Raw genomic sequence first — 71,368 nt, forward strand, 5'->3', positions numbered from 1 at the left:
GCTGAAAACCACTTGTTATTTCCTTCTGCTCCTCATTGGGTTCGACACTCTTACTTATCAAAAAGGCTACAATTGACCCCATATACTTGTGGGTCATCAAGGCTATTTTCTGGTGCCGTTGTCGGGGAGTGAAACGCTCTTGGTAAGTGGAAATTGGTAAGGAAACATTATTGCTACATGCTAAAAAATTTATTGTCACTTGCTACTATGGAAAACAATCGTTTGAGGGGTTTGTTCGAGGTATCTTCACCTTGACCGGAACCACAATTAGTTGCCCCTCAACCTACTGCACCTACTTAAAATATTGAATATGAAATTCCTTTGGGTATGTTAGAACAACTGCTAGCTAATCCTTATGCAGGAGATGGAACCGAACATCCTGATATGCACTTGATATATGTGGATGAAATTTGTGGATTATTTAAACTTGCAGGTTTTCCCGGAGATGATGCTAAGTAGAAGGTTCTCCCTTTATCTTTGAAGGGAAAAGCATTGACATGGTACAGGCTATGGGATGATATTGGATCTTGGAACTGGAACCGTTTCAAATTGGAATTTCATCAGAAATTGTATCCTATGGATCTAGTTCATCGTGATCGGAATTATATATATAATTTTTGGCCTCGTGAAGGAGAAAGTATCGCTCTAGCTTGGGGGAGGCTTGAGTCAATGATCTCTCAAGAGAAATTATTATTCATAATTTTTATGCTCGACTTTCTCGTAATGATCAGTCCATGCTCGATACTTCTTGTACTGGTTCTTTTATGAAGAAGACTATTTAATTCTGGTGGGATCTTTTAGAAAGAATTAAACACAACTCTGAAGATTGGGAACTCGACGAAGGTAAAGTGTCAGGTATTGAACCTAAGTTGGATTGTGTTAAATCTTTTATGAATACTGATGCTTTTCAAAAGTTTAGCATTAAATATGGACTTGACTCTGAGATAGTAGCTTCCTTCTGTGGATATTTTGCTACTCATGTTGATCTACCTAAGGAGAAGTGGTTTAAATATCACCCGCCAATTAAAGAAGAAATTAAAGAACCAGTAAAAGCTAAAGAAGAAACTATCATTTACAATGCTGATCCAGTTGTTCCCACTGCTTATATTGAGAAACCACATTTTCCTGTTAGGATGAAGGAACATGTTATAGCTTCAACTATGGTTAACAAAAGTTATGTTAGAACACCCAAACCATATGAACAAATCAAACTTGAACCTAGTTTTGCTATGGTTAAAGATCTCTTAGTTGATAATATTGATGGGCATGTTATTTACTTCTATGGTGAAGCTTCTAGAATTGCCAAACCTGAAGGAAAAGATAAACATAGACGAGTTGTTGGCATGCCTGTTGTCTTAGTTAAGATAGGAGATCACTGTTATCATGGGTTATGTGACCTAGGTGCTAGTGTGAGTGATATTCCTTTCTACTTATATCAAGAAATTAAAGATGAAATAGCGTCTGCTGAAATAGAAGGCATAGATGTCACTATTAAACTTGCTAATAGAGGTACTATATCACCAATTGGGATTCTTAGAGATGTTGAAGTCTTGTGTGGGAAAATAAAATACCCTACTGATTTTCTTGTTCTTAGCTCCCCACAAGATGACTTTTGTCCCATTATTTTTGGTAGACCTTTCTTGAACACCGTCAATGCCAAAATAGATTTTGAGAAACAAATTGTCGATGTTAGCTTTGGTGATGAATCTCATGAATTTAATTTTTCCAAGTTTAGTAAACAACCTCATAAGAAAGATTTGCCTAGTAAATATGAAATTATTGGTCTTGCTTCTATTGTTGTGCCTCCTACCGATCCTCTAGAACAATATTTTCTAGACCATGAAAATGATTTGCATATGCGTGAAAGAAATGAAATAGATAGAATCTTTTTCGAACAACAACCTCTGCTTAAACACAATTTGCCTATTGAAACTCTAGGAGGTCCTCCTCCACCTAAAGGTGATCCTGTGTTTGAATTAAAACAATTACCAGACACTCTAAAATATGCTTATCTTGATGAAAAGAAGATATATCCTTTTATTATTAGTGCTAAACTTTCAGAACATGAACAAGACAGATTATTGAAAGTTCTAAGGAAGCATAGGGCCACTATTGGAAATACTCTTGATGATCTTAAGGTCATTAGTCCCACCCTATGTCAGCACAAGATTAATATGGAACCTGATGCTAAACCCGTTTTTGGTCACCAATGTCGGTTAAATCCGAAAATGAAAGAAGTGGTAAGAACGGAAATACTGAAACTTCTGGAAGCAGGTATAATCTATCCTATAACTGATAGTAGATGGGTAAGTCCTGTTCATTGTGTCCCTAAGAAAGGAGGTATTACTGTTGTTCCTAATGATAAGAATGAGCTTATTCCACAAAGAATTGTCACGGGCTATAGAATGGTAATTGATTATAGAAAATTAAATAAAGCTACTAGAAAAGATCATTACCCTCTGCCTTTTATCGATCAAATGTTAGAAAGATTATCCAAGCACATACATTTTTGCTTCCTTGATGGATACTATGGCTTTTCACAAATACATGTTTTACAATCTGATCAAGAAAATACCACTTTTACTTGTCCTTTTGGAACATTTGCTTATAGACGTATGTCTTCCGGTTTATGTAATGCACCTGCTACCTTTCAAAGACGTATGACTGCTATATTCTCTGATTTTTGTGAAAAGATTGTTGAGGTTTTCATGGATGACTTTTCTGTTTATGGGAAGTCTTTTGATGATTGTTTAAGCAATCTTGATCGAGTCTTGCAGAGATGTGAATAAACAAATCTCGTCTTGAATTGGGAGAAGTGCCACTTTATGGTTAACGAAGGTATTGTCTTGGGCCATAAAATTTCTGAAAGAGGCACTGAGGTGGACAAAGGCAAGGTTGATGCAATTGAGAAAATGACATGTCCTAAAGATATCAAAGGTATTCGTAGTTTCCTTGGTCATGTTGGTTTCCATAGGAGGTTTTATCAAAGACTTTTCTAAAATTTCTAGGCCTCTTACTAATCTTTTGCAAAAGGATATTCCCTTTGTGTTTGATGATGATTGTACGGAAGCCTTACTGCACCTGTTGTTCAACCACCTGATTGGAACTTGCCTTTTGAGATTATGTATGATGCTAGTGATTATGATGTTGGTGTTGTTCTAGGACAAAGAGTTGATAAGAAACTAAATGTTATTCATTATGCTAGTAAAACTCTAGACATTGCTCAATGAAACTATGCTACTACTGAAAAAGAATTCTTAGCAGTGTTGTTTGCTTGTGATAAATTCAGATCTTACATTGTTGATTCTAAAGTAATTGTTCACACCGATCATGCTGCTATAAAATATTGTATGGAAAAGAAAGATGCTAAACCTAGACTCATTAGGTGGGTTCTTCTGCTACAAGAATTTGATTTGCATATCACTGATAGGAAAGGAGCAGAGAGCCCCGTAGCTGATAATTTGTCTAGACTTGAAAATATTCTTGATGACCCACAACCTATTAATGATAGCTTCCCTAATGAACAACTAGCTGCAATAAATGTTTCTCATAGTACACCTTGGGATGCTGACTATGCTAATTATATTGTTGCTAAATACATACCACCTAGCTTCACATACCAACAAAAGAAAAAATTCTTCTATGATTTAAGACATTACTTTTGGGATGACCCACATCTTTATAAAGAAGGAGTAGATGGTATTATTAGACGTTGTGTACCTGAGCATGAAAAGGAACAAATCCTACAGAAATGTCACTCTGAAGCTTATGGAGGACATCACGTGGGAGATAGAACCGCTCATAAGGTATTGCAATCTGGTTTTTATTGGCCTACTCTCTTCAAGGATGCTCGTAAGTTCGTCTTATCATGTGATGAATGCCAAAGAATAGGTAATATCGGTATGCATCAAGAAATGTCTATGAATTATTCACTTGCTATTGAACCATTTGATGTTTGGGGATTTGACTTCATGGGACCTTTTCCTTCCTCTAATGGGTATACACATATTTTGGTTGCTGTTGATTATGTTACTAAATAGGTAGAAGCTATTCCAACCAGTAGTGCTGATCACAACACCTCTATTAAAATTCTTAACAAAGTTATTTTCCCAAGGTTTGGAGTCCCTAAATATTTAATGACTGATGGTGGTTCACACTTTATTCATGGTGCTTTCCGTAAAATTCTTGCTAAGTATGATGTTAACCATAGAATTGCGTCACCTTATCATCCTCAGTCTAGTGGTCAAGTTGAACTTAGCAATAGAGAAATAAAACTAATCTTACAAAAGACTTTCAATAGGTCCCGGAAGAATTGGTCTAAGAAATTAAATGATGCACTTTGGGCTTATAGAACGGCTTATAAAAATCCTATGGGTATGTCTCTGTATAAAATGATTTATGGAAAAGCTTGTCATTTACCTCTTGAGTTAGATGATTTATGGAAAAGCCCAAGCCAAGCTGCCCCGTGTGTTTGAAATCCGACCGTTGGACACATGTCATTTCCTTAGTGACCCAGGGTCATTTCGGACATATCATGTCGGGTTGCCTCCTGGCTATAAATAGCCCACCCCTACACCATAAATTGGTGGTTGCTCAGAGTTAGTGCATGATTTTTGTCGTTTGAGAGCAACCCACCTCAAAAGCCTTTGAGAGAGAGATCCTTGCAAGGACAAAGCCCAAAACACCCAGAGCCAAAGAGTGTTAGGCATCACTAAAGTCTTTCTGTCTGCATGACCTGAAGACTTGTTACACTTGAGGACTGTGTATCCTCCAGCCAGTTAGGCGTCACATTCTGAGGATCCAAGAGACATTGTGGATCGCCGGTGAACGGAGTTTGTGAAGGTTTGGAAGTCTACCTTGAAGACTTACCAGAGTGATTGGGCGAGGACTAGGTGTCCTCAGCTCAAGGGGAATAAGGTGAAGACACAGTCTTCTAAGTTCGATCTCACCCTCCCTAACCAGACGTACAGTTGTCACAGCAACTGGAACTGGTCTACCAAATCCTTGTCTTCACCAAGCTACTGGTTCTATCCTCTACCTCCTTTACATTTCAATTTGTCTTCGTGAAGTCTTTGCTTGCCTGCCTGATCTGTTTGACTTCATTGTGCGAAGACTATTACTGTTTGGCTTCATATTGTCTTCCATTCCGATCCATACTACATAGCTGCTATTAGTCTTCGTGCCTTTACTATATTGCTTACATGACTATGAGTTGTCTAGTGTAGTTCATCTTCCGCTGCATATCATATAGGTTCTTATTAACTGTTTGTCTTTAAAGACCTCGAGTTTTGAAGACTTTCAGAAAAATCGCCTATTCACCCCCCCTCTAGTCGATAACTAGCACTTTCACCAATAAATCATATAAAATATTGCCAAAAGTATGTAAAAGTTGTATAATATTGGCATGAAACAATCAAAAATTATAGATACGACGGAGACGTATCAATCACCTAGATACTCCAATGTCACCACATGTATCCATGAGTTGATTATTCGATATGCATCAAAGAATCTCATATTCATAATATTCAATCCAACACAAAGAACTTCAAAGAGTGCCCCAAAGTTTCTACAGGAGAAAGTAGGACGAAAACGTGCATAAACCTGTATGCCTAGATTACCCCAATGTTACCGCGAAAATTCGCAAGTTGATTTCCAAAACACATATCAAATGAATCAATAGAACACCCCATTATCACCATGGGTATCCACATGCAAGACATACATCAAGTGTTCTCAAATCCAAAAACTATTCAATCCGATAATGGTGAAACCTCAAATGGAAATATTCCATTCATCACAACAAGATAGAGAGGGAAGAACACCATATGATCCAACTATATTGATAAAGCTCGCGGTACATCAAGATCATACCAAAATCAAGAACACGAAAGAGAGATCAAACACCTAGCTATTGGTACATACCCTCAGCCCCGAGGGTGAACTACTCCCCCCTCATCATGGTGGCCGCCTGGATGATGAAGATGGCCTCCGGTGATGATTTCCCCCTCCGACAGGGTGCCAGAGAAGGCCTCCTGATGAGATCGCTTAGGTATAGAGGCTTGCGGCGGTGGAGCGGAAGTTCTAGGTTAAGTTTCGGGGTTTTCTCTATTTATATAATTTTTCAGCGTTGGTTTCACTTAGGGGGCTCCCTAGGGTCCCACATGCTCGGGGGCGCGCCCTGGGGGGTGCCCCTAGGCTTGTGGCTCCCTCGGCCACTTCCTGGCCCATCTCCGGTGCTCTGTGGGTCACTTTTGGTCCATAAAAAATCACCGTAAATTTCCAGCTCATTTTGAGAACTTTTATTTCTACACAAAAAACAACACCTTGGTAGTTCTAAAAACTGCGTCAGCCCAGGTTAGTTACATTCAAATCATACCAAAATCATATAAATTGTTATAAACATGGCATGAGTGCTTCCATAAATTATAGATACATTCGAGACGTATCAAGCACCGCTTAGTTGATGTAAATATAATGAATTCCATCATGTTTATATGAAAAATCCGGCCGTGTTTGTTGTTGAAATGTAAGCATGCAGTGTTGGATTCTGGCCTTCCGCATCTGTGTTCGCGGACTGGCCCCCTGTTCGCGGACGGAAGCGGGACGAAATTTGCTAGTCGTAGTTGGAGATGCCCTTAGTACTCAGTAGGTTTTAGAAAAAAAAGGGTTTTTATCATTTATGTCACTTGTTGTGTCTCACTACTCAGTTTTGCCATTAGAAGTTACAACTACTCAAAAATGCTATCGCTCCATGAGATGCTTGCTAAATACTGCCATTATGATGCGGGACGCCTCGGAAATGATCTTTCACGGTGCCAAAGAACTCACAAGGAGCAGCAACAAACTCACTCGATACTTGTTTCAACAAACTTTGTCTCTCTCAAGTGGCAAGAACAAGAGGAAACACTCTCAGATAAATTGCAGCGGATAACTAGCTGGGTTTACAAGGATGCAACCCAAACCATGAAGCTTGTGAACCTATAAAGAATCACAAGAGGGAACCACAAGGATCCTATATGATTTGAGGACAGGCCCTCCAATCCACACACACGAGCTAACACTCAACGATACTAGTGCTCACAACACAACACAACCTCACCGGTTGTCTACAAACATAAACTCAGAAATCCCATCCCCCTTCACATGGAACAACTGGGGAGTATTTATACTAGAAGCACCCACTAGATAGGTGTGAAAACAACTCAAAAAGAAGGGTAAATTCGTGAGCCCCAAGCTGTAGCAGGAGCAAACTTGTTGAGCCTCGCGCTGTAATAAATTCCTGGACAACTTGCATGAAAACTTGCACAACTTTTGACTCAAGACCTCAAATGATGCACCGTTTTTTGAATGAAAGCTGACTTCTAAGACCATCTTTTCCAGCCTCTATAAGGTGCTAGAGACTTCCAGAATTAATTAGGTTTAGGTGGGAAGTTACAGCTGGAAATCTGATGTGTCATTTTTTCCAAAATAGGCACCGAAAGCTTCCCAACTAAGATAATGGTTTTGCCATTGTCTTCCTTTGGATGCTCTAATGGTTCAGCATTTGTGCTAGCATTAACCTCACTCTTGGATGCCTTGGTCATGATCTGGTCCACATCACATTAGATATCTAAAAAATGCCATCGTTACGTTAGATATTTGCTAAAAAGTGCCATTAGACATAGTCATTGTCAGGTCAAACCCGTTGACCATGTTATATGACAAAAAAACCCTGGACCCACATGTTAGCTCTCTATATCTCATAATGATAAGTGTGGGCCCCCACTTGTGAGGAGTAAGCAAGCGAATAATTTTAGAGGAAAATAAGGACGGTGTTGGGATCAAGTGGGACCCATACTTTATTGTAGGGAGATAGGGGGAGAGTTGACATGCTGGTCCATAGTTATTTTGGCCATTATGGCATGGCAAACGAGATTTGAACTAACAATACTACTATACACTAAGCTCCCTAGTTTCTAAGGCCTCATAATCAATTAAGGTCTTCAATTGGAATTGGGTCACCCGATTTTGACTGGGTCAACCATATCTCAAGGAGATTTTATTAAATTCTTTTAGTTCACTATGCTCCCACACTATTCTCCCTAATTTTTAAGGGTAGTACTAGGTGTCCGCGTGCTGGCCCAAAATTTCGGCCGGTCGCTGCGCCGCAGTCCGATTCCGCATCATAGGCTGCTCAATCCACTAGGTAGGACGTTGCATGCATCTTCTTCATCTCTGAAAAGATCTCCTTCCATCCCCGTCGGCCACAGCAGAGCAGCGACGCGCGTCTCCGACGAGATGCACGCGGCTCGAGCACCATTGTCGTCTTCCAGCATGGGGCACGCCGTTACAGTGTGCGCTTCACCCCCGTTTCCAGCGTAGACGCTCGCCGCCCCCGACATGGGTCTCCCGCATGCCTCGCCCCGCCACCTCGCCGTCGAGGCTTGCTGTTGTCACCATCGTCCCATGATCCATCGTTGGCGATTTGTGGTCACTGTGGTTCCAACATATACCAGACACAGTTCCAACATTCTAGCGGAACAGTTGTAGCGTCCATCACGCTGTCAACGTGGTCATCATCGTAGCAAAAATCCTGCAGGTTGTAGCACTTTGGGTCACTGGTGGTAGCATATTTTGATGCCGGTTGTAGCACCACCAAAATCGCTGCATCACTAGCACCTCACCTCATGCCGTTGTAGCACCACGGCATGCCGGCCGTAGCATCATGAATCACCGGTTGTAGCGCGTCACCAGTCGACATGACCACGCCTTTGCCCCAATGTAGCACTTGGTTTGTCGGTTCCAGCACACCGTGAAGGCGGTTCCAGCATCTCTGGTGGCGGATGCAACACCGCGCCAGGCGGGTTCCAGCATCGCTGCTAGTTGTCGGTTCCAGCAAGAAATGCTGGTGGTTGCAACACCTGATCGGCTTTGAAGCTTGTAGCATGGCAGGGAGGCTTCTCGCGCACGAGCACGTCATCGTCGGTGAGAGCTTGTTGATGGTTCCGCCACCACCCAAGTTGGAGGCCATGGCGGTCGCCCCACCCTCACCCCCTGGGTCGTGCAGCGCGCATACCCCCCCCCCCCCCCCCGCCCGTTTGCCTCACCACTTACGGCCAACACCGACGCTCGCAATAAAAAAAACTTGTGAAGGACAGAGACTGTCGCAAATGGAGGTAGAAAGAAAGGGTAAAAAAGAGGCGAGGAAAAGGATAAGGGAGAAAGGGAGAAATCCCACCCACGTACTCGCGTCGTGTGACCAGGGAGGGGGGGTGGTGGAATCGTGGCGAGCGAGCTGGCTGAAAGTTCGGCCAACTGACTAGCTACAAGCGTTTATCAATTTTTAAGGCCTCAAAATCAGTTGAGGGCTTTTATTTGAAATTGAGTCACTCAATTTTAACCAGGTCAATACTATTTAATACATGATGCTTCTTAATTTTAGAGCCCTCCCACTAATTGAGGTGTTACATTTGAATTTGATTTATGATTTTGACTGGGTCAACAATTTGTTAAGGAACTCTTATTCAATTAAGATAATCAATTTTGGATTTGATTCATGATTTTTACTAGGTTAGCAATTTCTCAATTAATCGGCAGCAACCAGCCTAAAAACACTTTAGTGCCGCACATCCTCTCACTACCTAGAAAACTAATAAAGCGTCAACATGTGACACTGAAGTTTCAGTATAACACATGCGGCCACCAACATAAGAATCCCTATATAAATATGAGTTAATTAGTAGATAAGCCATAATCACACTGCCAAGAAAGCCCACCAGAACACTGCATTATAAAAAAACATACACACACCATCTTCCCACAAGTCAAACCAAATAACAAACAAAAATTATGAAATCCCAAGAACACTAACGGCGTGGCAAAGCGCGCCCAACCCTTCTAGTAATTGATGATGTCCAGTGACATTTTTGAACATGCAACCTACGAAAGTATTTTTAAACGGTTGATATTTAGTGGGACATAACCAGTAGCATAAATGATAAAACCAAAAAAACAAAGTGAATATTTTTTTCAAGGGAAGAGAACAAAGCAGAGATTCCGTTATCTACGGGAAGCCCAGAATTTACCGCCTCGAATTGCTCGCGCAGATTCTTCACCGCGCCAAAGCAGCGCACCGGGGCCCACACGCCACGTAGGAAACCACGCACGAACGGCGAACCCCACCGCTTCTTTATGGCGTCGGCTTGACTCGAGCACGCAAGACGCAACCCCCCTCCGTCCATCCCCCGTCCCCTCTGCTCCCTCCCTCCCCACCCCACCCCCAAAACCCCAATCTTTCCCCCACTCCGATCGCCCCTCGCCGGCCGCGATGGACTCCGACGACGAGCCGTGGGGAGGGAGCGACTCCGACCCCGTCGCCGTCGGGGACTACTACTACGACTGCAGCGACGGGGGCAGCGGCGGCGCTGGCGGGGGCGGCGAGGAGGAGGAGGGATCCGACTGCGCCGGCGACGACTACGAGGTCCGCGAGGAGGTCGCCTCGATGCGCGAGAAGGTCCGTCGATCGCCCCGCTTGCCGGTAGCGGCATCTGCATCTACTTGCTTGTTCCGTGGGGCGGGGCTGGGGCGCGAACGTGATGGCCGCACAGTGCTCTCGCGTGTAATCTCGGGGCTGGGTGCGGTGGCTTCCTGAATGCGCAGTGCTGGCGCCGAATTTTGGGGCGGGATTTTTGTTGCGGCGGCACGGCAGCAGCCTTCTTGGGGTTCTGCGGCGCTTGCTCTGCACCTTATCGTCAGTAGACGTTGTGGCAGCAAGTGTGATGACAGTAGGTTTCAGTGTGCCGTGCTCCTCGAAAGTGGTAGGTTTGCTGAGAGATGAATTCTGCTGTGGTGAATAGATTTCACAGATATACATACATACATACTGCACAACCGTTAGTTCTTTTACACCGCATTTCGTTGGAATTGATGCCTGCATCCTGTGCTGGGTGGTCAGTGTTGACAGAGCACAGTGGTCCGAGGGCAAGTCTGTATAGGTCTCGCCATTTTTGGCATGCTAATTGTTAAGCATGCCAGATTGCGTTGTATTCGTCAGCTGCTAGGTTTTCAGGTTCTGCAGGCGGTGTTATTGTCAAGATTATTTCCGTGGACTTTCTTGTGATATTGAGTTGAATATTTCCACAAAATGGAACCTGTGGATGTGCAGATCTATAGCACACCTGGTGACTCTTTTTTTCTTTATTATGAAACTCTGCTTTCTTGCCAGTATATCCTCTATAAGGATGTGCATGACATAACTCAGTTTTGGGATTTTGTCCTCCATGTTTCTTTTCTTTTCTGTTCTGTTGTCTTTTCATCTTATAGCTCTGAAAGTCACTAAAGAGCTTCTGTTCCTTTTCACCACAAACAGAGATACATTGTGTTATCTGAAAATGACATACATGAGCGGCAAGAGGAAGCCATAAGACGGGTATCTTCAATATTTTCAATTCCAAGAGAATCAGCATGCATCCTCCTTCGACAATACAAATGGTCAGTTATGCTGCCCAAAAATATATGTACAGCTTGCCATGTTAGATACATGAAATGAAGTCATATGTTCCAGTAGATCTTATCTCGAGTTTATTCTACTGCCCTACATTCTGTTGCAATGTACTCCCTCTGTCCGAAAAAGCTTGTCCCAAGTTTGTCCCTCAAATGGATGTATCTACCACTAGAGGGACAAGCTTTTTCGGACGGAGGGAGTACCTGAGAAGTTCATCTTGAGAAAGTTTCTGAGATTTACTAGTTTCAGTGGACATAATATGTATAACAATTTTCTATGTAAACTATGCTACATGCATATAAGTTTCTGCTTTCAAATTGTCGCAAAGGTGGAATACTTGTGAGCTGAAAAGGTAGATTCTCTATCTCAATTTTGTTCAGGAATATTAGCAAGTTGAGTGATGAGTGGTTCGCAGATGAAGAACGTGTCCGTCATTTTGTTGGCTTGCCTACAAATGGGGCTGTTCTTCCTGACTGCCAGGAGGTAGCTTTTCTTATCAGCTGGTATCATATCTGGTTAAATCAGTGAGTTAACATGTTTTAGCTCTGATGGTTCCTTTGGTTGCAGCTAACTTGTGGAATATGTTTTGAAGGATATTCCACAACTGCACTGAGCTCTGCTGGTTGTGTTCACCTCTACTGCCATGAATGTTGGGAAGGTCTATCTCTCAATATTGTTATTTCATCCACATAACCAGCTTGATTAATATTAGTAATATAAACAACACATAAATGCATAAGGATCAAAACGGGGGCTCTAAACGTGTAAGAAAACAAAAATCAGCCCACTGATCAGAGTATGCCATTGTAAGTTTGTAACGCCGGTCAGGGATGAGGAATCTCACTGATGTTGGATCTATTTCCCCATCCCTATGTGCCCTATCTCTGTTAGGAAAAATATCAAGATCGCGAATATCCATAACGATGTCGTGTTTGTGCATGGCATGCGAATGTAGAGCAGCCTACTAAGCATGTTGCATGTATGTAATCATGTTATTTATTTTGATGTAGTGGGACGCATAGCTGCAATTGTGAAATTGTGACATATAGCTTACCTAACATAAGTATCAGGAGTCAAAGGATTGAAGTTGTACATTTTTTACCCCCAGAGAACTAAATAGGGAACTGTTGAATTGCCAAATCCTTCTCCTTATTTGTAGTGATCAATTGAATTTCTAGTGCTAAAAATAAGGTAACTATTTCAGGGTATATTAGTGCTTCAATAAATGATGGTCCAGGATGTTTGTCACTGCGGTGCCCTGAGCCATCTTGTACTGCCATGGTTCTTGAAGAAACCATTAATAGATTGGCTAAAGATGAGGAGAAAGTGAAGTACAAACAATTTTTATCATGCTCATACGTTGAAGATAACAAGAAGGTAATTCCTTGAAGCAGCCTAGAACTTTTCTTGTTTGTAAGCTACCGGTTTTAAGGATGATATGCGTTTAAGAGTTCATTTTATGTCATCTGTATCCTATGGTTTCTGAAATTTATTTATGATATCATGTTAATATTCAGATAAAATGGTGTCCAGCTCCTGATTGTACCCGCGCTGTGGAGTTTCTTGGTGATGAGAACTATGATGTCTCATGCATGTGCAAATTCAGCTTCTGCTGGAACGTCGGTATCTTGTTTTGGTTTAATCTCTTGCCATATCTGGTTGTTTTATTGTAATAATCCAAAAGCTTATTATTGCAATGCTACCTTTTCCAAATATATGCAGTGTACAGAGGAAACTCATCGACCAGTTAGCTGTGAGACTGTCTCAAAGTGGATATTAAAGAACAGTGCAGAATCTGAGAACGTGAATTGGTTCGTTATAACACACAATTTCTTTGTTCCATAATATATTTCAGTTCTTTGTTTATAAGGCAGTGCGACCTAAGGCAAGCACCAACCACCCTGACGCCTAAGCCCCTAATGCGGATGCCTAAGCGCCTTGCCGCCTAAGCGTCCAAGGCGGGATGCCTTGTAAACAATGTTTCAATTATTGCTAGTGTTTCATTGTGGAGTAAAGTGCATTGGGTGTAAAGGTGGGTTGGTTCCGGTACTTGAAAAATGGAAGTTAGTCCTAGTGGTGCATTAAGTTACTTTTGTCCTGCTAGTCCAGTATGTATAGGTTTGCTCTTGTGGTGCCTTCACCCTTGCCACAGAGGTGAATAAAATAGGAGTGGCCTGCAGCGAGTTCAACATGGACACATGGTGTGCTCTAGCCAACACCATGGTCGAATGTATTAGCTTGTAGCAGTGGAGAGCAAGGACCGAAGCGACTATGCGAACATCGTTACCAAACTATGGGCCTGCAGAAAGCCAAAGCAGGGGATGCTCTGGATCTAATGGGGCCTCGTGATGCTTTGGAGAAGGGACTCACTGGAACGGCAGGCATGTGTCAAGGTTTAATGCTGGACATGTCCCGCATTTGATGGAAGTGACAGGGACAAGCTCTCATCCGACATGGCTCGGGTCAAAGCGCTATGTGGGCTGTCAAAGGCCATCTATTATAGTCTTTGTCAGAACCTCTGGTTACTCGCTTAATGCACGTTGTTGACTAGAACATGCAGTTTTGTAGTACGGGACCTATGACACAACAGTTTGTGTAATGACTCATTTTAATTTCTGCATACATATAAAAAACTATCTCTGAAGTGATTCATTTTTCCAGGATAATAGCTAATTCAAAGCCCTGTCCTAAATGCAAACGACCAATAGAGAAGAATCATGGTTGCATGCATATGACGTGCCGTCCTCCTTGCAAATTTCAGTTTTGCTGGTACACTCCCATCTCCTGAGCTTATTTATTTTTGTACCCTCTGTTTTGCTGATGAAAATTGGACGTTTTGCATGTAATATCTTTGGTCTCATGCTCTTACATCATCACAGGTTATGTCTAGGTGACTGGTCAGAACACGGAAGTAGGACCACTGGTGGCAATTATGCCTGCAATCGCTATGAAGCAGACAAGAAGAAAGGCATAGTATGTTCTTTTTTGGGCATTATCCTTCTCTGTATCGAGGAAGAATCACATTCCTTGGTTTGATCCCAAAGTGCATAGCTTGCTATTGGCCAGATATTGCAAAGCGAGCCCGGTCTATTGGGTCCCTCCTAAAAATAATAATTAAAAAGCTCATTGGAAGTTAAAAAAAGACTGATTTTCCCTCACAAGTACGGATGCACTATTAGTATGTACCTGTAAATTTTCATAAAGAAATATGTTTATTTGAGGGCTACCCAAAAGACACACATATGTGGGTCTATATAATACTCCACAATTTTTCACTATCATAGGGTCACAATCTATTTTTTGTGCACCCCACAAATGAAAATATCTACTAAAAAAAATTACAAGTATGTAGATCACACCAATATGTACACATGGGAATTTTTTTCCAAATTTTTCTGAAACTTCAATATATGTTTTATTTATTTATTTCGGGATCCAATAGATCCAGGATCCAAATGACCGTTCTTGCTACTGGAATGCTACTCAATTATGTGGTTTCTTGACTCTATTTACTGCTGCCAACTACAGTTTGTTGTTACTTTCCCTGTTTATTTATGTCATGTTCTTTTCTTTTAGTATGATGAAGCTGAAGCACAGAGAGAACGGGCTAAAAACTCACTTGTGAGATACACGCATTATTTTGAGCGCTGGGCATCCAATCAGAAGGTACATTCTTCAGGATCCTGTTGCAGCCGTTTCATTATCTGAAATTCTGAATTTTCCCAGGACATGCTTGTACAGTGTCCTGTATAACTGTAGACAAGACAAGTCCACATTTTCAACCCTGAACTCTAGCCAGGATTTGATATTCAACTCTGCACTACGAAACCACCTAGAACACAACCGTTGACTATACAAACCATCCACTTCACCTCCTACGACCCTCTCCACTCTGATTTTGGCCCAACTTAGATGCTACTACATGGGAGCCTCATTGTTAACTGATGAAGCCTTGTCAGCGGTGGATCCCACGTGATTTCAGTAATCCCTTTTGTCATTACCAAGTTCACCACTTGACATGTTGCACTAACTGATTAAAAATTCGGCGGGTGGGGGTGGGGTGGGGTGGGGGGGTGGGGGGGTTATTATTATTATTAAAACAAGTGCATGTATGTTCCGTGTGCTTGTTTTATCCCCATAATGTATTAAGAGTCCCAGGATCTAATTTTACATCTCTGCTTGTAAGTACCAGATCCATCTCTTATGTTCTTGCCAAGTCAATTATTTCCTTTCCTCTAAACTCATCTGAGGAATTTTCTTGTGATTTTACATTTCTTCTTTGTGGTGTTCAGAGTTTATTTCATTTTCTATTAGTGTTTACTACAAAGTATGCATTGTTTGATTTATGGGGCACGAGTTTCTGTATCTGATGCCTTGGGTGCTTACTTTTTGGTTCTTGCCTGTTGACAGTCGAGGCAGAAGGCACAAGGAGATCTGCAAAAGTTCGAAAGTGAAGTAAGTATTTAAAACCTTACATTGTGGCATCCATCCTTCCTCTTAAAAATACAGTGTCATGCACCCAATATTTGTCTGTCAGTGCACAAGTCTGTTGCTATTGTCTCCAATGAGTAGAATTTTTTACTGAAAAGGATGTATGATTGCCACTCCTTTTAGTTTTGGGTTCTGCATTTCAAGTCTTCTTCTTTTCCACACATTTATCATACTTGTGCTTGACTATTTGTTCACACTCTAGCTTGCGAAGCTCAGTGACATTCTTGGAATACCGGAGTCTCAACTAAAGTTCATACCTGAAGCTTGGTCACAGGTTAAATATCTTATAATGCCCATAAACTGGAGAAAGGCTCTATACTTTTAACATAGCCTTCCTTTTTCTGACACGCCTACCCTATCATCCTTCACTATGACAGATTGTAGAATGCAGACAAGTGCTGCAGTGGACATATGCTTATGGGTATTATCTCGATGATAAAGCCAAGAATGATTTTTTTGTGTACCTCCAAGGTAGAAGGTTTTAAGCTTGCAGCTTAAGGTTTATCGCATAATTGACATGGCCATACATCTGGAAATTTTGTAGGTGAAGCCGAGTCTGGTTTGGAGCGCCTCCATAAATGTGCGGAGAAGGACATACATGCAATTTTACCTAAAGCTGGTGAAACTGAACCTCTTCCTTCATTACAAGACTTCAATGAGTTTCGTGTGAAACTTGCTGGTCTAACAAGGTATTCCGGGGATGTCTCTGATCACTACTGACATTTGCAGTTACATACAGTATTTTTTTGTGTGTGTGACCAAGTTACTAACTTGTGCTAATTTAGCCTCTCTTGCTCTCTCTGTTTATCCTGTCAAAGGTCCTTATTTAGCTGACTTTTGGCCATTCTTTTTCTTCTCAATTTGAACTTTATGGTGATGATTTTTGTACCATTCTGAGCGAAGATCCATATGGGCATCATGTGATGTTGCAGGAGTTATGTGGCCTGCATTGCATTTTGAGTGGATGTTAGGTCAATGATGCTGCTCCACTTATAACCTTGCTCTCGTTTCACTGAAGTTTGTATGCATTATGCCATGCATAATTGTACCGACATCTCGTGTAGGCTCACCGTGCTCTCCAATTGCTGAATTTTACTTCCCATTCTGTACTGCACGAGTCTCGTATCAATGAATATGGTAACTAAATTAATTTTAAAGAGCAGTGGCTAAGCTGAAACCATTTTTGTGTTACAGCGTAACCCGCAACTACTTTGAGAACCTTGTTCAAGCACTGGAAGCAGGGCTGGAGGACGTGCGTGTTACGGGCGGCCAGTCGACTTCGAAGAAGAAAGCCCGCACCGCCTCCAAGAGGAAACCATCCGCCAAAGGCAAGGCGGGCAGGAATAAGAAGGCGAGAATAACCTCTTAACATTCAGGTGGAGGTTGGCCCTGCGAGCGCTGCTGCGCCTTTAGTCGACCCGTCTTCGCAGATATCATCTGCGATGGTCCGGTGGTAGAGGTAGGCAGTTAGGGATAGAGGGCAGGGGCGATGCAGTGGCCCCTGGCCAGAATATGTATAGTGAGTCCGGATGCTTGTTCCGCCCAGGCATTCTGGTGCCATGGACGTGAAGCGCTGTACAGGTAGCAAAGGATGCAATCCTGCCATTTAGCTGGATATAGAGTGCGTACTTGTTTTTTCTTTTTCTTTTACTGTGTCTAATTGAACAGTATTGCTATGGTTTTCGGTCGTGACATGGTGGTAAATATGATACCAGGTATAGAGAGTGAATTTGGCGTGCACAAAACACACTGCTTTGGTAGCAGCTACGCATTTTTGCGTGACAATCTACCCCTTTTTATTTCTTTCTGAAAGTTAGGGTGTTTGTATATGTTGGGAAGGGGGCAGTACAGCGACGACAAGAGGGAGTGGATGGTGTACGCTGCTGATGTCTTTGCCCAATGTGTAGACCTGGCGTTACACATTGGACATGTGAAATTTGAGTACGACCCCGTGAAGCCTACCCAACATATATGATTGTGGTGATTTTCTTTTCATTTTCATGTGTGTTGGGGTTGTAATAGCGTGTTAGCTATTTTCCGAGAATTTTGCTCGTGTCGTCGATTCTTGCGTGGAGGAGCAACGTAGCCCAAGGCTGGGGAGGAGGTCTTGGCTCGGACGGAGGAAGACGAAGGCTAGCCGTTGGACTGAGGAAATTCACAGAAATCAATTCTTTTATTAGTTAATACTCCCGCTATAACTTTATAAGATGCTTTTACACTGTCATGGACTCTGAAAACGTCTTGTAAAAAGTTACAGACATAGTAACTGATAAGTAGGTGGCCCTATGTAACGATGGAACCAGAGAAAGACCAAGAAACAGGACATGGAGTTTCTACACCCAGGAGCAAATGCTCCAGGTGTGAACAGTAAAATCAAATAAATTCAAAAATAATTTAAAAAATTCTGAATTTTTTTATGGCATACTTTCACAAGTGTTTGTCGTGCATGCAAAATTTCATCGCAAAATGTTACTTACAAAAGCATTTTGGAGCTCTGAAAATGTTAATTACAAAAGCATTTTGGAGCTCTGATTTTTTTGACATGCCTTCCACCAATGTGATTTCACGATGAAATTTTGCATGCACAGCAAACATTTGTGAAAGTAAGTCATAATTTTTTTTCCATATTTTGATTTTACTGTTCACACTAGCTCATGGGGGTAGAAAGGTACTTTCGCAAGAAACAATGCTCTTGCGTTCTTTTGGGCGACACATTGCATGACCAAGTTGTTTATCAGTTCAACCAAAACTTGCTCATCCATTTTTATGTTATCTTCTTCTCCTCGGCCAACTAGTATCGGTTCACGCTACCCAACGGCACATGACAACTTGGGGCAGATATATGATATTATTATGATTCTGAAACCAAAGCAAAGCCAAGCCCAGGCGTGGCTATGTCAGCCTCCGCTCTCCGGTCCAGATTCCGATCACCATCGCCATCGATCGATCGGCATGGCCGCGGCGACGGTGCATCATCGCCCGCAGCTGCAGTCGAGGAACGTGTGCGTGGTGGGGGGCGGCATGGCCGGCCTGGCGTCGGCGCGCGAGCTGCGGCGAGAGGGCCACGCGGTCACCGTCATGGAGCAGAGCGGCGACGTCGGCGGCCAGTGGCTGTACGACCCGGGGACAGACGGCCGCGTGCCCAGCAGCGTGTACGCGTGCCTCCGCCTCCTCAGCCCGCGGGAGGCCATGGGCTTCTCCGACTTCGAGTTCCTCCCCAGGGCCGGCGCCGGCCGCGACCCGCGCCGCTTCCCCGGCCACCGCGAGGTGCACAGCTACCTCAGGGACTTCTGCCACGCGTTCGGGCTCATGGACGCCGTCAGGCTCAACACCCGGGTCCTGCGCGTCGCAATCGCGGATCCGACGTCGGCGGCGACGCGTCAGTGGGCGGTGAGGTCCGTGCGGCGCCTCGGCGGCACGGAGGATGATGCGCGGGAGGAGGAGGAGGTGTTCGACGCGGTGGTGGTGGCCACCGGCCAGTACTCGCAGCCGATGCTCCCGAGCGGCATCGAGGGCATGGCGGAATGGAGGCTTCGGCAGCTACACAGCCACTCGTACAGGACGCCGGAGCCGTTCCGCGGCGAGGCGGTGGTGGTGGTCGGTTGCCGGGACAGCGGCAAGGACATCGCGTTGGACCTCTGCCGCGTCGCCAGGGAGGTGCACCTCGCCGCCAGCTCCGAGGCCGCCGCGCCCACACCGGCCGTGTCAAAGATGCTGGCCAATCACGGCGACGTGCTGCGCCTCCACCCGCGGGTACGCCGGCTGCACGCGGACGGGCGCGTGTGGTTCGAGGACGGCTCCTCTGTCGTCGCGGACACCGTGATCTACTGCACGGGGTACGGCTACTCGTTCCCGTTCCTGGACACGGGCGGGGCGGTCACCGTGGGCGACGGCGACTGCGTGGTCGGGCCGCTGTTCGAGCACGTGTTCCCGCCGTCCCTGGCGCCGTCGCTCTCCTTCGTGGGCGTGCCGAGGAAGGTCCTGCTGCCGTGGTTCTTCGAGGCGCAGGCGAGGTGGGTCGCGCAGGCGCTGTCCGGCCGCCGCGCGCTGCCGCCGGAGGCGGAGATGCTGCGGGCCGTGGAGGAGCACTTCCGCGCCAGGGAGGCCGCCGGCGAGCCGAGGAAGCACACCCACCACTACATCGGCGGCATCGACGTAAGCACATTACATAGGCACCCATTCCATCGATCGATTACGTTTGAGTTTATCCAATTTCATGTTCGATAAGAAAATGTTCGAGTTTGTGGAGAAGTACGGCGACTTGACGCCGATGGAGGACTGGAAGAAGGAGCTGGTCCTGTCGAGCATGGCGAGCATGAGCGACGACCTGGAGACCTTCCGCGACCGCGCCGACGACAGCGAGAACGTCCGGAAGGGCGTCCGGCGATGGCGCGGCGGCTTAGCTGCTCAAGCTCAGGACAAAACCGTGGCCGCTGCTGCTGAAGTTGAAGGTGATTGGCAGGCCATGGCTAAGAAAGAAAGAAACTCCTCAACTGAATTGAACTGCACCTCTTCGAGTATCAGTGAGGGTATGTTTAACGTACTTACGTCACATCTAAACTGATGTTCACTTTGTTTGTGGTCTTTTTTTTGTTCCAGTTTTTTTGTTTTTTGTTGCTGCATTATATATTCATGAAAGCTTAAATATGACATCCTTAAAAAACATCTAGATGTGAATTAGACAAACTGTATCAGTAAACTTGCCCGGTGAGTATCCAAAGATTTGATTGCCACATAGAGATTTTGCTCGATCGCCTACAGAATTGAAATTTCATCCAGATCGAGCGTGGGATTAGGGATTCACGATCTGGATGCCAGAGAAATAGCGCACTGTAAATGTGTAGGCTAGTTAGAGTGGATGGAATATTTACCATAAATGCTACACACACGTACCCCCGCCTCAACTTTACGAACCCACTGAGTTGTCTTGTTCTTTTTTTTACAACAAATAGACTTTATTTCTCATATGATGGTCATATCGTATAGAAGTAAATGAGAAACAAAATTAGGGATTACATCATCCCAAGACCTGGAAGATCTAGCACTAGAAGAATGCTTAGCTAGCTCATCTCCTACTCAAGTAGCTTCCAGGAAACAGTGTTTAAATGATATTTTGGCAAAATCCATTGCCAACTGCCTGCACTCAGAGACCAATGCAACACCGGGTCTTAGATAAGAGTCCATTGTTGAATTGCTTCCACCGCAAACGAGCAATCAGATTCCACCTCCACATTGTTGCACCCCAAATTTGCCAACAAGTATATTCCATTTCTAATTGACATGAGCTCTACTGAATCAACATCTCAGATACGTGGAAGAAACCAAGTCGCTGCTGCTAGAAAGTCACCCCGTTCATCACGCATGACAGCACCCCAAACTTCAGATAAAGTATGACGCATCTACATTAACCTTGACCAGTCCATGAGACGGTTTTTGCCACATATGTTTTTTCTTCGAGTCGGGAGCTTTGGAGGCATCGATTTGATGTAATTTGTAGCTAGGACGCGAATAGAAAGTGTTGTTTTCTCAGGATTTTGAATCACGATTCCTTTCACAAGTTGTCGCCTTTGCCATCAAAGGTACCACGCCGCCACAACAACCAGTTTGGCCACAGGTAATCCATCCGAAACAGCATCAAGTTTTGATAAGATCTTCATAGTGATTGAGCCTAATCTGTCCTCATCAGTTGCTCTTTGAATGGTATCTAGAAATCCCAGCTGAGACCACACTTCTTTCACATGACGACATTTAAAGAGACAGTGCTGCTAGTCTTCAGCACCCACCAAGCAGCATGGGCATTGGGGTGAACAAGGTATGTGTCGAGCTGCCAAAACTCCATAACAGAGTAGGCCTCCATGTAGCATCTCCAAGCAAAGTGTTTGACTTTCCCAGGCACATGTAACCGCCATATATCTTTCCAAATATGATTAATATGCTCACTACCCTCGCCATCTGGCCTTGTTAACCAGGAACCAAACTGATGTTCTAGCTCACTATAATATGTAGACCGGACCGAAAACGTGCCAGAATGGGTATGCAATGGGATTTGTAAGATTCTTTGAACATCCATCGGCGAGAATACACCAGAATGTGGGTCAATGAGTTCTACCTTAGACAACATAGTACCACCCCTAGGTGTAATAACTTTTTGCGATACGCTTGCATGAATCCATGGGTCTTGCCATATACTCCCTCCGTCCCAAAATTCTTGTCTTAAATTTGTTTAGATACGGATGTACCTACTAAAACGTGACTTGATACATCCGTATTTGGACAAATCTAAGACAAGAATTTTGGGACAGAGGGGGTATTTATTTGAGATCCAGAGCCAACCCTCCATATGCACCCTCGCTGAAAAGTTTGAATACCCGCTTCGATACTCTGCCAAGTGTAAGACGACCCTTTCTTAGGTCCAACTTCGTATATTTCCATCTGTCTAGTACTCCCTCCGTTTCTTTTTACTCCACGTATAAGTTTTGGTCAAAGTCAAACTACACAAAGTTTGACCAAGTTTATATTAAAAAATATAAACATCTACAATACTTAAACTATATAATATGAAAATACATTTCATGGTGCATCTGAAAATGTTGATTTCATATTGTGAATGTTGATAATTTTTTAATATAAAGTTAGTCAAAACTATGCAAAACTTGACTTTGACCAAACCTTATATGCAGATTCAAAAGAAACGGAGGGAGTATTTAGCATGTAGGACTTGTGCACACAAAGAGTTTGGGTTTTGTATCGGAACACTGTTTTGGATCAGTCCATAGCAGGAGTTGTCCTGTTTCAGTTGGTATAATTAATCTCCTCCTCCTAATTAACCGCCCCCTAATCTTAACTGGTGGGCTGGGCGCCTAGCCCCGTAAACCTCCCGTAACTGTCCGTCGATGCAACAAAGCTCAATATGAACTGGAGAAACCCTAGAGCTACGGGGGATTTTTTATGAGTTTCTGGGGCAATGCTACATGTACGAAAGCTTACTGAGACTTCTATGTAAAAGCTGATGTGGAGGGCGATTAATTGGGCCAGAATTAGCGGCTGGGGCCCACCCCACCCCATGAAATACAGGGGCCGAGAAGATTTGTTTGGAAGGTTACGTATGCCTTCGTAGTCTATTCGTATATGTAGGTTTATCGAGTTTAAGGGCATCCTCAGCCCCCACCCTCAAACAGTCCGGAATCGTCCGGACATGGACATCCAACGTGGTTCTGTATTGGTCCGCTCGACGGTTCAGATGTACTTTTCCCGCAAACCGGAGACAAACTGGGGGGTGGGGGGGGGGGGCTTTGCGGGCGTCCAAATCACTGCCACGCCTGCGTCTAACTGCGCTGCATCAATGTCAAACCAGACCATGTACCGGCCGCATTGGTGCCACGTGATGTGACCGGACGTAGGGCGGCGCTGACCGACGTGGCCTCTCTGAAGCCGCCACTACATTGCAGACACAGCTTCCCGAGGAACCAACTCTGGCTGGTGCGCCGTATTGAAGCGGCTGACTGTCCGTTCACATGGCCTGGGCGGGGCCATCGTCCTCATCAGCTGTCGGCTTCTCGGTGAAGGAGAAGATCGTCAGCTCCTCTGGTGACGAGGAGGACCAGCCGACGCAGCAGCCGGTGACGCAGGACGTGGTCTACACCACCCGACACTAAAATATATTCTCTATTAGATATATCTCAGTTGCTTGAGAAGTTTGTCATGTCACTCGGTTCTTGCGTAGAGGAGAGCAACGCAGCCCGAGGCTGGTAGGCCGAGCCATGACCTCACGAGGGTCGAGGTGGTGGCTCGGCTGGAGGAAGATGAAGGCTAGCCGTTGGATTGAGAAAATTGACAGAAATCAATTTTTTATTAGTTAATACTCCATCCGTCCTAAAATAAGTGTCTCAAGCTTAATACAACTTTATACTAGAGTTAGTACAAAATTGAGACACTTATTTTATGACGGCAGTAACTGATAAGTAGGTGGCCCTATGTAACGATTGAGCCAGAGAATGGCCAAGAAACAGTGCTCTTGCGTTTTTTTGGACGACACATTGCATGACTAAGTTGTTTATCAGTTGATGTAAAAAAAAAAGTTGTTTATCAGTTCAACCAAGACTTCCATTTTTATGTAATCTTCTTCTCCTTGGCCAACTAGTATCGGTTCACGCTACCAAACGGCACATGACAACATGGGGCAGATACGATATTAGAACGATGCTATATCAGAAATCTTATTTTACAGTTGGTAATCCACCGATCTCCTTGTCAGTCTCCGCTCTCCGGTCCAGATTCCGATCACCATCACCATCGACCGATCGTCATGGCCGCTGGCGACGGCGAGCCGGACCCGGCGGTGCAGCAGCGTCCGCAGCTGCAGTCGAAGAAAGTGTGCGTGGTGGGCGGCGGCATGGCCGGCCTGGCGGCCGCGCGCGAGCTGCGGCGAGAGGGCCACGCGGTCACGGTCATGGAGCAGAGCGGCGACGTCGGCGGGCAGTGGCTGTACGACCCGACGACCACCCACGGCGTCGTGCCCAGCAGCGCGTACGCGTGCCTCCGCCTCCGCACCCCGCGGGAGGCCATGGGCTTCTCCGACTTCCAGTTCCTTCCCAGGGACGGCGCCGGCCGCGACCCGCGCCGCTTCCCCGGCCACCGCGAGGTGCACTTCTACCTCCGGGACTTCTGCGCCGCGTTCGGGCTTATGGACGCCGTCAGGCTCAACACCCGGGTCGTCCGCGTCGCTCCGACGTCGACGACGACGCGTCAGCGTCAGTGGGCGGTGAGGTCCGTGCGGCTCCTCGGCGGCCCGGACGATGATGCGCGGGTAGAGGAGGAGGAGGAGGTAGTGTTTGACGCGGTGGTCGTGGCCACCGGTCAGTACTCGCATCCGATGCTCCCCAGCGACATCGAGGGGGTGGGGGAATGGAGGCGCCGGCAGCTGCACAGCCACTTGTACAGGACGCCGGAGCCGTTCCGCGGCGAGGCGGTGGTGGTGGTCGGGTGCGGGGACAGCGGCACGGACATCGCGCTGGACCTCCGCCGCGTCGCCAGGGAGGTGCACCTCGCCGCCAGCTCCGAGGGAGCCACGCCGGCCGTGTCGAGGATGGTGGCCAACCACGGCGACGTGCTGCGCCTCCACCCGCGGGCACGCCGGCTGCACGCCGACGGGCGCGTGTCGTTCGCGGATGGCTCCTCCGTCGTCGCCGACACGGTGATCTTCTGCACGGGGTACGGCTACTCGTTCCCGTTCCTGGACACGGGCGGGGCGGTCGCCGTGGGCGACGACGGCTGCGTGGTCGGGCCGCTGTTCGAGCACGTGTTCCCGCCGTCCCTCGCGCCGTCGCTCTCCTTCGTGGGCGTGGCGAGGAAGGTCCTGGTGCCGTGGTTCGTCGAGGCGCAGGCGAGGTGGGTCGCGCAGGCGCTGTCCGGCCGCCGCGCGCTGCCGCCGGAGGCAGAGATGCTGCGGTCTGTGGACGAGCACTTCCGCGCCAGGGAGGCCGCCGGCGTGCCGAGGAAGCACACCCACCACCACATCGGCGGCATTGACGTGAGAACAGTACATAGACATTGATCCCTGATTACGTTTGACTTGATCCAATCACATCCATGATCCATCCCCTTTTGCGTTGGATCAGAAAATGATCGAGTTCATGGAGGAGTACGGCGGCCTGACGCCGATGGAGGACTGGAAGGAGGAGCTGCTGCTATCGAGCATGGCGAGCATGTGCGACGACCTCGAGACCTTCCGCGACCGCGCCAACGACGGCGAGAACGTCCGGAAGGGCCTGCAGGGATGGCGCGGCGGCTTAGATGCTCAGGCTCAATACAAAACCATGGATGCTGCTGCTGAAGCTGATGGGTTGGCCATAGATGATTAAGCTCCTGCTCAGCCGAATTGAACTGTTGCACAAGAGGTTCGGTGGGAGATTCAGATTCGTTCCCTTCTTTTTTAATATAAAATTGAAAAAGAAAATATGGTGGTAACAAAGTGAGTTTGCTCGATCATGTATAGAACTGAGCTGAAATTTGAGCCAGATCGGAGGAGTGATTAGTGATTCACGGTGTGGATGGCAGAGAAATACCGTACCATAAAATGTGTAAGTTAGAGGATGGAATATTTGCACGCCTTGTGACGGTGAAGGGGCAATTTTTTTTTCAACCACAGATTTTTTTTACTTTTTTTTAAAAAAGGAGAGTAAATATTATATATTAAAGTCGATTAGCTCTCAGAAGATCATCATTATGTGAGAACGCATAGAAAGTTTGGTCTCGGTCTGATTACCTCGGCTGACGTGGTGCCATTTTGTTTTGTGCCGATTTTAAACTAGTACATTTTCTTTGTCGCTCAGCCACCCGCTCGCTCGTTCGGTGGTTCCCTTCGTCTGGGTTGTTTATTTGGGCTGGGCTAGATCCGCTCAAAGCCGGTCCAAAATACTTTTGGGCCTGGGGCGACGTAAAAAATAATTGTCTTTTATACTAAATTTTAATACTTATTTTAAACTGAGTGTATCATATTACAGTTATAATTAATATATATTTTTATTTCTTAGTCACATAAAATATTTTCAAATAATAGTTGTATTATTCATTTGTATGCAGTTGTAATGTATTATCATTGAAAATTTTCATTCTACAAAATGAAAATTTTAAGATGTACCAATTTTTTCTTTATTGTTAAAACAATCTTTCAGATTTATTTTTCAAATATTGCATAAAGGATGTAGTGTATACACATTTGCATATGTATGCGTGTGTTCATATATCTTTTGATATTATTAAATATTATTGTAGAGATTTTTAAATTATATACACAATAACAAATATTTTAATAGTGGTTTCTAGTGTATATGAGGTAGTCATATTCATGGAAACTTTTAAGGGCGTAGAAAATGTGGCTTTCAAATTGGGTTTAGTAATAGAATCATCAAAAAACAAAAATGTTGTTGATTGTATTTTTACGTGTGATTCTATTACTTAACATGCTCGTCCAGATTCACATGATTTGGTTTCGTACAAATGAGATGCATGCACACTTATCAAATTATAATTTGGGTATTGGTTTAAAAATAGAAATCTACTTATCATAATTTTCATATGATACTAAGACATGCATTGTAAAGAGACACTAATGTATTTGAACTCAACTTGGCCAGTCGGATTGGTTTGCCTATGTGTGGTATAACTTATTAGTATATGGTGTGAACTTACGCTTCTGCAGATTGAGACTCTATTTTATCCATTTAATAATCTTTCAGATGTAATGTATACTTCCATAGTTCTTACTAACATAAGTTATAGTTGGGGCCCTCTCCTCTTGGGGCCCGGGGCGGTTGCCCCTTTTGCCCGGCCTATGGGCCGGCCCTGGATCCGCTTGGCTATGTAATTGCTTTTTTGGGCTTCGTTGGACTTGGCTTTTTAATGCTGCCTGGGTCCGTCTTTCTCTCTCTCCTTGTATGACAGTCTGATGCAGATGTTTTTCTTTCAAACAACAGTGTGTTCTTCTAGAAAAAAAAGTGTGTTGGTTTCTCATGGGAAATAACGGAGTTGTGTTCTATGTGTGAAAAGTAGCTAGTGCGCGCATGCTAGTGAATATAATTTGATAAAATGAAGCACAAAAATAGGCCAAAAATAGAAATTAAAATGTTCTATAAAATGTGGAAGATAGAATCTACATATGTGATGTGAAGATAAAAGATGTACAAGTTGTAAACCCTTCATGCTCCCCATTTGCAGTCACTTTGTGCGCGTGTAGTTGTAGCCAGGTTACAATGATTATAGTTGCATGTGTAGTGATGTACATGCAACTGGACCAATAACCCTACTTTTGACCATAGTTGCAGTCACTTTGTGCTCATGCAGTTACAGGTGGGGTGCTACGCTTGAAGTTGCATGTCTATTGGTGGACATACAACTGGCACGACAACCCCCTCCCCACCTCACTTGCAGTCGATTTGTGCCCATGCAGTTGCAGTTGGGTTACAACGCTTGTAGTTGCATGTCTATTGGTGACATGCAGTTGGCACGACAACCCCTCCCCGAGCTTAGTTGTAGTTGCTTTGTGCCCATGCAGTTGCATTCAGGTTATAACACTTGCAGTTGCATGTCTAGTGGTGGACATGCAACTAGCCCGGAAACACCCCTCCTGACTCTAGTTGCAGTCGCTTTGTGCCCATGCACTTGCAACCAGGTTAGAACGCTTGTAGTTGCATGCCTAGTCATGGATATCCAACTGCACAGGACAACCCCGCCCCCTGACCCCAGTTGAAGTTGCTTTGTGCTCATGCACTTGCAGTCTTGTTACAACGCATGCAGTTGCATGTCTAACGGTGGACATGCAACTAGCTGAGACAACCCTCCTCCTCCCCGACCCTAGTTGCAATCGCTTTGTGCCCATATAGTTACAGTCGGGTTACAATGCTTATAGTTGCATTGACGTAAAAAAAAGTCTCAGACAAAAAAGTGAGACGATACAGAAAACTCACGGGCCAACAAGCTTAAGGCAGAAGGCATGCATGTGAAAGTGTGAGCTAGTACATGGGCCACACAAAAAAACCGAAATACGCCCAAGGGATGGTGTAGTTGCAACCCCGTTGAAAGGTTGCAATTGCGACCCATTTAAAAACTTGCAGTTGCGACCCCTTGAATATATGCATTTGCGATCTTGTTTAATATTTTTAGTTGTGACATCTCTTAAAAACTTGTAGTTGTGACCTGATGAGGATACAGACTTGGGGTAGGGTCATAGGCCTGACCTATATGTCCTACCCAAGGTCACTACCCTAGAAGATAAGAAGTCCAAGAGGCAACGAAGAACCCCGAGTCAAAGGTGTCGAGTGCAATCTACTCGACCAATCATATCACTCAGATACCCCTCCTACTTGTTGTCGCTCGACCATACAAGGAATCACTCGACCTACCAAAGATTAGGAGTCACTCAGCATTGCAATGGTCAGGCGTTCACTCCGTAGTCTTTAAGGTCATTAATAGCACTTAAGACTGGCGTTATCAGTAATGCCCCTACTTTATGTACATTAAGCCCCTTGTAATGGAGGATGGATGGGGTCTTGGCGCACTCTATATAAGCCACCCCCTCCTCTGGGACAAGGGTTCGCACCCCCTATAACATCACACACATATAATCCAGTCGACCGCCTGTCGTGGTTCTAAGTCTGACAGTAGAAAGGGGGGGTAGGAATGGAGAGGCAAGATCTTAGCTACGGAGAAGATGTAAACACGAGGTTTACGAGTTCAGGCCCTTCTCGAAGGAAGTAATAGCCCTATGTCTCGGTGCCCAGAGGCGGTCGATTGGATTATGTGTGTTGTATTACAGAGGGTGCGAACCATTGTGCCAGAGGAGGGGGGTGGCTTATATAGAGTGCGCCAGGACCCCAGCCCGTCTCCATTACAAGGGAACTAATGTACATAAAGTAAGGGGCGTTACTGGTAACGCCAGCATTAAGTACTCTTAATGCTCATGAAGACTAAGGAGTAAATATCTGGCCGTTGCGTGCTCTTCCGACTCCGGGTCTTCGATATGGCCGAGCGGCCTTCCTTGTGGTCGAGTGACGGTAGGTAGCGACCATCGAGTGATGTGACCGTCGAGTGGATTGCACTCAACGTATAAGACTGGCGCTCTTCTGTTGACTCTTGGTCTTTCCGTCTTCCAGGGTAGTGACCTTGGGTAGGACGTATAGGTCGAGCCTATGACCCTACCCCGGGTCTGTATCCTCGTCAATAGCCTATGAATGGATTAAGGTGTGAGAGGAAAGTAAGACAAAGTTGGACCTGTCCTGCGGTTTGTGTCTCCGTGAGTGTTTCCTGCTAGACTGAACACCTGCGTTGGTACTTCGGTGTCGACTCGGTTGCCTTGATCCATTCAGAGAGTTGTCGATTGAACTGGTGGCCTCATGCGTCGAGTGTCGCGTTGGAGTGCGAGATCTCGGGTGCGATTGCCCGCGGGGAATCCCGGATTCCGCAGGATACGAAATTTCGGGGGTGCGCGCGGGCAGGAGGGCGCCGAAAAAAGGGGGACCCGGATAAGCAGCAAAGCCTCAATCATCGCGCCGCCTTTTTCGCCACGTTCGCTGCGCGCAACTGTAGTAGGATTTGACGGGTGCCCGGCCCCACGCGTCAGTCACTCGGAAGTGATCCTTTATAAGGCGACGGGGCCGGGGTGCTTGCACTGTGCACGCCTGCCTCTTCTTCTTTCTTCTCTGCTCCTCCACCGCGTCAAGCGCCCCGCCTTCGATACCGCCGCTTTCTCACCATGGTGAAGGACAAGACGGCGGCGCTAGAGCGCGCCAAGAAGGCAACAGGGGAGGCGAAGGGCAAGAAACCGAGCCGTGGATTGTTATCGCGCTCGGGGTTGTCGTCGGGTTGGATCCAAGGCGATTGGATCCGGTCTTTGATCCGGCAGGAGGATCTGACCGACCTGGAGGAGTCCGGGCTGATTGCAGTGGGGGCGGCGAGGCTGCCGAAGGGAGAGACGGAGCCACAACCTCGACCGGGTGAGTGTGTCTTGCTTGCCACTCATGTCGACCGGGGCTTCTCGCTTCCTCCGCACCCTTTCTTCCGTGGGTTTTTGAACTTCTTCGGGGCACAACTCCACCACTTTTCCCCTAATACCATTATGTATCTAGCCGCATTTGTGTCGATGTGCGAGAACTTCTTAGGGTGCTGACCGCACTGGGGTCTATTTAAACACATCTTCACCATTCGTTCCCAGTCGGTTAAAAAGGCGAAGTCGAGTGACTCGAAAACCCACGTTATCCAGATGTGCGGGGGCTTAGGTATCCAAAAGAGGAATAGGAATGCTTTCCCTGCTGTGACCCTCCCTGAATCCGTTAGGGGTTGGCAATCGTCCTGGTTCTACTGCCAGGACATTGCGACTCCAGGTCAGTCGACCAGTCTTCCTCCTTTTTCATTTGACCATGTCAGACTCCTGCTCCACTGAAGGTTACTGCTGCTGAGACCATGGAGATGAGGATGTTAGTGGTCCGAGTGGTCCAGCTCATGAATGATGGTGTCACTGGCTTGGACTTGCTGGAGGTGTTCCTCAGTCGGCGTATCCAGCCTCTTCAGGCCTGTGATCACCTGATGTGGTTGTATTCCGGACCGGGCGACACCGCTCGGGTCCATCTAGAAGAAGTGCCGCTCGACACCGTGGCCTTGTGGTTGAAGGGTATCACGGGCAATCAAGACAACCCAAGAGGATCCAGGCGAGTTATCCCTTTCGGAAGTGACAACCCACCCAACAAGGTACATTCTCCGTTCTGACTGTTTTTCGCTTGCGTTCCGATTGTACCTGATGTTGGCTGACTCTTGTTTTGATCGATTTGCTTTGCAGGTATTCACTGAGATGCACTCGATGCCCAACGGCGAACAGGCCTTGGTGCCGGACCAGGATGGGGAGGGTAGTGCGGAGGAGAGTGGAGAGTGGGAATCCCTGGAAGAGGAGGAGGAGGAGGAGAGCGAGGAATCGGACGAGGAGGAAGAGGTTCACTGAGATGCACTCGATGCCCAACGGCGAACAGGCCTTGGTGCCGGACCAGGATGGGGAGGGTAGTGCGGAGGAGAGTGGAGAGTGGGAATCCCTGGAAGAGGAGGAGGAGGAGGAGAGCGAGGAATCGGACGAGGAGGAAGAGGTCGACTCGCCGCTGCGCTCTGAGCGCCGATCCAAACAGCAACACGATCCGTCCGGCGGTCGTGTGAAGAATGTGGCTCCGAGTGCTACTACTCAGAAGCGCACTCGGACGTCGACTCCAGAGCCGACGGAGAAGGTGGCCAAGCAGCCTAAGGTTACCCCTTCCAAGACCCGGAAGACATTGCCGCGAATCAAGATGGACCCCATTACCTCAGGGTGAGTATCTTGTTTGCATTTACGTAAGCCGACTGAGGGTTTTCTCGATCCGACTGAAAAATTCTTGTATCCTTCCAGCCCCGCCTCTGCTACCACTGACATGGACGTTGATAAGGCACCGGAAGATGAAGAAGCCACCTCACAAGCTGGTAAGTTCATCCAAACCAGTTCTGTTTAACTGAGTGGGCGGTCGATTGACTGAAAATTTGATACTTTGCTTCTTATGTAGCTCCGCAAGACATCGTTGTGCTTCCTGATGACGAAGAAGAAGAAGTGCCTCTACAGGAGAGGAAGAAGAAGAGTGGAGGTTCGAGCAGGAGGAGACTTGAAGTCCAAATCCCTCAGTCGACACCGGCACCTGAGGCGATGGCTCGGACTAACGTCACGTTTGCTAACCCGTTGATGACTGATCGTCCGTCGGGGTCGACTGCACAGACGCCTGCTGCACCGGTGCAACTTCACCCATCCGACCCGGCAAATACCTCGACCCCTCTGGAGCCATCCCTCTTTGCTACGTATCAGACTCCGGACGACTCGCCGAGTGCCGCTAGGGAAGCTCTTCACCAGGCGAATCTTGTCATGGAGCAGGTGAAAGTGATGCATGAAGCTAGTCAGATAGCCTACAATGCCAGCACTGCCCTTCAGACCAATGTCTAGGTCAGTAAACTTCCGACTGAACTTTTGAACGTTGCTTTATATCTGATCACCCACTGGGTGTTCCTTCGTTTAGAACTCAAGAAATCTTCGATTTTGCACTTTCCGAATCAGTGGGGGCACGTCGAGTGCACCCACTGGGTGTAGTCCCCGAGACCACGGTCGGCTGCTGGCAGTCGACTAAGGTCTGATGATATATATCTCTGCCTTTTTTTGAACTCTCGCTGAGTATTGATCTAATAAAGTGGGGGCATGCTAAGTGCACCCATGATACGTCTCCAATGTATCTATAATTTTTGATTGTTCCATGCTATTATATTACCCCTTTTGGATGTTTATGGGCTTTATCTTACACATTTATATCATTTTTGGGACTAACCTACTAACCGGAGGCCCATCCCATATTGCTGTTTTTTTTGCCTATTTCAGTATTTCGAAGAAAAGGAATATCAAACGGAGTCCAAACGGAATGAAACCTTCGGGAGCGTTATTTTTGGAACAAATCTGATCCGGAGAGCTTGGAGTGCAAGTCAAGAAGCAGCCGAGGCTCCCACGAGATAGGAGGGCGCCCCCCTATAGGGTGCGCCCCTGTCTCGTGGGCCCCTCGGGCGTCCACCGACGTACTTCTTCCTCCTATATATACCTACGGACGCCGAAAGCATCCAGGAGCACCACAAAACACAATTTCCACCGCCGTAACCTTCTGTATCCGCGAGATTCCATCTTGAAGCCTTCGCCGGCACTCTGCCGGAGGGGGAATCGACCATGGAGGGATTCTACATCAACACCATAGCCCCTCTGATGAGTTGTGAGTAGTTTACCACAGACCTATGGGTCCATAGTTATTAGCTAGATGGCTTCTTCTCTCTTTTTGGATCTCAATACAATGTTCTCCCCCTCTCTTGTGGAGAACTATTTGATGTAATCTCTTTTTGTGGTGTGTTTGTCGAGATTCGATGAATTGTGGGTTTATGATCAAGTTTATCTATCAATAATATTTGAATCTTCTCTGAATTCTTTTATGTATGATTGAGTTATCTTTGCAAGTCTCTTCGAATTACCAGTTTGGTTTGGCCTACTAGATTGATCTTTCTTGCCATGGGAGAAGTGTTTAGCTTTGGGTTCAATCTTGCGGTGTTCTTACCCAGTGACAGAAAGGGTTGCAAGACACGTACTGTATTGTTGCCATCGAGGATAACAAGATGGGGTTTATATCATATTACATGTGTTTATCCCTCTACATCATGTCATCTTGCTTAATGCGTTACTCTGTTCTTATGAACTTAATACTCTAGATGCAGGAAGGAGTCGGTTGATGTGTGGAGTAATAATAGTAGATGCAGGCAGGAGTCGGTCTACTTGTTATGGATGTGATGCCTATATACATGATCATGCCTAGATAATCTCATAACTATGCGCTTTTCTATCAATTGCTCGATAGTAATTTGTTCACCCACCATAATACTTATGCTATCTCGAGAGAAGCCTCCAGTGAAACATATGGCCCCCGGGTCTATCTCTTATCATATCTGCTTTCAGTCTATCTTTATTTGCATCTTTACTTTCTGCATCTATATCACAAAATACCAAAAATATATTACTATCTCTATCAGATCTCACTTTCGTAAGTGACCGTGAAGGGATTGACAACCCCTTTATTGCGTTGGTTGCGAGTTCTCAGTTTGTTTGTGTAGGTGCGTGGGACTTTTGAGGAGCCTCCTACTGGATTGATACCTTGGTTCTCAAAACTGAGGGAAATACTTACGCTACACTTTGCTGCATCACCCTCTCCTCTTCGGGGAAAACCAACGGTAGCTCAAGACGTAGCAACCCACTGGGTGTAGTCCCCGAGACTACTGTTGAATATTTGATGCGGCAGTAGTCTTAGAGTAATTCTTCTCCTTCACTCCCGCTTATATATGTCGACTGACATGTCTGTCTTTCTGTCTGCAGAGGTCTTGTGATCTTGGAGCTCGACTGACCGAATTAAAGAAGAAGCATATCAGTGTTGAACTTGACCTCGAACTTGTGAAGAAGAATCTGAAGAATGCTCAAGAAGAAACAACCATCATGGGAGGTAATCACTTGGCCACTTTGTCTGCTTTGTAGCTTCACACTTGGCGCTGACTTTTCTTTCAGTCTCTTTGAACCGAGTGAATTCACACAAGCAGATGTGCATAGTGAAAATCGCCAACTTCAGTCTCGTCTGAAGAGTGTTGTTTCTTTAGAGAGGATGAAGGAAGCCTGGAGCAGAAGGATCTGGATCTGGCAGCTGCTCAGAAGGAAGCGCGCGAGAAGATGAAGCTTGCGGATCAGAAGCTGGCTTCAGTCGGCAAGTTGGAGGACGAGAACGCGACATTGAAGACGGCTGTCTCGGACGCCAATCGCAAAGTCAAACAACTGAGGAAGGACAAGGAGAACCTGACCCGCTGAAGTTGAGGGTCTCAGGACCAGGACTGGCAAGCTAGAGCTTCATTTGGAACAACTTGCGGCGAAGCTTGTCTTGAAGCTTGAAGGTATGACTGTTCAGTTAGATAACTGTCGTCGACTGAGATTTGCAATACTGTCGACTCATTGTTCGTTGTGATGAAGCAGAATTTTGTCAGGACTATGAAGCCGAAACTGGACAAGTCAAGACAGGTCTCGACCCTATCAACTTTCCCATGAAAGATGAAGTTGCGATGAACTTGCTTCGACTGGAATCGCGCTTGGATGGAGCAGTCGACTATCTAGCCCGGCTGAAGGCGGCGATGGTCCGAGTGGACGCCGAGCTCTGGCCTTAGGCGGAAATGTCTCAAGACCTTGAGTCCTTTATAACTCGGCTAAATCAGATTGCAGACCGAGTGCAAGAGTGGAAGAAATCTTCTGCCCGCTGTGGTGCTGACGTCGCCTTGTCTTTGGTCTGGGTGCACTGCAAGGAGGCTAGGGAAGACAAGCTGGCCGCTCTCAAAGTGGTGAACACTAAGAAGTACTCCTTTCAGGACTTCATGGACACTTTCCTCGAGGCAGCCACTCGCATCGCCGATAGCATCGATCTTGACAGCTTCTGCGACCTGGCCAGTCCTTCTCCCGCCGAGTGATTAAAAAACATTATGCCATCACTTTTATTTGCCTCAGAATGTCGAGTGGATCTGTAACCATTAAAACTCCTTTGGGCTTGACGCCCGAGCACTTTATTTCGCGGTTAAGAAACTTTGGATTTATCACCTCATCTATTGTGTCTGTCTTCGAATGAAATTCGTTTTTCTCTCGAATTGCTGTATGTTTGCCTGATGCAGCTTCTGGAAAAGGATGGCCAGCCGCCTGATCGGGCGATCCTCGAGAAGCATTGATTGGCACATCAGCAAGGCACTCAGCAATGGTCTTGACGTTCCAGTCGACCGATTGGGTGATCCTTGAGCAACATTGATCAGCTCATCAGCAAGGTACTCAGCAATGGTCTAGACGTTCCAGTCGGCCGATTGAGCGATCCTTGAGTAGCATTGATCAGCTCATCAGCAAGGCACTCCGCAATGGTCTGGACGTTCTAGTCGACCGATCGGGTGATCCTTGAGTAGCATTGGCCAGCTCATCAGCAAGGCACTCAGCAATGGTCTTGATGTTCCAGTTGACCGATCGGGTGATCCTTGAGCAGCATTGATCATCTCATCAGCAAGGCACTCAGCAATGGTCTTGATGTTCCAGTCGACCAATCGGGTGATCCTTGAGCATCATTGATCAGCTCATCAGCAAGGCACTTAGCAATGGTCTTGACATTCCAGTCGATCGATCGGGTGATCCTTGAGTAGCATTGATCAGCTCATCAGCAAGGCACTCAGCAATGGGCTCGACATTCCTGTCAACCATCCAGTAAGGTTTTTCAAAACTTAGGCGAGCACTGGGCTGCAGCTAAGCCCCCGAGTGGAAGGATTGCTCTCCATTCGGTAGGACTTCTTCAAACTTAGGCGAGTACGAGACCACAGCTAAGCCTCCAGGTGAGAGGTCTGCTCATCACTCGGTAGGATTTTCATCACTTAGGCGAGCACTGGGCTGCAGCTAAGCCCCCGAGTGGGAGGATTGCTCTCCACTCGGTAGGATTTTTTCAAACTTAGGCGAGCGCTGAGCTGCAGCTAAGCCTCCGAGTGGGAGGACTGCTCTCCGCTCGGTAGGATTTTTTCGAACTTAGGCAAGCACTGGGCTGCAGCTAAACCCCCGAGTGGGAGGATTGCTCTCCACTTGGTAGGATTTTTTCAAACTTAGGCGAGTACGAGACCGCAGATAAGCCTCCGGATGAGAGGTCTGCTCATCACTCGGTAGGATTTTCATCACTTAGGCGAGCACTGGGCTGCAGCTAAGCCCCCGAGTGGGAGGGTTGCTCTCCACTCGGTAGGATTTTTCCAAACTTAGGCAAGCGCTGAGCTGCAGCTAAGCCTCCGAGTGGGAGGATTGCTCTCCACTCGGTAGGATTTTTTCAAACTTAGGCGAGCACTGGGCTGCAGCTAAGCCCCCAAGTGAGAGGCAGACTCATCACTCGGTAGGAATTTTATCACTTAAGCGAGCCCTGGGCTGAAGCTAAGCCCCCGAGTGAGAGGCAGACTCATCACTCGGTAGGAATTTTATCACTTAAGCGAGCCCTGGGCTGCAGCTAAGCCCGCAAGTGAGAGGCAGACTCATCACTCGGTATGATTTTTATCACTTAGGCGAGCACTGGGCTGCAGCTAAGCCCCCGAGTGAGAGGCAGACCCATCACTCGGTAGGATTTTTATCACTTAGGCGAGCACTGGGCTGCAGCTAAGCCCCCGAGTGAGAGGCGGACCCATCACTCGGTAGGATTTTTATCACTTAGGCAAGCACTGGGCTGCAGCTAAGCCCCGAGTGAGAGGCAGACTCATCACCCGGTAGGATTTTTATCACTTAAGCGAGCCCTGGGCTGCAGCTAAGCCCCGAGTGAGAGGCAGACTCATCACTCGGTAGGATTTTTATCACTTAAGCGAGCACTGGGCTGCAGCTAAGCCCGCGAGTGAGAGGCAGACTCATCACTCGATAGGATTTTTATCACTTAGGCGAGCACTGGGCTGCAGCTAAGCCCCCAAGTGAGAGGCATAGCCATCACTCGGTAGGATTTTTATCACTTAGGCGAGCACTGGGCTGCAACTAAGCCCCCGAGTGAGAGGCGGACTCATCACTCGGTAGGATTTTTATCACTTAGGCGAGCACTGGGCTGCAGCTAAGCCCCTGAGCGAGAGGCGGACTCATCACTCGGTAGGATTTTTATCACTTTGGCGAGCCCTGGGCTGCAGCTAAGCCCCGAGTGAGAGGCGAACTCATCACTCGGTAGGATTTTGATCACTTAGGTGAGCACTGGGCTGCAGCTAAGCCCCCGAGTGAGAGGCAGACTCATCACTCGGTAGGATTTTCGTCACTTCGACTTAGGCGAAATAGATTCGCGGCTAAGGTAATGCACACAAAAGAAATAAACAACAATCATTCGGAAGAAGTAAATTATGTCTTTTGAAAGTCAGACTAAAAGGCATTTCTTATTACATCTGATCGGTCTAAATATTTAAGAATAGAAAGGGCGGAGAAGATCCGCATTCCAGGCGCGCGGCTCATCTTTATTGTGTTCGACGTTGAAGAGACGGTATGCTCCATTGAGGAGCACCTTGGTGATGACGAAAGGGCCTTCCCAAGCACGGGCGAGCTTGTGTGGCTTTTGTTGATCCACTCGGAGGACCAAGTCCCCTTCCTGGAATGCACGACCCCTTACGTTCTTGGCATGGAATCGACATAAGTCTTGCTGATAAATGGTCGACTAGATCAAGGCCATCTCTCTTTCCTCCTCCAAGAGGTCGACTTCATCTTGTCGAGCTTGCTCTGCTTCTTCTTCTGAGAAGAGTTCGACTCGGGGAGCATTATGGAGCAAATCGCTCGGCAAAAAGGCTTCGGCTCCGTAGACTAAAAAGAATGGAGTCTGTCCAGTCGACCGATTGGGGGTTGTCCTCAGCCCCCAAAGCATCGATGGGAGCTCGTCGACCCAAGCCCCTGCCGCATGCTTGAGGTCACGCATTAACCGAGGCTTCAGCCCTTTGAGAATCAATCCATTTGCTTGTTCAGCCTGTCCATTCAACTGGGGATGGGCGACCGAAGCGTAATTGACCCTCATGCCTTGGGAGGTGCAAAAAGCTTTGAACTCTTCATAATCGAAGTTCGAGCCATTATCCGTGATGATGCTGTGTGGGACGCCATATCTGAATATAAGTTCTCTGACAAAACTCACGGCTGTGCTTGCTTCAAGGCTCTTGATGGGCTTGGCTTCGATCCATTTGGTGAACTTGTCGACTGCTACCAGCACATGAGTAAATCCACTCCTGCCTGTCCTCAGAGGTCCAACCATGTCTAGTCCCCAAACGGCGAAAGGCCAGACGAGTGGAATAGTCTTCAGAGCTGATGCAGGTTTGTGGGACATGTTGGAATAAAATTGACAACCTTCACACTTGTCCACTATTTCCTTTGCCATCTCGTTAGCGTGCGTCTAGTAAAACCCGGCTCGGTATGCTTTGGCTACGATGGTCCGAGAGGACGCATGGTGACCACAGGTCCCCGAGTGAATATCGTTGAGGATCATTCGGCCTTCTTCTGGCATGATGCACTTCTGGCAGGATCCAGTTACACTTTCTCTAAACAACTGTCCTTTTATCACAGTAAAGGCTTTAGACCGTCGGACGATCTGTCGAGCCTCTTCTTCATCCTCTGGGAGTTCCTTCCTAAGAATGTATGCAATGTATAGTACTGTCCAGTCGGGAGTGATGACCAAAACCTCCATGATTAAGTCGACCACAGCTGGGACTTCGACTTCAGTCGGATCCGTGGCACTCTTGGGCTGCGGTGACTCTTCGGTGAAAGGATTTTCTTGAACCGAAGGTGAATGGATATGTTCCAGAAACACGTTTCGTGGAATAGCTTCTCTATTTGAACCTATCTTGGCCAACTCATCTGCAGCTTGATTTTTCAGTCGGGGTATATGGTGGAGCTCCAAACCTTCAAACCTCTTCTCCAGCTTTCTCACAGCATTACAATAACCTGTCATGGCTGGGCTCCTGACATCCCATTCCTTCATCACTTGGTTAACCACCAAATCTGAGTCACCGTAGACCATAAGGCGACGGACGCCGAGTGAAATGGCCATACGCAACCCATATAGAAGTGCTTAATATTCGGCTTCGTTATTGGAGGAATCAAAATGAATCCGGAGAACGTAACTAAGCCTGTCTCCGCGGGGGGATACCAAAACTACTCCAGCGCCTGAACCATTCAACATTTTGGAGCCATCAAAGAACATAGTCCAATGCTCCGAGTGAACTTGAGTCGGCAATTGCTGCTCAATCCACTCGGCAAGGAAATCTGCAATTGCTTGGGACTTGATAGCCTTCTTTGCCTCGAACTTGATATCTAATGGAAGGAGTTCAATCGCCCCTTTTGCCACTCGACCAGTTGCGTCTCTGTTATTCAGAATTTCAGATAGTGGCGCGTCGTTGATGACTGTAATGGAGTGATCAGAGAAATAATGCGCCACCTTCTTCGTGGTCTTGTATATTCCATATACAAGCTTCTGATAATGTGGGTATCGTTGCTTGGATGGAGTCAAAACTTCAGAGAGATAATAGACTGGGCATTGAACCTTGTAGGCTTTTCCTTCTTCTTCCCGCTCGACTGTGAGTACTGTACTGACAACTTGTACAGTGGCTGCAATGTAAAGCAGTAAAGGCTCTTTGCTGATTGGCGCAACGAGCACCGACTGGGTGGAAAGCAGGGTTTTGAGCTCTGCAAACGCTGCTTCCGCTTCATCAGTCCACACAAACTTATCAGACTTCTTCATCAATCGGTAAAGATGCAAGGCCTTTTCACCGAGACGAGAAATGAATCGACTCAGGGCGGCCAGACAACCAGTCAGCTTCCGAACGTCATGCACTCACACGGGGCGTTTCATTTGGAGGATGGTATCAACTTTTTCTGGATTGGCGTCGAACCCTCGTTCGGAAAGGAGAAAACCGAGTAACTTTCCTCCTGGAACCCTGAACGTGCATTTTATTAAGCTTGATATCGTACCTTCTCAGGTTGGCAAAGGTTTCTGCAAGGTCAGTCAATAGGTCGGAACCTTTGCGAGACTTGACCACAATGTCATCCATGTACGCTTCCACATTCTGACTGATTTGAGTGAGCAGGCACTTCTGAATCATTCTCATGAATGTGGCTCCGGCATTTTTCAAACCAAAAGGCATGGTGACATAGCAAAAGCACCCGAATGGGGTGATGAAGGCTCTTTTTATTTCATCGGGACCATACAGTCGGATCTGATGGTATCCGGAATACGCATCTAAGAAAGACAAGCGCTCACACCCCGTAGTCGAGTCAACAATCTGATTGATGCGAGGGAGAGGGAAGTGATCTTTCAGGCAGGCCCGATTGATATACTTGAAATCAATGCACATACGAAGTGAATTATCCTTCTTAGGAACCATGACTACATTGGCTAACCACTCGGAGTGATAGATTTCACGGATGAACTCTGCTGCCAATAGTCGAGCCACTTCTTCGCCAATTGCTTTCCTCTTCTGCACGACGGACCACCGAAGGTGCTCTTTGACGGGTTTTATTTTTGGGTCGACACGCAAACGGTTCTCGGCCAGTCCCCTGGGCAAACCTGGCATGTCAGAAGGTTTCCATGCAAAGATGTCCCAGTTCTCACGGAGGAACTGAACAAGCGCTTCTTCCTATTTGCCGTCGAGTGTCGTTGATATATGGGTCGGTGCAGCATTGGGATCCATCGGGTGAATATGAACTGGCTTCATCTCACCAGTCAATTGGAATGCAGAATCTGTGGCAGGTTTCTTGGCTCTAAGCAAATCACTCGGATCTGCAGTCTTTTGATATTCTTGGAATTCAACTGCTGCCATCTGTTCGTCGGCGATCTTGGAGCCTTTCTGGAAACACTCCTCAGCCTTCTGCCGATTGCTTGTAACTGTGATCACACCTTTGGGGCCAGGCATCTTCAGTTTGAGGTACACATAACATGGTCGAGCCATAAAGCGTGCATAGGCTGGCCTACCCAGAATGGCATGATAGGCACTCTGGAAATCTATGACTTCAAATGTCAACTTCTCTTTACAGTAATGCTTCGAGTCACCGAAAACCACGTCAAGGGCGATCTGGCCGAGTGATTCGACGTTCTTTCCAGGAATAACACCATGAAAACTCATATTGCTCTCGCTAAGCTTGGACATCGGAATGCCCATCCCCTTCAAGGTCTCAGCGTAGAGGATGTTCAGACCACTGCCACCGTCCATCAGTACTTTGGTCAGTTGAGTGCCTCCAAGCATAGGGTCGACCACCAGAGCTTGCCTCCCAGGGGTGGCCACACGAGCAGGGTGGTCGGACTGGTTGAACGTAATGGCTGTCTAAGACCATCTCAGGTAGGTGGTCGTTGCTGCGGAAGCGACCATGTTCACCTCCCTGTTGATGACCTTCAATCGACTCTTGCTTTCAACGTAAGCAAATATCTTCAGAGTGGAATTGACCTTGGGATAACCATCGTCTTCCTCTTCATCTTCACCTTGGTCCGATTCCTTCTCCTTCTCACCGGGTTGTTTCTCTCGGAACTGCTGGATTAGGAGTCGACACTGCCGAGTGGTGTGCTTCGGGTAAATCAGATTACCTTCCTCATCCTTCTTCGTGTGGATGTGGCACGGCAAATCCAACACATCATTCCCTCTTTATCCTTCACCTTCTTAGGGGGCCAGGGCCCCTTAGGTTTTCCCTTAAACTTTCCTTGATTCACTGCCGCAATCTCTCCGGGCGCCGCCGGCTCGGCCTTGCGCTTCTGCTTCCGACTGGAGTTACCTCCACCGGCCTCTTGGCCAACTGGTTTGCTCTTCCCGCTACGGAGTCGATCCTCTTCTTGCCCGTTAGCGTACCAGGTGGCTATCTCCATCAGTCGATCCAGATTCATATCCCCAGTTCGACCAAATTTCAAGACCAACTCCCTATATTTGACGCCTTCCTTGAAGGCACACACAGCTTGATGCTCTGAAACATTCTCTACGGTGTGATGCAAAGTTGACCATCTCTGGATGAACTCCCTCAAAGTCTCATTCAGATTCTGCACACAGTCCTGCAACTCAGGCAATCCTCCAGGTCGCTTGCACATGCCCTCGAAAGTTCTCACGAACACTCGGGATAGCTCTTCCCAACTGTGAATACTGCCCGGAGCCAACTGAGTCAGACATGCTCGGCCCGACCCTTCCAACATAAGTGGAAGATGCTTCATCGCTATCTCGTCATTACCGCCCCCAATCTGCACAGCCACTCGGTAATCTTCAAGCCAAGTTTCAGGCTTGGATTCACTGGTGAACTTACTGACCCCGGATGCCAGCCTGAAGTTGGGAGGTATCACTATTGCCCTGATGGTTCTGCTAAAACACTCGGGACCAGAAACATGCACTCGGCTGCCACTTGGACGATCTCTGCCAGGGTCTTCTCTGTGCGCTCTGTTCTAGTCGACCAGGCCTTGAATGAGGATAGACCTCGCGTCGAAACCCGGTTCCCTTGGGTCGACTGAATTCCTGCGCTCACCACTGTGACGACGCCTATCATCGTTCCACAGAGGCACATATGACGCACTCCTCGTAGGAGGCGTGGGTCCCCGACAACGATTGTCACGGTCGAGTGGATGATCATACTGCCCACGGCCTTCACGCCATGGAGGCGATCTTGGGCTGTGAGCCGACTGAACCGTGTCCGCTGCAACAGATCTACTATGAATCCTATTCCGTGACTGAGATACTGCTATATTCTGCTCTCCTGCTGCCCTGAGCAGGGCCCGGATCTGCATCAGCCCTCTGCGAGCTTCTGACTGGGAAGGCTGGATCGACTCCGCTATTCGGGCCGCAGCTGTGAGGTTCTGAATCAGAGTGTGGTATACCTTAGGTGGAGGCGGGAAAAGCTGTCGTCGACTGGATTCATGGACCTGCTCCTGGGCACGCTCGTTGAGAGCGCGCTGAAGGTTATCCAGTCGAGTGCGCTCAGCCAAGTTGGCTAGGCGCACTTCCTCCAAGGCTCGAGCCTCGGGGGTTTCTCCAACGATGGGCGTATGGAGTGCATCCATGTTGCGGCGACGAAGTTCTTCCCTCTGCTGCGAAGAGAGGGGCTTGGGTCGGTATTCCTCATGGACGTGCGACGGATTGCCACCTCCATCTCCGTCGCCCTCGCGGCGGAACCCGGGCGGGCTGTGAGGACCATCGACCATCAAGACTTCGGCCGCAGGATCGCTGCTATCGCACTCGGATGCAGTCCCCATAGAGCCAGTCAATAGATCGAACAGGCCGTGGAGGGTTTCATCGGGCTCGATTGCCGCAACTTGATGGGTGGTCGAGCGTCGAGCCACCACATGTTTCACCCAGCGATGAAGCCACGATCGACCGGACCACTTGCGACGGCGAACAGCGGGGAGAGAAAACACCGTCGGAGTCGACTGATACTGAGTCGACGGCTGCCGGAGAAGGACGCCACGAACGCACGAGCGCAAGTGCGTCGCCCCTCAAACAGGGAGCGCCTCAATGTCGAGCGGAGCTTCCTGAAGCCACGCCGAGTCGTTGGCGACAAAAACGAGCGCGCCGAGATGGATCTCGCGGCCCTCAACCACCCCGCCGCCGCAAACCATGATGATGATCAGAAAAACTTGCAACTTCACCAATAAGTCGCTAAGACACCTGCCCCAAGGTGGCGCCAACTGTCGTGGTTCTAAGTCTGACAGTAGAAAGGGGGGTAGGAATGGAGAGGCAAGATCTTAGCTATGGCGAAGATGTACACACGAGGTTTACGAGTTCAGGCCCTTCTCGGAGGAAGTAATAGCCCTACGTCTCGGTGCCCGGAGGCGGTCGATTCGATTATGTGTGTTGTATTACAGAGGGTGCGAACCCTTGTGTCAGAGGAGGGAGTGGCTTATATAGAGTGCGCCAGGACCCCAGCCCGTCTCCATTACAAGGGAACTAATGTACATAAAGTAAGGGGCGTTACTGGTAACGCCAGCATTAAGTACTCTTAATGCTCATGAAGACTAAGGAGTAAATATCTGGTCGTTGCGTGCTCTTCCGACTCCTGGTCTTCGATATGGTCGAGCGGCCTTCCTTGTGGTCGAGTGACGGTAGGTAGCGACCATCGAGTGATGTGACCGTCGAGTGGATTGCACTCGACGTATAAGACTGGCGCTCTTCTGTTGACTCTTGGTCTTTCCGTCCTCCAGGGTAGTGACCTTGAGTAGGACGTATAGGTTGAGCCTATGACCCTACCCCGGGTTTGTATCCTCGTCACCGCCTCCGGGCACCGAGACGTAGGGCTATTACTTCCTCCGAGAAGGGCCTGAACACGTAAGTCTTGTGTGTACACCTTCACCATAGCTAAGATCTTGCCTCTCCATACCTACCCCCCTTTCTACTGTCAGTCTTAGAACCACGACAGTTGGAGCCCACCATGGGGCAGGTGTCTTAACGACTTGTTGGTGAGGTTGCAATTTTTCCGATCATCATCATCATGGTTTCCAGCGGTGGATTGGCTGAGGGCCGCGAGATCCATCTCGGCGCGCTCGTTTTCATCCGACGACTCTGCTTGGCTTTAGGAAGCTCCCCTTGACGTCGAGGCGCTCCCCGTCCAAGGGGCAACGCACTTTCGCGCGTGCGTTCACGGCGTCCTTCTCCGGCAGCCGTCGACCCAGTATTGGTCGGCTCCGATGGTGTCTTCCCTCCCTGCTGTTCGCCGCTGCAAGCGATCCGGTCGGTTGCGGCTTCAGCGGTGGGTGAAACACGCGGTGGCTCGACATTCAGCCACCCATCAAGTTGCGGCAATCAAGCCCGACGAAACTCTCCATGGCCTGTTCGATCTGTCAACTGGCTCCGCCGAGACCGCATCCGAGTGCGATAGCAGCGACCCTGCGGCTGAAGTCTTGATGGTCAATGGACCATGTAGTCCGCCTGGTTTCCGCCGTGAAGACGGCGGGAATGGTGGCGGCGATCCGTCGCGCATCCACAAGGAGTACCATCCCGAACCCCTCTCTTTGCAGCAGAGGGAAGAACTTCATCGCCGCAACATAGATGCACTCCACACACCCATCGTTGGAGAAACCCCCGAGGCTCAGGCCTTGGAAGATGCGCGCTTGGCTAATTTGGCTGAGCACACTCGACTGGAGAACCTTCAGCGCGCTCTAGACGAGCGTGCTTGGGAGCGGATTCCTGAGTCCAGTCGACGAAAGATTTTCCCGCCTCCGCCTAAGGTATACCATACTCCGATTCAAAATCTCACAGCTGCGGCCCGAATAGCAGAGTCGATTCAACCTTCCCAGTCGGAGGCTAGCAGAGGTTTGATGCAAATCCGGGCCTTACTCCGGGAAGCAGGAGAACAAAACACAACAGTGTCTTAGTCGCGGAATAGAATTCATAGCAGATCCGTGGTAGCGGATACAGTTCAGTCGGCCCACAGTCCAAGATCGCCCCTGCGGCGTGAAGGCCATGGGCAGTATGATCATCGACTCGACCGCGACAATCATCGTCGAGTGCCCACACCTCCTCCAAGGAGTGCATCGTATGTGCCTCGGCAGTACGATGATAGACGCCGCCACAGTGGCGAGCGCAGAGCACCAGTCGACCCAAGAGAGCCAGGCTTTGATGCGATATCTATCCTCGTTCAAGGTCTAGTCGACCGGAACAGAGTGCATAGAGAAGACCCTGGCAGAGATCGTCCAACTGGCAGCAGAGTGCATGTTTCAGGTCCAGAGTGTTTTAGCAGAGCCATCAGGCTGCAGTGATTCCTCCCAACTTCAGGTTGGCGACTGGAGTCAGTAAGTTCACTGGAGAGTCCAAGCCTGAAACTTGGCTTGAGGATTACCGAGTTGCTGTGCAGATTGGTGGCGGGAATGATGAAGTGGCAATGAAACATCTTCCTCTGATGTTGGAAGGGTCGGCTTGAGCGTGGTTGACTCAGTTAGCCCCAGGCAGTATATACAGTTGGGAAGAGCTTGCTTGAGTGTTCGTCGGAACTTTTGAGGGCACTTGCAAGCGGCCAGCAGGATTGACAGAGTTGCAGCATTGTGTGTAGAAACCGAGTGAGACTCTAAGGGATTTCATTCAGAGGTGGACTACTTTGCATCACACCATTGAAAATGTATCAGAGCATCAAGCAGTGTGTGCCTTCAAGGAAGGCGTCAAATATCGAGAGTTGGTCCTGAAGTTCGGTCGGACTGGAGATATGACTCTGACTCGGATGATGGAAATAGCCACCCGGTATGCTAATGGAGAAGAAGAGGATCGACTCCGCAGCGGAAAGGGTAAACCAGTCGGCCAAGAAGCCGGTGGGGGTAATTCCAATCGGAAACAGAAATGTAAGTCCGAGCCTACAGCACCCAGTGAGATTGCAGCAGTGGCTCAAGGAAAGTTTAAAGGAAAACCTAAAGGGCCCTGCTCCCCTAAGAAGGTAAATGATCAAGCAAGAAATGATGTGTTGGATTTACCGTGTCACGTCCATACGAAGAAGGACGAAGAAGGTAATCTGATTTACCCTAAGCATACCACTCGACAATGTCGACTCCTGATCCAGCAGTTCCGAGAGAGACAACCCAGTGAGAAGGAAAAAGAGTCGGACAAAGACGAGGACGAGGAGGAAGACGACGATTATCCCAACAATTCCACCCTGATGATTTTTGCTGATGTTGAGAGCAAGAGTCGGTTGAAAGTTATCAATAGAGAAGTGAATATGATCACTCCGGCGACGACGACCACATATCTGAAATGGTCTCAAACAGCCATCACATTCAACCAATCTTATCACCCTGCGCGTATAGCCACCCCTGGGAGGCAACCGTTGGTGGTCGACCCAGTGGTCGAAGGCACTAGACTGACCAAAGTGCTAATGGATGGTGGTAGCGGCCTTAATATCCTTTATGCTGAAACCTTGAAGGGGATGGGCATTCCGATGTCCAAACTTAGCGAGAGCAATATGAGTTTCCATGGCATTATCCCTGGAAAGAAATCCGAATCACTCAGCCAGATCACCCTTGACGTGGTTTTCGGTGATTCCAAGAATTACCGTAAGGAAAAGTTGACATTTGAACTTGTGGATTTACAGAGTGCTTATCATGCCATTCTGGGTAGCCTGCCTACGCATGTTTTATGGCTCGACCATGTCACGTGTACCTCAAGTTGAAGATGCTTGATAACCCGCAAGTGTAGGGGATCGCAACAGCTTTCGAGGGTAGAGTATTCAACACAAATTTATTGATTCGACACAAGGGGAGCCAAAGAATATTATTGAGTATTAGCAGTTGAGTTGTCAATTCAACCACACCTGGATAACTTAATATCTGTAGCAAGGTATTTAGTAGCAAAGTAGTATGATAATAAAGGTATCAGTGGCAAAAGTAATATTTTGGGGTTTTGTAGTAATTGTAACAGTAGCAACGGAAAAGTAAATAAGCGAAGAACAAGATGTGAAAAGCTCGTAGGCATTGGATCAGTGATGGATAATTATGTCGGATGCGATTCCTCATGTAATAGCTATAACATAGGGTGACACAGAACTAGCTCCAATTCATCAATGTAATGTAGGCATGTATTCCGAATATAGTCATACGTGCTTATGGAAAATAACTTGCATGACATCTTTTGTCCTACCCTCCCGTGGCAGCGGGGTCCTAGCGGAAACTAAGGGATATTAAGGCCTCCTTTTAATAGAGAACCGGACCAAAGCATTAACACATAGTGAATACATGAACTCCTCAAACTACGGTCATCACCGAGAAGTATCCCGATTATTGTCACTTCGGGGTTGTCGGATCATAACACATAATAGGTGACTATAGACTTGCAAGATAGGATCAAGAACACACATATATTCATGAAAATATAATAGGTTCAGATCTGAAATCATGGCACTCGGGCCCTAGTGACAAGCATTAAGCATAGGAAAGTCATAGCAACATCAATCTCAGAACATAGTGGATACTAGGGATCAAATCCTAACAAAACTAACTTGATTACATGGTAAATCTAATCCAACCCATCACCGTCCAGCAAGCCTACGATGGAATTACTCACGCACGGCGGTGAGCATCATGAAATTGGTGATGGAGGATGGTTGATGATGACGACGGCGATGAATCCCCCTCTCCGGAGCCCCGAACGGGCTCCAGATCAGCCCTCCCGAGAGAGATTAGGGCTTGGCGGCGGCTCCGTATTGTAAAACGCGATGAAACTTCCTCTCTGATTTTTTCTCCGCGAGACGGAATATATGGAGTTGGAGTTGAGGTCGGCGGAGCCTCAGGGGGCCCACGAGACAAGGGGCGCGCCCAGGGGGGTGGGCGCCCCACCCTCGTGGATAGGGTGTGGGCCCCATGGTCTTGATTCTTTCGCCAGTATTTTTTATATTTTCTGAAACTTGCCTCCGAGGATTTTTAGGAATTCCGAGAACTTTTGTTTTCTACACATAAACCAACATCATGGCAGTTCTGCTAAAAACAGCGCCAGTCCGGGTTAGTTTCATTCAAATCATGCAAGTTAGAGTCCAAAACAAGGGCAAAAGTGTTTGGAAAAGTAGATACGTTGGAGACGTATCAATGCCTGGCCCCAGAGGTGTGATCACAATTACTAGCAATCGGCAGAAAGCGGAGGAATGCTTCCAAAAGGGTTCCAAAATTGCCGATGCACAAATGGCAGTAGTTGAATTTCAAGAATATCAGAAGAATGCAGATCCGAGTGATTTGCTCCGAGCTAAGAAGCCTGCCACAGATTCTGCATTTCAGTCGTCTGGTGAAACGAAGCCGATTCATATTCACCTGACCGATCCCAATGCCGCACCGACTCATATCTCAACGACACTCGACAGTAAATAGGAAGAAGTGCTCATCCAGTTCCTCCGTGAGAACTGGGACATCTTTGCATGAAAACCTTCCGACATGCCGGGTGTACCCAGAGAACTGGCTGAACACCGTTTGCATGTCGTTCCCAAGGTAAAACCCATCAAAGAGCATCTTCGGCGGTCCGCCGTGCATAAGAGAAAGGCAATTGGCGAGGAAGTGGCAGCAGAGTTCATCCGAGAGATCTACCACTCCGAGTGGCTTGCCAATGTAGTCATGGTCCCTAAGAAGGACGATTCACTTCGTATGTGCATCGATTTCAAGCACATCAATCGGGCCGGCCCAAAAGATCATTTTAGTCTCCCCCGCATCGATCAGATTGTTGACTCGACTGTGGGGTGTGAGCGCTTGTCTTTTTTAGATGCATATTCTGGGTATCATCAGATCCGACTGTATGGTCCCGATGAAATAAAAACAGCCTTCACAACCCCATTCGGGTGCTTTTGCTATGTCACCATGCCATTTGGTCTTAAAAATGCCGGAGCCACATTCATGAGGATGATTCAAAAGTGCCTGCTCACTCAAATCAGTCGGAATGTGGAAGCATACATGGACGGCATTGTGGTCAAGTCACGTAAAGGTTCCGACCTACTGACTGACCTCGCAGAAACCTTTGCCAACCTAAGAAGGTATGGTATCAAGCTTAATCCGTCAAAGTGCACATTCGGAGTTCCAGGTGGAAAGTTACTCGGTTTCCTCGTTTCCGAACAAGGGAATGACGCAAATCTAGAAAAAGTTGATACCATCCTCCGGATGAAACACCCTGTGCGTGTCATGACGTTCAGAAGCTTACTGTTTGTTTGGCCGCCTTGAGTTGATTCATTTCTCATCTCGGTGAAAAGGCCTTACCTCTTTACCGATTGATGAAGAAATCTGATAAGTTCGAGTGGACTGAGGAAGCTGACGCAGCGTTTGCAGAGCTCAAAGCCCTGCTTTCCACCCAGCCGGTGCTTGCTGCGCCAATCAACAAAGAGCCTTTACTGCTTTATATTGCAGCCACTGGACAAGTTGTCAGTACAGTACTCACGGTCGAGCGGGAATAAGAAGGAAAGGCTTACAAAGTTCAGCGCCCAGTGTATTATCTCTCTGAAGTTTTGACTCCATCCAAGCAACGATATCCACATTATCAAAAGCTTGTCTATGGAATCTACATGACCTTGAAGAAGGTTGCACACTATTTATCTGACCAGTCCATTACAGTCGTCAGCGATGCACCATTATCTGAAATTCTGAACAACAGAGATGCAACTGATCGAGTGGCAAAATGGGCGATTGAACTCCTTCCATTGGATATCAAGTTCGAGGCAAAGAAAGCTATCAAGTCCCAAGCACTCGCAGATTTCCTTGCCGAGTGGATTGAGCAGCAACTGCCGACTCAAGTTCACTTGGAGCATTGGACCATGTTCTTCGATGGCTCCAAGATGCTGAACGGTTCCGGTGCTGGGGTAGTGTTGGTATCCCCCCATGGAGACAAGCTGAGCTATGTTCTCCAAATTCATTTTGACTCTTCCAACAATGAAGCTGAATATGAAGCACTTTTGTACGGGTTGCGTATGGCCATTTCACTCGGCGTCTGTTGCCTTACTGTCTATGGTGACTCGGATTTGGTGGTTAATCAAGTGATGAAAGAAATGGGATGTCAGGAGCCCAACCATGACTGGTTATTGCAATGCAGTAAGAAAGCTGGAAAAGAAGTTTGAAGGGTTGGAGCTTCACCAAATACCCCGACTGAAAAATCAAGGCGCAGATAAATTAGCAAAGATAGGATCCAAGAGAGAGGCCATTCCCAGCAATGTGTTTTTGGAACATATTCATTCACCTTCAGTTCAGGAAGATCCTTTCACTGAAGAGTCCCCACAGCCTAAGAGCGCCACAGATCCGACTGAAGTCGAAATCCCAGCCGTGGTCGACTAGTCATGGAGGTTTTGGTCGTCACTCCCGACTGGATAGTGCCATACGTTGCATACATTCTTAGGAAAGAACTTCCAGAGGATGAAGAAGAGGCTCGACAGATCGTCCGAGGATCTAAAGCCTTTACTGTGATAAAAGGTCAGTTGTTCAGAGAAAGTGTAACTGGAGTCTGCCAAAAATGCATCATGCCACAAGAAGGCTGAATGATCCTCAATGATATTCACTCGGGGACCTATGGTCACCATGCGTCCTCTCGGACCATCGTGGCCAAAGCATACCGAGCCGGATTTTACTGGCAACATGCCAACGAGATGGCGAAAGAAATAGTAGATAAATGTGAAGGCTGTCAGTTTTACTCCAACATGTCCCATAAGCCTGTGTCAGCTCTGAAGACTATTCCACTCGTCTGACCTTTCGCTGTCTGGGGATTGGACATGGTTGGACCTTTAAGGACTGGCAAGAGTGGATTTACCCATGTGCTAGTAGCAGTCGACAAGTTTACCAAATGGATCGAAGCCAAGCCCATTAAAAACCTTGAAGCAAGTACGACTGTAAGTTTCATCAGAGAATTGATATTCAGATATGGTGTTCCGCACAACATCATCACGGATAACGGGTCGAACTTCGACTCTGACGAGTTCAGAGCCTTTTGTGCTTCCCAAGGCATGGGGGTCGATTACGCTTCAGTCGTCCATCCTCAGTCGAATGGGCAGGCTGAAAGAGCAAATGGATTGATTCTCAAAGGACTGAAACCCTGATTAATGCATGACCTCAAGCATGCAGTAGGTGCCTAGGTTGATGAACTTCCATCAGTACTTTGGGGATTGAGGACAACTCCTAATCGGTCGACTGGACGAACTCCATTCTTCTTAGTCTACGGAGCTGAAGCCGTACTCCCGAGTGATCTGCTCCACAATGCGCCCCGAGTCAAGCTCTTCTCAGAAGAAGAAGCAGAACAAGCTCGACAAGATGTAGTCGATCTCCTAGAAGAAGAAAGAGAGATGGCCTTGATCCGGTCGACCATTTATCAACAAGACCTGCGTAAATTCCATGCCAGAAACGTAAGGGGTCGGGCATTTCAGGAGGGAGACTTGGTTCTTCGAGTGGACCAGCAGAAACCACACAAGCTCGCTCCTGCTTGGGAGGGCCCCTTCGTCATCACCAAAGTGCTCCACAACGGAGCATATCGTCTTTTCAACGTCGAGCACAATAAAGATGAGCCACGCGCCTGGAATGCGGAACTGCTCTGCCCCTTTTACTCTTAAGCATTCAGACTATTGAGATGTAATAAGAAATACCTTTTAGTTTGATTATCAAAGACATGATTTTACAGTCTTCCAAATGATTGTTGTTCATTTTTTACATGTTCTAAAATCCCCCAGTGGGTGCCTTAGCTGCGAATCCATTTCACCTAAGTTGAAAATAAAAATCCTACCGAGTGGTGAGCCAGCCTCTCACTCGGGGGCTTAGCTGCGGGTCCGTTTCGCTTAAGTGTTAAAAAATCCTACCGAGTGGTGAGCCAGCCTATCACTCGGAGGCTTAGCTGCAGTCCAGTACTCGCCTAAGTGTTAAAAAATCCTACCGAGTGGTGAGCCAGCCTCTCACTCGGAGGCTTGGCTGCAGTCCAGTACTCGCCTAAGTGTTAAAAAATCCTACCGAGTGGTGAGCCAGCTTCTCACTCGGAGGCTTAGCTGCAGTCCAGTACTCGCCTAAGTGTTAACAAATCCTACCGAGTGGTGAGCCAGCCTTTCACTCGGAGGCTTAGCTGCATTCCAGTACTCACCTAAGCGTTAAAAAATCCTACCGAGTGGTGAGCCAGCCTCTCACTCGGAGGCTTAGCTACAGTCCAGTACTCGCCTAAGTTTAAAAAGATCCTACCATACGGTACGGGTCGATCACGACCCCCTGTCGGTGTCAAAACCGGCGGATCTCGGGTAGGGGGTCCCGATCTGTGCGTCTTAGGCTGATGGTAACAGGAAGCAAGGGACACAATGTTTACCCAGGTTCGGGCCCTCTCGATGGAGGTAAAACCCTACTTCCTGCTTGATTAATATTGAAGATATGAGTAGTACAAGAGTAGATCTACCACGAGATCGTAGAGGCTAAACCCTAAGAGCTAGCTTATGATGGTATGATTGTAATTGTGATCGGCCTTCTAAGTACCATTCTCTCCGGTTTATATAGACACCGGAGAAGGCTAGGGTTTACATGGAGTCGGTTACAAGGAAGGAAATACAATATCCGGATCGCCAAGCTTGTCTTCCACGCAAAGGAGAGTCCCATCCGGACACGGGCCGAAGTCTTGAGTCTTGTATCTTCACGCTTCGATAGCTCGGACGATGTATATAGTATGTCTGTTCGAATACCCCCTAATCCAGGACTCCCTCAGTAGCCCCTGAACCAGGCTTCAATGACGATGAGTCCGGCGTGCAGTCTTGTCTTCGGCATTGCAAGGCGGGTTCCTTCTCAGAATACTCCAAGGTTATTATCGAACACGTAGACCGTGTCCGGATCTGCAAAATGATCTTCACATACCACCATAGAGAGAATGATATTTCAGCTGACAACTTTTAGACGACGTGATATGTCATTACAGCCAGGTCATTATTCGAACTGTTTTCCCCACAACGAGCCACAACGCGTATTGTGGGGCGGTTTCTTTGACACGCCTTGTCAAAGCAGAGATCATGTCCCCTTATCACGGGATTCTCATCAATACGGGTGTGGATAATCCAACCGCACCGCTAATCGCGGCGAGTGGGAGGTGAGCGGGTTCCACCAGGCAAGTGGGGAGGCGCAAAAAACTTGTACCACCTCTTATAAAGAGATAAAGTCTCTTCCTCTTTACCCACGCCTTCTCCTTCCGCTAACTCATTCCCCTCTGCTCGAGCCCTAACGCCCAAGCCTTCTTCTTTTCCGTCGAAGAGAAGTTTTCCAAAGATGTCCCGATCTGGAGCAGGAGGCAGATGGATGGCCTCTACCGTCCGGGAGAAGGATATCAAAAAGCTCCGGGAAGGCGGGTATCTGGCCAAGAAGATCGGCCACCATCTCCCATCGGCGGGACAGGTCATCCCTACTCCAGAGCCTCACGAGAGAGTCGTGTTCCTTCCCCATTTTGTCTGCGGGCTCAGGTTTCCCCGCCACCCATTTGTCCCTGGAGTTATGTATTATTACGTGATTGATTTTCATGCTCTTTGCCCCAACTCTTTTCTCAATATCTCGACGTTCATCGTCGTGTGCGAGGCCTTTCTCCGGATTTTGCCTCACTTCGGCCTGTGGCTAAAGATTTTCAATGTGAAGCCCAAGGTGGTAAGTGGAGAACACGCCGAGTGTGGCAGTGCCATGGCGAGCAAGATGCCCAAGGTCATTTGGCCGAAGGGCACTTTCAACGACCCCGTCAAGGAGTGGCAGCAGTAGTGGTTTTATATCACCAAACCACGCGGCAAAAAGTGGGCTGCAGCTCCTGAGTTCAGATCCGGAGCTCCACTGCGGCTCACGTCCTGGCCCAAGAAGGGCCCGAACTGGTCCTCGTCCGATGAGCTATCACTGCTCCAGACGCGCGTTCGGAGCGCGGTTGACAAGGACGTCAAACTCGTCGACATAGTCCAGGTGATGCTAGTTCGCCTGGTTCTACCTTGTCAGCGTCGAGCCTGCACTTTGTGGGAGTTTTGTTGGAAATATGCCCTAGAGGCAATAATAAATTAGTTATTATTATTATATTTCCTTGTTCATGATAATCATTTATTATCCATGCTATAATTGTATTGATAGGAAACTCAGATACATGTGTGGGTACATAGACAACACCATGTCCCTAGTAAGCCTCTAGTTGACTAGCTCGTTGATCAATAGATGGTTACGGTTTCCTGACCATGGACATTGGATGTCGTTGATAACGGGAACACATCATTAGGAGAATGATGTGATGGACAAGACCCAATCCTAAGCCTAGCACAAAGATCGTGTAGTTCGTATGCTAAAGCTTTTCTAATGTCAAGTATCATTTCCATAGACCATGAGATTGTGCAACTCCCGGATACTGTAGGAATGCTTTGGGTGTACCAAACGTCACAACGTAGCTGGGTGGCTATAAAGGTGCACTGCGGGTATCTCCGAAAGTGTCTGTTGGGTTGGCACGAATCGAGACTGGGATTTGTCACTCCGTGTGACGGAGAGGTATCTCTGGGCCCACTCGGTAGGACATCATCATAATTTGCACAATGTGACCAAGGGGTTGATCACAGGATGATGTGTTATGGAACGAGTAAAGAGACTTGCCGGTAACGAGATTGAACAAGGTATCGGGATACCGACGATCGAATCTCGGGTAAGTACTATACCGCTAGACAAAGGGAATTGAATACAGGATTGATTGAATCCTCAACATCGTGGTTCATCCGATGAGATCATCGTGGAACATGTGGGAGCCAACATGGGTATCCAGATCCCGCTGTTGGTTATTGGCCAGAGAGTTGTCTCGGTCATGTCTGCATGGTTCCCGAACCCGTAGGGTCTACACACTTAAGGTTCGGTGATGCTAGAGTTGTTATGGGAATTAGTGTGCAGTTACCGAATGTTGTTCGGAGTCCCTAATGAGATCCTGGATGTCACGAGGAGTTCCGGAATGGTCCGGAGGTAAAGATTTATATATGGGAAGTCCTATTTTGGCCACCGGAAAATGTTTGGGATTTTTCGGTATTGTACCGGGAAGGTTCTAGAAGGTTCCAGAGTGGGGCCTGTTGGAAATATGCCCTAGAGGCAATAATAAAAGGATTATTATTATATTTCCTTGTTCATGATAATTGTCTTTATTCATGCTATAATTGTATTATCCGGAAATCGTAATACACGTGTGAATACATAGACCATAATATGTCCCTAGTAAGCCTCTAGTTGACTAGCTCGTTGATCAACAGATAGTCATGGTTTCCTGACTATGGACATTAGATGTCGTTGATAACGGGATCACATCATTAGGAGAATGATGTGATGGACAAGACCCAATCCTAAGCATAGCACAAGATCGTGTAGTTCGTTTTGCTAGAGCTTTTCCAATGTCAAGTATCTTTTCCTTAGACCATGAGATCGTGTAACTCCCGGATACCGTAGGAGTGCTTTGGGTGTACCAAACGTCACAACGTAACTGGGTGACTATAAAGGTGCACTACAGGTATCTCCGAAAGTGTCTGTTGGGTTGACACAGATCGAGAGTGGGATTTGTCACTCCGTATGACGGAGAGGTATCTCTGGGCCCACTCGATAATGCATCATCATAATGAGCTCAAAGTGACCAAGTGTTTGGTCACAGGATCATGCATTACGGTACGATTAAAGTGATTCCCCGGTAACAAGACTGAACGAGGTATTGGGATACCGACGATCGAGTCTCGGGCAAGTAACGTACCGATTGACAAAGGGAATTGTATACGGGGTTGATTGAATCCTCGACATCGTGGTTCATCCGATGAGATCATCGAGGAGCATGTGGGAGACAACATGGGTATCCAGATCCCGCTATTGGTTATTGACCGGAGAGCCGTCTCGGTCATGTCTGCGTGTCTCCCGAACCCGTAGGGTCTACACACTTAAGGTTCGGTGACGCTAGGGTTATTAGGAAGACTTGTATGTGATTACCGAATGTTGTTCGGAGTCCCAGATGAGATCCCGGACGTCACGAGGAGTTCTGGAATGGTCCGGAGGTGAAGATTTATATATGGGAAGTTGTCATACGGTCACCGAAAAGTTTCGAGGGCATATCGGTATTGTACCGGGGCCACCGGAGGGGTTCCGGGGGTCCACCAGGTCCACCTCTCTCGGATGGCCTCATGGGCCGTAGGGGGCAGGGAACCAGCCCCTGGAGGGCTGGGCGCCCCCCCTTGGGCCCATGCGCCTAGGGTTGGGGGGAAACCCTAAGGGGGGCGCCCCCCTTGCTTGGGGGGCAAGCCCCCTCCCTTGGCCGCCCCCCCTCTAGATCTCATCTAGAGGGGGCCGTCCCCCTTCCCCCTTCCCCTATAAATAGAGGGGCGAGGGGAGGGATGCACAACACATCAAAGGCGCAGCCCCTCCCCTCCCCAACACCTCTCCTCCTCCATTAAGTGCTTGGCGAAGCCCTGTCGGAGTACTGCCTCTCCACCACCACCACGTCGTCGTGCTGCTGCTGGAGCCTTCTTCGTCAACCTCTCCTTCCCCCTTGCTGGATCAAGAAGGAGGAGACGTCATCCGCTCCGTACGTGTGTTGAATGCGGAGGTGCTATCCGTTCGGCACTTGGTCATCGGTGATTTGGATCACGGCGAGTACGACTCCATCATCCCCGTTCTTTTGAACGCTTCCGCTCGCAATCTACAAACTGGTATGTGGATGCATCTCTTCTTTCACTCATTGCTTAGATGAACTCATAGATGAATCTTGGTGAAACCGTAGGAAATTTTTTATTTTCTGCAACGTTCTCCAACAGTGGCATCATGAGCTAGGTCTATGAGTAGTTCTCTATTGCACGAGTAGAACACAAATTTGTTGTGGGCGTAGATCTTGTCAACTTGCTTGCCGCTACTAGTCTTTTCTTGCTTCAGCGATATTGTGGGATGAAGCGGCCCGGACCGACCTTACACGTACGCTTACGTGAGACAGGTTCCACCGACTGACATGCACTAGTTACATAAGGTGGCTAGCGGGTGTCTCTCTCTCCTACTTTAGTTGGAGCGGATTCAATGAAAAGGGTCCTTATGAAGGGTAAATAGAAGTTGACAAAAAATCACGCTTTGGTTATTCGTAGGTAAGAAAACGTTCTTGCTAGAACCCAATTGCAGCCACGTAAAAGATGCAACAACAATTAGAGGACGTCTAACTTGTTTTTGCAGCAATTGTCATGTGATGTGATATGGCCAGAAGTTGTGATGAATGATGAATGATATATTGTGATGTATGAGATCATGTTCTTGTAATAGGAATCACGACTTGCATGTCGATGAGTATGACAACCGGCAGGAGCCATAGGAGTTGTCTTTATTTTTGTATGACCTGCGTGTCATTGAAGAACGCCATGTAAATTACTTTACTTTATTGCTAAACGCGTTAGCCATAGAAGTAGAAGTAGTCGTTGGCGTGACAACTTCATGAAGACACAATGATGGAGATCATGATGATGGAGATCATGGTGTCATGCCGGTGACGAAGATGATCATGGAGCCCCGAAGATGGAGATCGAAGGAGCTATATGATATTGGCCATATCATGTCACTACTTTATATAATTGCATGTGATGTTTATTATGTTTATGCATCTTGTTTACTTAGAATGGCGGTAGTAAATAAGATGATCCCTTATAACAATTTCAAGAAAGTGTTCCCCCTAACTGTGCACCATTGCTAAAGTTCGTCGTTTCGAAGCACCACGTGATGATCGGGTGTGATAGATCCTTACGTTCACATACAACGGGTGTAAGACAGTTTTACACATGCAAAACACTTAGGGTTAACTTGACGAGCCTACCATGTACAGACATGGCCTCAGAACACAAGAGACCGAAAGGTCGAACATGAGTCGTATGGAAGATACAATCAACATGGAGATGTTCACCAATGATGACTAGTCCATCTCACGTGATGATCGGACACGGCCTAGTCGACTCGGATCGTGTAACACTTAGATGACTAGAGGGATGTCTAATCTAAGTGGGAGTTCATTAAATAATTTGATTAGATGAACTTAATTATCATGAACTTAGTCTAAAACTTTTGCAAAATATGTCTTGTAGATCAAATGGCCAACGCTCATGTCAACATGAACTTCAACGCGTTCCTCGAGAAAACCAAGCTGAAAGATGATGGCAGCAACTATTCGGACTGGGTCCGGAACCTGAGGATCATCCTCATAGCAGCCAAGAAAGCATATGTCCTAGAAGGACCGCTAGGTGAAGCACCCATCACAGAGAACCAAGACATTATGAACGCTTGGCAATCACGTGCTGATGATTACTCCCTCGTTCAGTGCGGCATGCTTTACAGCTTAGAACCGGGGATCCAAAAGCGTTTTGAGCAACACGGAGCATATGAGATGTTCGAGGAGCTGAAAATGGTTTTTCAAGCTCATGCCCGGGTCGAGAGATATGAAGTCTCTGACAAGTTCTATAGTTGTAAGATGGAGGAAAATAGTTCTGTCAGTGAGCACATACTCAAAATGTCTGGGTTGCACAACCGCCTGTCCTAGTTGGAGATCAACCTCCCGGACGAGGCAGTCATTGACAGAATCCTTCAGTCGCTCCCACCGAGCTACAAGAGCTTTGTGATGAACTACAATATGCAGGGGATGGTGAAGACCATTCCTGAAGTATTTTCAATGCTGAAGTCGGCAGAGGCAGAAATCAACAAAGACCATCAAGTGTTGATGGTCAATAAAACCACCAAGTTCAAGAAGGGCAAGGGTAAGAAGAACTTCAAGAAGGACGGCAAAGATGTTGCTGCGCCTGGTAAGCCAGTTGCCGGGAACAAGTCAAAGAATGGACCCAAGCCTGAGACTGAGTGTTTTTATTGCAAAGGGAAGGGTCGTGGAAGCGGAACTGCCCCAAATACTTAGCAGACAAGAAGGCCGGCAACACTAAAGGTATATGTGATATACATGTAATTGATGTGTACCTTACCAGTACTCGTAGTAACTCCTGGGTATTTGATACCGGTGCCGTTGCTCACATTTGTAACTCACAGCAGGAGCTGCGGAATAAGTGGAGACTGGCGAAGGACGAGGTGACGATGCGCGTCGGGAATGGTTCCAAGGTCGATGTGATCGCCGTCGGCACGCTACCTCTACATTTACCCACGGGATTAGTTATGAACCTACATTGTATCTGGATCTCGTTTAATACGAGATGGCTACTCATTTAAATCCGAGAATAATGGTTGTTCTATTTATATGAGAGATATGTTTTATGGTCATGCCCCAATGGTCAATGGTTTATTCTTAATGAATCTCGAACGTAATGTTACACATATTCATAGTGTGAATACCAAAAGATGTAAAGTTGATAACGATAGTCCCACATGCTTGTGGCACTGCCGCCTTGGTCACATTGGTGTCAAGCGCATGAAGAAGCTCCATGCTGATGGACTTTTAGAGTCTCTCGATTATGAATCATTTGACACATGCGAACCATGCCTCCTGGGCAAGATGACCAAGACTCCGTTCTCCAGAACAATGGAGCGAGCAACCAACTTATTGGAAATCATACATACCGATGTGTGCGGTCCAATGAGCGTCGAGGCTCGCGGAGGATATCGTTATGTTCTCACTCTCACTGATGACTTGAGTAGATATGGGTATGTCTACTTGATGAAACACAAGTCTGAGACCTTTGAAAAGTTCAAGGAATTTCAGAATGAGGTAGAGAATCAACGTGACCAAAAGATAAAGTTCCTACGATCAGATCATGGAGGAGAATACTTAAGTCACGAATTTGGTACACACTTAAGAAAATGTGGAATCGTTTCACAACTCACGCCGCCTGGAACACCTCAGCGTAACGGTGTGTCCGAACGTCGTAATCGCACTCTATTGGACATGGTGCTGATGTCTCTTACCGATTTACCGCTATCATTTTGGGGATACGCTCTAGAGACAGCTACATTCACTTTAAATAGGGCACCGTCTAAATCCGTTGAGACGACATCGTATGAATTATGGTTTGGGAAGAAACCTAAGCTGTCGTTTCTAAAAGTTTGGGGATGCGATGCTTATGTCAAGAAACTTCAACCTGAAAAGCTCGAACCCAAGTCGAAAAATGCGTCTTCATAGGATACCCTAAGGAAACCATTGGGTATACCTTCTATTTAAGATCCAAGGGCAAGATCTTTGTTGCCAAGAATGGATCCTTTCTGGAAAAAGAGTTTCTCTCGAAAGAAGTAAGTGGGAGGAAAGTAGAACTCGATGAAGTACTGCCTCTTGAACCGGAAAGTAGTACAGCTCAGGAAAATGTTCCTGTGGTGCCTACACCAACTGGAGAGGAAATCAATGATGATGATCAAGGTACTTCGGATCAAGTTGCTACTGAACTTCGTAGGTCCACAAGGACACGTTCCACACCAGAGTGGTATGGCAACCCTGTCCTGGAAATCATGTTGTTAGACAACGGTGAACCTTCAAACTATGAAGAAGCGGTGGCGGGCCCAGATTCCAACAAATGGCTTGAAGCCATGCAATCCGAGATAGAATCCATGTATGAAAACAAAGTATGGACTTTGACAGACTTGCCCGATAATCGCGAGCGATAGAAAACAAATGGATCTTTAAGAAGAAGACGGACGCGGATGGTAATATTACCATCTATAAGCTCGGCTTGTCGCTAAGGGTTATCGACAAGTTCAAGGGGTTGACTACGATGAGACATTCTCTCCCGTAGCGAAGCTGAAGTCCGTCCGAATCATGTTAGCAATTGCCGCATACTATGATTATGAGATATGGCATATGGACGTCAAAACGGCATTCCTTAACGGACATCTTAAGGAAGAACTGTATATGATGCAGCCGGAGGGTTTTGTCCATCCTAAGAATGCTAACAAGGTATGCAAGCTCCAGCGATCCATTTATGGGCTGGTGCAAGCATCTCGGAGTTGGAACATTCGCTTTGATGAGATGATCAAAGCGTTTGGGTTTATGCAGACTAATGGAGAAGCCTGCGTTTACAAGAAAGTGAGTGGGAGCTCTGTAGCATTTCTCATATTATATGTAGATGACATACTTCTGATGGGAAATGATATAGAACTTTTGGACAACATTAAGGCCTACTTGAATAAGTGTTTTTTAATGAAGGACCTTGGAGAAGCTGCTTACATATTAGGCATCAAGATCTATAGGGATAGATCGAGACGCCTCATAGGTCTTTCACAAAGCACATACCTTGATAAGATTTTGAAGAAGTTCAAAATGGATCAGTCCAAGAAAGGGTTCTTGCCTGTATTGCAAGGTGTGAGATTGAGCTTGGCTCAATGCCCGACCACGACAAAAGATAAAGAAGAGATGAGGGTCATCCCCTATGCTTCAGCCATAGGATCTATTATGTATGCCATGCTGTGTACCAGACCTGATGTAAACCTTGCCGTAAGTTTGATAGGAAGGTACCAAAGTAATCCCGGCAAGGAACACTGGACAGCGGTCAAGAATATCCTGAAGTACCTGAAAAGGACAAAGGACATGTTTCTCGTTTATGGAGGTGACGAAGAGCTCGTCGTAAAGGGTTACGTCGACGCTAGCTCCGACCCTGATCTGGATGACTCTAAGTCACAAACCGGATACGTGTATATGTTGAATGGTGGAGCAGTAAGCTAGTGCAGCTGCAAGCAGAGCGTCGTGGCGGGATCTACATGTGAAGCGGAGTACATGGCAGCCTCGAAGGCAGCACATGAAGCAATTTGGGTGAAGGAGTTCATCACCGACTTAGGAGTCATACCCAATGCGTCGGGGCCGATCAAACTCTTCTGTGACAACACTGGAGCTATTACCCTTGCCAAGGAGCCCAGGTTTCACAAGAAGACCAGGCACATCAAGCATCGTTTCAACTCCATCCGTGAAAATGTTCAAGATGGAGACATAGATATTTGCAAAGTACATACGGATCTGAATGTCGCAGATCTGTTGACTAAACCTCTTTCGCGAGAAAAACATGATCAACACCAGAACTCTATGGGTGTTCGATTCATCACAATGTAACTAGATTATTGACTCTAGTGCAAGTGGGAGACTGTTGGGAATATGCCCTAGAGGCAATAATAAAAGGATTATTATTATATTTCCTTGTTCATGATAATTGTCTTTATTCATGCTATAATTGTATTATCCGGAAATCGTAATACACGTGTGAATACATAGACCATAATATATCCCTAGTAAGCCTCTAGTTGACTAGCTCGTTGATCAACAGATAGTCATGGTTTCCTGACTATGGACATTAGATGTCGTTGATAACGGGATCACATCATTAGTACAATGATGTGATGGACAAGACCCAATCCTAAGCATAGCACAAGATCGTGTAGTTCGTTTTGCTAGAACTTTTCCAATGTCAAGTATCTTTTCCTTAGACCATGAGATCGTGTAACTCCCGGATACCGTAGGAGTGCTTTGGGTGTACCAAACGTCACAACGTAACTGGGTGACTATAAAGGTGCACTACAGGTATCTCCGAAAGTGTCTGTCGGGTTGACACGGATCGAGACTGGGATTTGTCACTCCGTATGACGGAGAGGTATCTCTGGGCCCACTCGGTAATGCATCATCATAATGAGCTCAAAGTGACCAAGTGTTTGGTCACAGGATCATGCATTACGGTACGAGTAAAGTGATTTGCCGGTAACGAGACTAAACGAGGTATTGGGATACCGACGATCGAGTCTCGGGCAAGCAACGTACCGATTGACAAAGGGAATTGTATACGGGGTTGATTGAATCCTCGACATCATGGTTCATCCGATGAGATCATCGAGGAGCATGTGGGAGCCAACATGGGTATCCAGATCCCGGTGTTGGTTATTGACCGGAGAGCCGTCTCGGTCATGTCTGCGTGTCTCCCGAACCCGTAGGGTCTACACACTTAAGGTTCGGTGACGCTAGGGTTATTAGGAAGACTTGTATGTGATTACCGAATGTTGTTCGGAGTCCCGGATGAGATCCCAGACATCACGAGGAGTTCCGGAATGGTCCGGAGGTGAAGATTTATATATGGGAAGTTGTCATACGGTCACCGGAAAGTTTTGGGGGCATATCGGTATTGTACCGGGGCCACCGGAGGGGTTCCAGGGGTCCACCGGGAGGGCCCACCTCTCTCGGAGGGCCTCATGGGCCGTAGGGGGCAGGGAACCAGCCCCTGGAGGGCTGGGCGCCCCCCCTTGGGCCCATGCGCCTAGGGTTGAGGGGAAACCCTAAGGGGGGCGCCCTCTTGCTTGGGGGGCAAGCCCCCTCCCTTGGCCGCCCCCCCTCTAGATCTCATCTAGAGGGGGCCGTCCCCCTTCCCCTATAAATAGAGGGGCGAGGGGACGGCTGCACAACACATCAAAGGCGCAGCCCCTCCCCTCCCCAACACCTCTCCTCCTCCGTTAAGTGCTTGGCGAAGCCCTGTCGGAGTACTGCCTCTCCACCACCACCACGCCGTCGTGCTGCTGCTGGAGCCTTCTTCCTCAACCTCTCCTTCCCCCTTGCTGGATCAAGAAGGAGGAGACGTCATCCGCTCCGTATGTGTGTTGAACGCGGAGGTGCTGTCCGTTCGTCACTTGGTCATCGGTGATTTGGATCACGGCGAGTACGACTCCATCATCCCCGTTCTTTTGAACGCTTCCGCTCGCAATCTACAAAGTGGTATGTAGATACATCTCTTCTTTCACTCGTTGCTTAGATGAACTCATAGATGAATCTTGGTGAAACCGTAGGAAATTTTTTATTTTCTGCAACATTCTCCAACAGGGCCCACCTGCATGGGGGACCCACATGAACGTGGGTAGTGGGGGCAAGGCCCCACACACCTGGTCAAGGCGCACCAAGATCCCCCCTGAGGGAGTCGCGGACTAGGGGGTGTCCGGATAGCCAAACTATCATCATCGGCCGGACTCCAAGACTATGAAGATACAAGATTGAAGACTTCGTCCCGTGTCCGGATGGGACTTTCCTTGGCGTGGAAGGCAAGCTTGGCGATACGGATATGTAGATCTCCTACCTTTGTAACCGACTCTGTGTAACCCTAGCCCTCTCCGGTGTCTATATAAACCGGATGGCTGTAGTCCATAGGACGAACAACAATCATACCATAGGCTAGCTTCTAGGGTTTAGCCTCCTTGATCTCGTGGTAGATCCACTCTTGTAACACACATCATCAATATTAATCAAGCAGGACCTAGGGTTTTACCTCCATCAAGAGGGCCCGAACCTGGGTAAAACATTGTGTCCCTCGTCTCCTGTTACCATCTGCCTAGACGCACAGTTCGGGACCCCCTACCCGAGATCCGCCGGTTTTGACACCGACATTGGTGCTTTCATTGAGAGTTCCTCTGTGTCGTCACCGATTGGCTCGATGGCTTCTTCGATCATCATCAAAGACGCAGTCCAGGGGGAGACCTTCCTCCCCGGACAGATCTTCATATTCGGCGGCTTTGCACTGCGGGCCAATTTTCTTGGCCGACTGGAGCAGATCGAAAGCTACGCCCCTGGCCGTCAGGTCAGATTTGGAAGTTTGAACTTCACGGCTGACATCCGCGGGGACTTGATCTTCGACGGATTCGAGCCACAGCCGAGCGTGCCGCACTGTCACGTCGGGCATGATTTAGCTCTGCCGCCGGACAGTACCCTGAAGGCCGCACTCGAGCCCGCTTTGATCCTCAATTCGGAGCCGGCCGCGCAGATCGAGGATGGATGCCTAGACACCGCCTCGGGGGCTGCAACCTCTACGACGATAGAGCTGAACACTGACTTTGTCCCTCATAAAACTCGTGACTCCAAGGTGCCGGACTCCTCGCCGGACTCGGAACCTCCCGCGCCCTCCCTGATTGAATCCGATTGGGCGCCGATCATGGAGTTCACCGCAGCGGACGTCTTTCAACACTCACCTTTCGGCGACATCTTGAGTTCGCTAAAATATCTCTTGTTATCAGGAGAGCCCTGGCCAGACTGTGGTCAGGACGGTTGGGACGCGGACGACGAAGAAATTTAAAGCCCACCCACCACCCACTTGGTAGCCGCTGTCGATGATTTAACCGACATGCTAGACTACGACTCCGAGGACATCGACGGTATGGACGACGATGCCGGAGACGACCAAGAACCAGCGCCCACTGGGCACTGGACAGCCACCTCATCATATGACATATACATGGTGGATATCCCAAAAGATGGGAATGGCGAAGGAACAGAGGAAGATGACCCCTCCAAAAAGCAGCCCAAGTGCCGGCGTCAGCGGCGCCGCTCTAAATCCCGCCACAGCAAGAATGAAGACTCCGGCACCGGAGACAATAATACACCGGACAGTGCCGAAGACAACCCGCTCCAGCAAGATGCAGCGCAGGAGGACGGAGACGCCAGCCCTTATGAAGGAGCGGCAGGAGAAGAGGCAGAGGATTATACGCCTCCCTCCGGAGACGAAGCGAGCCTCGACGATGACGAATTCATCATGCCTGAGGATCCTGTCAAACAAGAGCGTTTTAAACGCAGGCTTATGGCCACGGCGAACAGCCTCAAGAAAAAGCAGCAACAGCTTAGAGCTGATCAGGATCTGCTAGCCGACAGATGGACTGAAGTCCTCGCGGCCGAAGAGCATGAGCTCGAACGCCCCTCCAAAAGCTACCCTAAACGCAAGCTGCTCCCCCGATTAGAGGAGGAGGCTTACGAACCCGCATCACCAGGAGACAATACGGCTGACCGACCACCCCGTGGTCGCGACAGAGTGGCCTCTAGGCCCTTCACCAGACCCGTACCCCGGCATCGCTCGAAAAGCACACGGCCACAGGGGAACACTCCGGACTTGCGAGATATATTGGAGGATAAGGCAAGACAATCAAGATCGATCTATGGATCACGTGGGCGTCCCACGATACGTGACGACAATCGTCGCGCCGGACATAGTAAGTCCGGCCGGGCCGAACAAAGTAGACCAAGCTCCCTTGAGCTCCGTCGTGATATCGCCCAGTACAGAGGCGCCGCACACCCACTATGCTTCACAGATGAAGTAATGGATCATCAAATCCCCGAAGGGTTTAAACCCGTCAATATTGAATCCTACGATGGCACAACAGACCCCGCGGTTTGGATTGAAGACTATCTCCTTCACATCCACATGGCCCGCGGTGACGATCTTCACGCCATCAAATACCTCCCCCTCAAGCTTAAAGGACCAGCCCGGCATTGGCTCAACAGCTTGCCAGCAGAGTCAATTGGGAGTTGGGAGGACCTGGAAGCCGCATTCCTCGATAACTTCCAGGGCACTTATGTGCGACCACCAGACGCTGATGACCTAAGCCACATAATTCAGCAGCCAGACGAATCGGCCAGGCAATTCTGGACACGGTTCTTAACCAAGAAAAACCAAATCGTCGACTGTCCAGATGCGGAGGCCCTCGCGGCCTTCAAGCATAACATCCGCGACGAGTGGCTTGCCCGGCACCTGGGACAGGAAAAGCCGAAATCCATGGCAGCCCTCACATCACTCATGACCCGCTTCTGCGCGGGTGAGGACAGCTGGCTAGCACGCAGCAACAACCTCAGCAAAAATTCTGGCAGTCCGGACTTCAAGGACCGAAATGGCAGGCCGTGTTGCAACAAAAACAAACGCCGCATTAACGGCGATCATATTGAGGATACGGCAGTCAATGCCGGATTCAGAGGCTCTAAACCCGGTCAGCGGAAAAAGCCATTCAAAAGAACTACTCCGGGTCCGTCCAATTTGGACCGAATACTCGACCGCTTGTGCCAGATACATGGCACCCCCGAAAAGCCAGCTAACCACACCAACAGGGACTGTTGGGTATTCAAGCAGGTAGGCAAGTTAATTGCCGAAAACAATGACAAGGGGCTACATAGTGATGACGAGGACGAGACCTAACCGCCGAACAATAGAGGACAAAAGGGTTTCCCCCCACAGGTGCGGACGGTGAACATGATATACGCAACGCACATACCCAAAAGGGAGCGGAAGCGTGCACTCAGGGATGTCTACGCGATGGAGCCAGTTGCCCCGAAGTTCAACCCATGGTCCCCCTGCCCGATCACTTTTGACCGAAGGGACCACCCCACCAGCATCCGCCACGGCGGATTCGCTGCACTGGTCGTACACCCAATCGTCGATGGATTTCACCTAACCAGAGTCCTGATGGACGGCGGCAGCAGCCTGAACCTGCTTTACCAGGATACAGTGCGCAAAATGGGCATAGACCCCTCAAGGATTAAACCTACCAAAACGACCTTTAAAGGCGTCATACCAGGTGTAGAAGCCAATTGTACAGGCTCAATTACACTAGAAGTGGTCTTCGGATCCCCGGATAACTTCCGAAGCGAGGAGTTAATCTTCGACATAGTCCCGTTCCGCAGCGGCTATCATGCCTTGCTCAGACGTACTGCATTTGCAAAGTTCAACGCGGTGCCGCACTACGCATACCTCAAGCTCAAGATGCCAGGCCCTCGAGGAGTCATCACTGTCAACAGAAACACTGAGCGTTCTCTCCGCATGGAGGAACATACAGCGGCTCTCGCGGCAGAAGTGCAATGCAGCCTCTTAAGGCAATTCTCGAGTCCGGCCTTTAAGCGGCCGGACACAGCTAAGCGCGCCCGGAGTAACTTACAACAAGACCACCTGGCACGTTCTGAGCACGCGTAGCAGTGCGGCCCCAACCCCAGCTCTTGCGAAACGTTAAAGCAGATCCTTCGCGTACACCATTACGCTCTGAAGATACCATGGGCATGGGGAGAGGGGCACGACCACGATAAACCCAGACTGCAGCTCGACCACACCAGGGGCTCTCAAGTGTGTCGTTCTTTTTTCTTTTCTTTTTACCTTTTATTTTTTACCCACAGGACTCCGTTTGTCAGAGGCCCTGTCCGGCAGCAGATCTGTTGAACTCACGATGCAACAGCCAGGAAAGGATAAAGGCTACAATGAATATACAAGTGGTCTCTGTTATGAGCATTTTTATACACCAATCTGCAGCCTACCCCTGGAGGGGGACATGCTTAACAGTCCCATACCTTGCTTATCGCACTATTTGTATCGTTCTGCATTCGTAGCAGCACTTATTGAATAAAACAATGCAACACCTTTTTGCTTATAATTGCATTTCCTTTTCATACATATGTTCATCCACGGCATATTGCATCCGTACACTTTGGTACGGCTAATACACACCAGGGGCTTATGTTCCCCGCATTATGGTGTGATGAGTCTGAACACTTTCACAAGGGCGGCATCCCGAACTTATAGCACTATATGCATCGGCTCCGAATCATGTCTTGGGTCAATAGTTGGGTTTGCCCGGCTCCCATGTTTTGGTACCTTACGTTCCGTTATATCGGCTAAGGTAGCACTGGGAGAACCACTGCGATTGCGCCCCAGTTGAGCTGGGTTAACGCCTCAGTGGAGAAAGCTAAAACTGACCGTCATGATGAGGCGAGAGCCGGTCGCTGTTCGAGAGGTTTTTTGCGAGTCCTTAAAGACTTATGCCGCTTAGAGCGAGGAGCCGGATACTGTCCGGCCAAGGCGTGGATAGCGCCCCAAATTCGGCCTTCCGAAGACTAGGGGCTTCGCCGAAATTTAAAATTATAGAATTCTATGGCTAAGTGAGAGTGTTCAAGCATTATAAGTCCGGTTGCCTTGTTCGCTGTGTCGAGCGCCTCCCTAGATGGACCCAAAAATGGGAACAAGAGCGCTCGAGTTTATCCCGAACACCCCAGCACTCGTGGCATGGGGGCTGAAGCCGACGACTTGCCATCTCTCAGATTTGATAAACAGCCGCACAGAAGGTAATATTTTAAATTAACAAGCGTTGCTTAGCGCATATGAACCAAGTTTTCAGCGCACAGGATAACAAAATGCGAGTCTACTCAAATATTACATCTTTGGAGCACTCACCCGCAATAGTGCGGGCGCCCTTCAGCACACTCTTATAATACATCTCGGGCGTGCGATGCTCCTTGCCCTCTGGTGGGGGTCCGTCACAAGCTTCTGGGCATCCATCTTGCCCCAGTGCACCTTTGCGCGGGCAAGGGCCCGACGGGCACCCTCAATACAGGCGGAGTGCTTGATAACTTCAACCCACGGGCACGCATCCACCAGCCGCCGCACCAGGCCGAAGTAGCTCCCAGGCATAGCCTCCTTAGGCCACAGCCGAACTATGAGGCCCTTCATGGCCTGTTCGGCCGCCTTGTGGAGCTCGACCAGCTGCTTCAGCTGGTCGCTAAGGGGCACCGGATGTCCGGCCTCAGCATACTGAGACCAGAAGACCTTCTCCGTCGAGCTCCCCTCCTCGGCCCGGTAGAATGCGGCAGCATCGGACACGCTGCGAGGAAGATCTGCGAACGCTCCTGGAGAGCTCCGAATTCGGGTAAGCGACAGGTAATTAACACTCACATGCTTACTTTGCATGAAAAATGCCTTACCCGCTGCTATTTTCTTTACCGCCTCGATCTCCTGGAGGGCCTTGTAGGCTTCGGCCTTAGCGGCTTTGGCACTCTCAAGAGCCGTTGCAAGCTCAGACTCTCGAGTCTTCGAGTCACGCTCCAGGCTCTCATGTTTCTTCACGAGATCCTGGAGCTCTTGCTGTACCTCCGCCACCCGCGCCTCCTGTTTCTCTCGCTCGGTGCGCTCCGCAGCCGCATTGCGTTCGGCCGCGGCCACCGCCTCCTTCAGGGTCGCCACCTCGTTAGTGGCCCCTGCAATACCCAAGTTATCCTTGTCATTTTTCTTGCAACCAAATCCTTTTCTGTAAGGTACAATTTTCATAAGGTATTACTCACCTTCTTTTTCCTCGAGCTGCTTCTTGGCACGGCCGAGCTCGTTCTCGGACCGCTCGAGGTTTTCCTTCAAAGTATTGACCTCCGCAGTCAGTGCGGCGGAGGTCAGCAGCACAGCCTGCAATCCCATATTGACATATTTTCATGACTCCTGCGTTTATCTTTCTAAAGATCCTCAGTCCGGCTTTTCTTTCCGAACACCGAACCGAGCATCAGGGGCTACTGTCTATGCGGTACCATTTTACATATATTGAAATTCTTACCTCAAAGCCTGTTAGAAGGCTGCTGCAGGCTTCGGTCAGCCCGCTCTTGGCGAGCTGAACCTTCTGAATCACCGCACTCATAACAGTGCGGTGTTCCTCTTTGATGGAGGCGCCGTTGAGCGCCTCCAGCAAATTATCCGGCACCTCCGGTTGGACGGAGGCAGCCGGCGTCGCGGTCTTGCCCTTCTTACGAAGGGGTCGCCCGCCGGACTCCGGAGCCACTGTGGGTTCCGGGGCTGAGTCCGGTGCAAAGTCCGGGAGGTTGTCCTGCGACACCTCCGGGGCCCTCTCCTCCTGGTGGGTCCCTTCCTGGGATCCCACCTCG

The 71,368-nt window shown here is 48.0% G+C and overlaps 3 protein-coding genes across 4 annotated transcripts; all 3 read left to right on the top strand.

The window, feature by feature from the left end:
* The first annotated feature begins 10,218 nt into the window (after positions 1–10,218).
* LOC123112668 (probable E3 ubiquitin-protein ligase ARI5) lies at positions 10,219–17,716 on the top strand. The gene is made up of 15 exons (XM_044533726.1): positions 10,219–10,495; positions 11,351–11,472; positions 11,866–11,968; positions 12,053–12,143; positions 12,690–12,862; positions 13,003–13,104; positions 13,208–13,296; positions 14,147–14,254; positions 14,365–14,458; positions 15,062–15,151; positions 15,896–15,940; positions 16,179–16,250; positions 16,354–16,447; positions 16,521–16,665; positions 17,171–17,716. Exons 1-15 carry the CDS (start codon positions 10,310–10,312, stop codon positions 17,343–17,345), a joined length of 1,689 nt encoding a protein of 562 aa, XP_044389661.1. The 5' UTR covers positions 10,219–10,309; the 3' UTR covers positions 17,346–17,716.
* A 1,081-nt stretch (positions 17,717–18,797) lies between these two features.
* On the top strand, positions 18,798–21,915 carry LOC123112670 (flavin-containing monooxygenase FMO GS-OX-like 8). 2 transcript variants are annotated; one of them, XR_006455633.1, is made up of 2 exons: positions 18,798–21,590; positions 21,685–21,915. XR_006455633.1 is itself a non-coding variant. In XM_044533728.1 (2 exons), exons 1-2 carry the CDS (start codon positions 18,830–18,832, stop codon positions 20,538–20,540), a joined length of 1,638 nt encoding a protein of 545 aa, XP_044389663.1. In that variant the 5' UTR covers positions 18,798–18,829; the 3' UTR covers positions 20,541–21,915. The 2 variants fall into 2 exon arrangements, 1 of the variants encoding a protein (XP_044389663.1); XM_044533728.1 differs by having other exon boundaries at positions 18,798–20,131; positions 20,205–21,915.
* Positions 21,916–23,957: 2,042 nt separating this feature from the next.
* LOC123112669 (flavin-containing monooxygenase FMO GS-OX-like 9) lies at positions 23,958–26,110 on the top strand. The gene is made up of 2 exons (XM_044533727.1): positions 23,958–25,505; positions 25,594–26,110. Exons 1-2 carry the CDS (start codon positions 24,282–24,284, stop codon positions 25,834–25,836), a joined length of 1,467 nt encoding a protein of 488 aa, XP_044389662.1. The 5' UTR covers positions 23,958–24,281; the 3' UTR covers positions 25,837–26,110.
* The last annotated feature ends 45,258 nt before the right edge of the window (positions 26,111–71,368 follow it).

Source organism: Triticum aestivum, chromosome 5B (assembly GCF_018294505.1).
Source record: "Triticum aestivum cultivar Chinese Spring chromosome 5B, IWGSC CS RefSeq v2.1, whole genome shotgun sequence".
NCBI lineage: Eukaryota > Viridiplantae > Streptophyta > Magnoliopsida > Poales > Poaceae > Triticum > Triticum aestivum.

What these genes read in the sequence shown, in the direction of transcription:
- LOC123112669 (XM_044533727.1), top strand. Translation starts at nt 24,282, where the DNA reads ATGGCCGCTGGCGACGGCGAGCCGGACCCGGCGGTGCAGCAGCGTCCG. An exon ending in ACCACATCGGCGGCATTGAC is followed by an intron (nt 25,506 to 25,593) that starts GTGAGAACAGTA and finishes GCGTTGGATCAG; the next exon opens with AAAATGATCGAGTTCATGGA.
- LOC123112668 (XM_044533726.1), top strand. Translation starts at nt 10,310, where the DNA reads ATGGACTCCGACGACGAGCCGTGGGGAGGGAGCGACTCCGACCCCGTC. An exon ending in TCGCCTCGATGCGCGAGAAG is followed by an intron (nt 10,496 to 11,350) that starts GTCCGTCGATCG and finishes CACCACAAACAG; the next exon opens with AGATACATTGTGTTATCTGA. An exon ending in TTTTTTTGTGTACCTCCAAG is followed by an intron (nt 16,448 to 16,520) that starts GTAGAAGGTTTT and finishes GAAATTTTGTAG; the next exon opens with GTGAAGCCGAGTCTGGTTTG.
- LOC123112670 (XM_044533728.1), top strand. Translation starts at nt 18,830, where the DNA reads ATGATTCTGAAACCAAAGCAAAGCCAAGCCCAGGCGTGGCTATGTCAG. An exon ending in ACTACATCGGCGGCATCGAC is followed by an intron (nt 20,132 to 20,204) that starts GTAAGCACATTA and finishes ATGTTCGATAAG; the next exon opens with AAAATGTTCGAGTTTGTGGA.